We start from the raw sequence: 72,089 nt of genomic DNA on the forward strand, positions 1-72,089 counted from the left end.
GTCCAAATGGGACAGGACTGTGTGGTTGCCCTCACTTAGGCCGATGATTGAGGCCGAACGAGTCCTTGGGACACGTACACCTTAGCTGACTCTTGCATGACCTGGCCGAACTGACTCCCTTGCCCGAGGCTGACGTCGCTGAGCCAGTTCCTTGTTAAGCAGCTGGTCAGATAAAGATCAAAGAGCAGGACATTGCTGAGTTTATGGTACACTGCACCCACACTTCTATCTTGCTTCTCATCTGCTTCTGTTTCTTCCTTTATGGCTTAATCACTGATTTGGGTTGAGGTTTTATGATGGGTTTGTCCGGCCTGATCGAACAGGATATTGGAATGTGCCTGGTCATTTCTGGTGGGCTGGTCAACGGAAAGTGGGATTGTCGTCATGCGCTACTTTTGAAATGTCACGTTCTTATTGGTCAGTTTGTATGTAATCGATGCTAGCCTGGAATGTGATTTTTGGCATAAAAGACCATGCTCCGCTCATTGAATTTGTGCAGTCTCTAGCAAACCACCCGTGTTGTGCTTCGTAGACCTCTGTTCCTGGTTGCAGCCAATAAACTTTGGTCTTTGACATCATCAAGAAGTGTCCCGTGTCTCTGTTTGCCGAGGCAGGGGAATCCGAAGACATCGAGCGTTATCCCTGGCGCTGCTGGGTCCTAAAACCCGGTTCTTCAAGCATGAGTGCATTTACATACTATGCAGGTGTGCTCCTCTGTATTCATTATATTAAAGCAAACAGTTGTACACTACATCTTTCTTGTTCTGCATCACTTCTTTCCTTTGTTTACAGATGTTAGTGTCTGCGAGATTTATAATAGCACTAAACATAGTTGCATTCAGTTATCGCGTAGAGTGTGCAATAGTTTATCACTTGAGGGCTGCGCATGTGTCATTACCTCTGCATGTAACTAATAAGTCTATGAAATATGCTAATAAGAGATATATATTTTTAATCCTCTAAACTGGTAACTTACGAAACAAACTGCCATTAGGAACATATCGCAGCTGGGCCTGGATATGTGTATCTTATATAGGTGTATTTATGTTAAGTCATCAGGGTGGCACTTTGTCTCATGCTTTCAGTTAAGCACTTTAGGTGATCGGTTGGGGGCCTGGGTGAGTGCGCGTGGTGGGTTCAGGCCGCAAGTGTATTTTGTTATGAGTCACAGCTGAAATCTTAGGTGACGCGTGCTTGTGTGCTTGGGGTGCTAGTGCTTGTGTTAGCTTGCTTCGGGGGGGAGCACTGCTGTCAACATTGTTATTCCAGTGCATGAGTGCTGTGAGGCTACTTACGGAGTCCTGCAGTTTCCTCGCTGTGCAGTGCTGTACTTTCTGCCTGTGCCCACACCGTAAGTGATTTTTCCCAGCTGCTTATTTCTGGGGGGCATTGTGTTTCCACCTCTTCGAGATTAAGACGCTTCGCTACAATCAGCCCTAGATCTCTAAACCTAGAGGTGGCTTTATTCTTTTTGGACCGGGCATATAGACCCATGTTTGCGGTAGGGGCACACCAGTGCATTGTGCAAGTGTTGTTGTTACTGCGTGCCAATGACGTTGAAGGGAAGTGCAGAACCAGAGCATGTGCAAAAGGTTTGCGTTTACCTGCTGACATCGCGGGCATGCAGAGGTGGCAATGCTGAAATACTTATTTATGTTATCGGGAGAGAGGTATTCTCTCTTTATAATATAGGTCTGTGTGAGTTTGAGTGGTGAGCTGTGCGGTATGGATGTGGAGCTAACAAGGACAGCGCCCCACTCCCTGTCTTTCCACAGTGGCCCTCTATCCGTTTTGCATCATATACGAAGGCTCAGCATGGGCTTCAATGCATGTGTCAGTAGTGCTTCCACCAACCAATGTGAGAACCTGCACCTGTTACGTGCAAGTACTGCAGCAACAGGCGTGTTGCCTGTTCACTTGTTATATCCCTCCATGCTGCCACTAGGGATCTTGTAATAGAGGTGCGTAGAAGAAATTGTTCTGCCGGCAAGTCATGGTCTGCAGCAAGTTCCTCAAAGGAGAGCCGGGAGCCGTATGTGTAACGGTCGCCCATGGTGTCTACGCCCGCCGTGTGCCAATGTGTAAGAATCCCTTCGGGGGTGCCCGCCCTCCCTCTGGGTGTCCCAGTGAGAGGCACTATCGGGGCATAGGGGGTTACTGCATGGGTAAGGTATAGGCTTCTCTTGATGCATCTGGGATAGGCGTGGGAGTGTAGAGATGGGGTGCAACAGATGGAAAATGTGAGATTGTGTCCATGACTGTTGCAGGGTTGCCGTATCTTCCAATCCCCTGCCACTCAACCACCTCGCTACCCATTGCAGGGGGGCTGGATATGTGTATCTTATATAGGTGTATTTATGTTAAGTCATTCCAGGGAGGTACGGATCTGGTTCATTGTTTCCCCAAGCTTCTCCACCACTGCGAGTAGTGCATCCAACTTATGGGACATTGGATCAGTAGGTCCCTCTCTGCCATCCCCTTTGGTATCGCTTTGTTCGCCCTAATTTGGCAGAGTATACCCAGACGTGGGTCCCTTGCTCACTTTGCCACTGGATTCAAAATAGCCTGGCTGATGACGGCTGAAATGCCAGAAACCGGGCCCAGGATGCTTGTTTCCGGTCCAGGGAAGACATGGCTTGGCAGTTCGGGCTGGACTGTTCCCATGAGGCACAGGATCAGACTGATTCGCATATGGCCATGTCTGAACTGGGGTGGTGGAGTTAGTTAAAGAATGATGATGGATTAAACCCACATCGGTTGACTGGGGTGAGTGTTTGATTTGCTCGTCCATCAACCCCTTTGGTATCATCTTGTCTGTCTGGGCTGAAGTTTGTGAGAGTGGGGCTATTGCGCCCTCAACTCTGGTCTTCGTACGTCCTCCATGCGACAAGGGACACCAGGTGTCCACGCAAGGGGTCAGGCAGCAGGTAGGACACCACCGCTGTCCTACAAACACATTTAGTTATGCGAGTGGCAGCACCAGTCTGGTAGTTGGAGTGTGTGGGCGAGGGTTTCTGCCTCCAGTACCACCTGGTGTCCCCGATCCCTCAGCACACTCCCTCACTCCCTGCAGACAGGATTCCACAGGATGTGGGGTGGCGCTTCAGATGGGTTGTTAGCGCTGGGCCTGCCCTTATAACTCCGCGTTGCCCCTCTGCGCCGTCAGTGCTGTTGAAGTCCACCACCACCGAGTATCTCATTCACTCTGCCCCTGACGCTTCCACCATGCGCAACCATAGGCAGTCCCCACCGCCTCCCATGTCTTCTCCAGCAGCTGTGCAGGATGGGTCACAATTAGGATGAGGAGGTCCGAGTCACCAGTACAGCGCGGCCCGGGCTGTTGGCAGCAAGGACTAGGGTTACCAACTGGCATGGTGCAAATTCAGGACGGTCAGTGTAAAAATTCAGGACAAAGGGTAAAAATTCAGGACAAAAATTCAGGACAGAAGGTCAAAATTCAGGACAAAAATTTGGGACAAAACATACGTTTTACAGATATATCGGAGGAGGTGGCACAATGATATATAAGTAAGTAAATAGACAACCAAAATAAATACAAGTCAAAATAAGTTTATGTAAGGTTGAGCCAATCGTGCACTTCACAGTTTTCCAGTCTGCGCGCAACTTTGCAAAGCGACATCGGACCCTTTCTGCAATCTAGATTTGTGCTAGTAACAATAAACATTAATAAATAGTATTTTTTTATTTGTATGTTGAAATCTGTCTTTTAAATGTACAGTGAAAACGCTGTTAGTTATTTTATTTTTATTTTCTCCAGCATGGCGCCAAGACAAAAGCAGAATGCTTTGCCATAGACAGTCCCATGCAGGAGAAGGCACACCACATGCTGTCACTACAATTGGCCCGATTGTCATTCTACAAGTGCTCAGAATGACAATGGGTCACTCCACGGTCTGCACGAGGGAGGTCCGGGAGGGGCCTCTGCAGGCAGCCTCTTCAGTTTAAAAGATAAGTGCGAGAGGCCAGAGTGAAAACTTTTCAACTCTCGTGGCCTCTCGCATGGGAAACAGCATTCCTTACGCAGATTTCCCATTTCGATTTTAGTATGATGTCTGTAAGGCGTCCGTAATTTGAGATCCCCAAATTACGGATGCCTTGTGGCCATCATACTAAAATGACAGGCGGTCCGTGAAATTTACAGACGTCTGACCGGGATTCAATAATCTGTGTGAGCCCACAATGGTGCCTCTAAACCACAGGAGGGGGCAGGTACGATTGGGTTATGGCAGCGCTACTGCGTTGGTGGTTCCGGCAGCTGGGTGGCGCCTCAGGCACTAGCTGGTCTGTGACTCATTCTCTGTAAATGGGGTCCCACCGGGTGCAAATGGATGTTGCCAAGGGGTCATAAGTTCCTGGTCGAGACCGTCAGTAAAGCACTGTATTGACCTTCCCACTTTTAATGCTGCTAGAGGTTACTGCCACTGGGCGCCCCCTTCATTGCATCTCTGGCGTCCCCACTCTGCACAACTGAATCCACTCATCGCTATTTACCTCGTCCCCCCCAGCTGTCATACAGGGTGGGCCATATCGGGGGCAGAGGCGCAGTCCATCAATTTGGTGCGGTTCTGAAGTTTTTGGCAGCCTAGGAACTGGGCCGGATCCCGGCAGCCCGAGTGAGTCCGTGCTTTTGTCTTAGGGGGGGGAGAAGAGAGCTCGTACTGGGGCGGCTTCTCTTCTCTGATAGTCCCCAGGGCCAGTGGCACTTTAGTTGCAGCCGGTCTCAATCGCAACAGATGCATGCAACGTTACCGCAGCGAACTGCCACACAACTCGGGGCCTAGTGGGTGGAGCGAATCCCCGGCACAGCGTAGGCGTCGTCCCCTGGGGCAATGGCAACTCGCCGGGCGGCCTCAGAGTTGGGGAGGCGCGCAACGGATTCCCCGGTCCGCTACAGCCGCTCACATCGCCAGAGCGCCAGGTCAGCTCCCGGAGTAGTAGTAGTTACTTTATTGTTTGATTAATAAAAATCATTACAATAGTGAACATGTAAATGTTTTTGTACTTGTATAGCGCACAGCTACCAGCAGTGGGTTTCCCGGCGCTTGTACGAATACCGCAAGGGAACCCTTCCTGGCTTTCCCTGTGAAGTGTCCACTCCTGGGCACCCCCACGGTGCAGACCAGGCATCCCTCGCATTGTGGGGGCCGTTGTGGAGACTAAGCAAGCTATTGCCCAGAGTTGCAGCGTGGGACCCATGATCAGAATAGGCACTGAGGCGAGAATATCCAGTCAGGGGAATTAATGAGCCCGAGAGCCGCCGGGGCAGGAATCGAACCCTGGTCCCTGGCCAGAGCTCTGCATTGAGGTCTGCCTGCTCTAACCATTGAGCCACACTTCTCCACAGGTGATCACTATAAAACGTATGTCATGAATAGTTAAAATATTTACATTTATACCATCACAATGGGAATAACAGATAAAATTCATTAGAAAAAAACAATTTAAAATCCTAATAGCCTATTAATAAAAGTGGTTGTAAACCTTAATTATCCTTTCTAGTTTTTCCATCTAATCGGATCAAATGCAGACATTTGCTTTTAAAAGCAACGTTTAATGACTTTAGTAGTATAGTTCGGGGTTTATGATGGGATTCCTGGGGTTACAGTCCATTTATGTAATGAGCCCCCTGCATACAGCATTTCAAAGGATTCCCGGGAAAAACGGGTCAATCCATATGCCGGAGCCATTATCAGCTGTTTTTGAATAATACAAAGGATTGTAGAAATCGGGTGAGAGTACAACATGGCATAGGGCTTTGTCTGTTTTTTTTTTAATGATTAACTGTTAATGGCTTGCAGAGTCTCGCTGTTTATAAATGTCCTTGCTGTTGCTGTAACAAACTTGGTGAACCTGATGTTAAGCTGTGGATTATCCGGGTTCATTGATGCAAGAATAGCCTGACAGCTTGTGTGAATGCCAAGTTTGTTCCATTCGCCCTTTAACAATTTCCTTCGGTCATCTTGGGCTGCAACACAAAGACATACCACATGTTCAATTGTTTCTGTACTGTTCCCGCAGCCTCTGCACGGTACATTCAAGTTTGCACATCGCCAGCCCGGTAAGTGATACAGAAATGGCCACTCACCCATTCTAAGGGCCAAAAATATTTTTTTCCACTGCAATGAGTAGGTACATGACAGATGTGGTACCATAGTCCCTGGCTTGAATCCTGATACAACTGTCCAGGAGGGAGAAGATGGCGGCTGACTAAGCAGTCTAGTCGTGAGCTCCCCCGTCTCCCAGCATTTGTATGTAGTACTTCCCACCGAGGCAGAACCGAAGTAGAACCAGCAAACCGGTGCCGAGCAGAAAAGGAGCAGAGACTGTGTAAATTATGCGGCGATTTGGGATATGCCGGGTACTTTAACACAATCGATTTTGGAAAAGCGGCCATCTACGTAGCGTCCAAAAAACTACCAGGTATGCAGACATGGTGAGTGGGTCTACGTGATGTGGCGTTGAAGGAGCTGGACGTCAGCAACGACTCGTTATGGAGTTATATCTACTGTGAACTTACTGTGGGCACTGTTGCAGGTTTGCTGCGGACTCTTACTCGTTTTCTCTCTCTCCCCTCTGTTTTGCGGTTTCGGCGATTGGTGTCTCTCTGTGGCTGCGTGGAGCACCGTGCGCCGAGCGTGGTGCACAGAGGCGGACCGGTTGCCGAGTCGACGTGGAGGATTGTCGTGGAGGCGCTGGGTCGATTTCCGGGGATAGAGACAAGGGTTGTGGAGCAAGGAGGTGACAGGGGAGGCAAGGTGGCTGGAGCCCAGGGAGGAATTTGTCACAGCGCCGCGGCTAGAGGAAGGAGCCTGCGGGTGTAGCACTGGAGGAGACTGAAAGCAAACACCCTGACCAAAACAACAAGGGAGTCAGTTTCAAGAGGAACTCACCTTTAATGTGGGCAAAAGCGGCTCGTGCTCGATTAATAAACATTAAAACGGCACACCGTGTCCCACATCATGTTCCAACCAGAGGAGAGGGAGGCATAATTTCAGACTATAGCATAGTCCCTATACAAAACAGTATAAAAGAGGGTTCCAGGAAAGCAGAGCACCAAATAAAGACTCCAGGAAAAACTTTTTTTGTGTTATTTTGAGGTCTGGGGGTGCGGAGAGGGGCCTTAAGGCCAAGTCAGAGGAAGCGTGCAGTAAGCCAGAAAGCAGAGAAAGTAAGCTGCATAGAGCATCTCTCACAAGCAAACTGGATAAGCTTAAGGTGTCCCCTCCAGTAAAGATTACCCTAACGGAGGGAAGGTCCACAGGACGAGGTTACAGCCTGAGAAGTTTGAAGGGTGGCTATCAGGGGGTTAAGGTTAAAGATACAACCAAAACTGAAGACCTGAAACCAGCAGATATATCCAAGGAAGAGAATAAAGATGAAGGCAGAGGTAAAAGCAAGCCTTGCAAAACACCTAAGACTGCTAAAGGAAGGAAAAAAAACACTGTACCACTGTCAAACGCAGCACGGCTTAGCTTGACTAAGCCAGGTGGGACAAGTTTGCAAAAAATTACCCCTTCCCTTCCTCTATATTTCAAGGTACAAGAGAAGAAGGGTCTGAGTGAGGGGAGTGAAAAGAGATCCAGAGACTCTCAAAGAGAAGATACCACACAAAAGGAGGTAAAGATGGCAGAAAAACCAAGCATAGAAAGCTATGGAGTCCCAATCAGTAATCAGTACCAGGTTTTGGAGAACTTTGATAAACAAGAGACTACAGGGAGAGACCAGGTATAAAAAAATACACAAATTCAAACTCAAATATCCCCCTCCAGCATCGTTCCAGAATCGGAATCAACTAAATCAAAGGATAAAAGCAAAACTCCAGATGACACAGGAGGATCTCAAGCAAAAAAAATATTAGGGGAGATGGGAGAGATGATGAGGGAGCTAAGGGACAAATTTGCGACCTCCGAACGGAATCAGATCAAGATCCAGGAGACATGTGAAACGCTTTGACAGAAAGAGTAACGCATGTGGAAGGGGAAGTAGAAGGTCTAAAGAAAAAAACAGAAGATAATCGTAAAGAAATAACCAAATTGAAAATCAAAGAATCAGAGATAAGTGAGAGAATGGAGTCCTTAGAGAACCACGCCCGAAGAAATAACCTTAAAATTTTAAACATCCCAGAAGGTTTGGAAGGGGATGATATAAAAGGTTTTACTATTCGGCTCCTGGAAGAACTGATACCCTGGACCAAAACAGTAAAATTAGCCGAAGACATACAAAGGATCCATCGCGATCCCTTCAGGAAAAGCAACCAAAGGAAAAATCCAAGGAAAATATTGGTTAATTTCCTGACGTACGCGCTTAAGGAGAAAATCTTGAGTGAGGGTCTAAAAGCAACATCATTCTTCAAAGACGATTGGACTTGTATCATGTCAAAGATTTATTGCATAATTAATTAAAATTATTACAAATTCACATGATAAAATAACAGAGCAGATTGCTAACATTTCTTAAATTGCTACTTCTCAAGATTAAAATAACCTTAAAAGTGATGCGAATTAGAAAGCAATAGGAGGAGCTTCCTCTGACATTAATCAGTCTATCTCCGGGTCTCTTTTTCTTTTCCCAGTATGAGACCCTGGAGTTAGGGTTTCCCTGATAGGCTTTCGTCACGGTGTTCCCCCTGCTCACATTCTCTTAAGCGTTTACTAGCCTCCGCCATAAATTTAACTCCCCGGCAAATCAAAATTGAGGAGGAACCTCCCAGCCAGCTTGTAACTGCCTGTCTGCATGAGCGAATGTTCATCTCTTTAAAAATGGATTTCAAATGTTGTCGTCTCTGTCCTATCAGTGCCGGACATACACAAAAAAGATGGGCTAAAGTTTCATATTTATACCCACAGAGTCGACATTGCTCCGACTGATAGGAATGTTTCCAAGAGGGTAATAAGTCTTTTGAGACATGCATGCCCATCCTATAGTTTGTGAAAGCTTTTTTTAAATGGCCATTGAAGTGGGATGTAAGATATGCATGAGGTTTTAGTATTGTGAAAGAGTTAATAATGGTCCAGCCATGATGACGATTTGCGAGGGAATATCCTCCAAAAAGGATTTCTTTTTCGCTGCCCCGTTGGCTAGTCTGCTTAGGGTTGATTTGTCTGTCCCAGCTTTCCAGGCTGGTTCCAGGTTCAGCTTTTCTACGCACAGTTTCAGGTACTTCCCCCATGTATTTCCAGAATCGGTCTCCGCCCGTTGTTGGATTTCTTCCCAGCTCATCCAGTCCATTGTATCTGGGTCTGCAGATCGAAGTTTGTTACAGATTTTTACGAAGCCACTCATGCTCCGGAAATACTGATTTTGCAGTCCAAATTCCAGCCTGACTTGAGAAACCGAGGCGGATTTTGAGAGATTGAAAACCGCTTTATAGATTTTAATCTGTAGGTCATTCAGAAAATCCGCCTCCTTACCACACCAAGTAACTAGACCATAGGATAAGCTGGGCAAAATTTGAGCTGTCATGACTTTTAATAGGTGCTTGTGGTTTGGGCAGTCCATATTTCCTTTTAAAGATCGGTAGGCAAAGATCAAAGATTGGGCTTTTGCTTGAATTGCTGCTTTGTGCTCCTTGTGATTTCCACCTTTTGATATTATTATTCCCAGGTATTTGTATGAATTTTGTTCTTCCACTATGTCCCCCTTCGCCGTCCATTTGTACTTAAGTTTTTGCGGATCTACTAGGCGTACCACTTTTGTTTTGTCTTTATTTAATTCCAGCCGTTCCCGATCCAAGTAAGATGACAATTTATTGATGGCTCGTTGTAGACCGATAGATGTTTTACTCAACAGAACTATATCATCTGCATATTGCAAAAAATATATTGGATTGTTAGCCAATAATGGGGGGTGATTTTCAGCCGATTCCAACACACTCGAGAGGTCAGAGAGAAAAAGGTTAAACAGGGTGGGGGCTAGTACACATCCTTGTTTTAAACCTTGATGCGTAGGAATGCTCATGGTTGTACTGCCCCCATTGCCCAGTTTCACTCTTGCCCAGGTGTTCCGGTATAAGGCTATTATCGCTTGCAAGAGTTGATTTGGGAGGCCCCAGCATTTTAATTTATCCCACAAGCGCTCTCTGTTCACCCTGTCAAAAGCAGACTTGATGTCAATAAAGCAGGCATACAGCCGGGTTCCCTTGGCTACTGCGTTGTCCATTAGGAGTGACAGGCAAGTTAAGTTTGTTATTGTCCCCATTCCTTGCCTGAAGCCAGTTTGGTATTTGGGAATTTTCTTGGTTACTCCTACCCAGGCCTGTAGCTCAAGTAGTAAGCAGGAGGCGTAGAGCTTAGCCTCCACGTCAATTAAAGATATCAGTCTATAATTTGTTGGATTACGATGATCTCCGTGCTTGAATATCGGGTGAATAATATTTCCTTTCCAAGATGTGGGAACGTCTGCTTGTTTGTATATGTAGTTAAATAAACGAGTTAAAGTCTCTAGCCACATATCTGGATCCTGCTTAAAAATAGCATTTGGCAGCCCGTTCGGGCCTGCAGCTCCTTCTGACTTCAATTTTGATATAATCGATTTTAATTCTTTTTTGTTGATTAAATCGGCCAGCTCAATTTCCCCCTTTGAGACTTATTTAATTAGTTCCATTTTGTTTATCCTCGACTTCCTGTATGGCCCGTAAACTTTTCTCAGAGACTTGCTCTGTTTCTTTGTATAAAGATTGCACATGACGGACCCAAATGTCCGCTCCGACTCCTGCTTCCTGATGGAGATTAGTTCTTTGATTTAGATCATTTATGATTCCCCAGAAGTCACGACTATTAGGATGTTTTCCCGCAATTAGGAGTTTGTTCCAAATGTTTTCTTTGTACTCGGCCTTTGCGACCCTCACGGCCTTTCTATAGATGCTCCGGGCTTCCCTTAGTTTGGATTTGTTTGTCGCTGTCCCCGATATATTATTTTTTTGAATGGCCAGTACTCGTACCTCCTTTGCAACCTTTCTTTTTTTAGCTCTTAAGTCCATATTAAACCAGGGCTCCTTCTTACAATTGGCATTACTCTGGATCCCCGACCTTGCTGGAAACTTTTGCAGTAGATCCCGTATCATGTTCTCCCAGTTTGAAACTCGATCTTCCTCTTTTTGTATCCCTAGTTTGACCAGCTGGGCTTTCACGTAGGCATCAATTCTGCCCAACCCTTCACCACGCCGTTTTAGTTTTTTTAGATTAAACTTAAAAGCATGGTGTAGAAGGGAGGTCATTATTGGCGCATTGGTGGGTGCGATGTTCAAACTTGTTATTTGGGGAAGGTGATCACTTTCCACTCGAGGTACTATTTTGAATTGATTAATGTCGGGAAGTAGTTCGTCACTTACAATAGTGTAGTCAATTGTGGAGTTAACCGTGCCACTCAAATAAGTGACGCCTGCAGGCCTGTCCCCCTTTATGTTGCCGTTCAGGATTGACAGACCAGCTTCTTTTAGACTGGCCGCTAGAATTGTTCACGGCTACTTATTGACCTCTTTGCCATCTCCGTATTTTTACCGGTAAGGACACTGTTGAAATCCCCGGAAATAAACAGCGGACAATGTGAATAGGATCTTTGCATTGCTTTAATTAATGCCAGTAAACTTGCGTGTTTCTCCTTTTGTGACTTTCTGTCTGGGTGGATATAGACATTGAATATAATGAGTTGCCACAATTGCGTCCCGGATGGCGAAGAATGTGAAATTCTAGTCATTTGAACCCAATTTAAACCCACATCCAGCTCTTCTGATAACCAATTATATCTTTGGGCTATGTAAGTCGATAAACCACCACGAGGATGCCCAAAAGCTGAGAGGCGTTCCGCAAAAATATGGAGTTCTTTAAAACCAGGGATTGAAGTTGGTATTAGTTTCCATGACTCCTGGATTAAAATTATGTCTTGTTGTTGAAAAAAACCCAGCGTTACATGATCCTGCGCCATTTCTTGGAAGCCGTGCACGTTCCATGAGCAGACTGAAACGCTTCTCAGCTTTTTTGCGTTCTGAGGGGGCCTCTTATTATACATTCCCGAGTTTGAGTCAGGGTTAGGTAGATTTGTTGCTCAGGACCATGGGTATCCAAGACCAGTCTGTTTTGTCAGAGATGTAATGACCGGGTGCTTGCGGGATGTCTGACGAGGATGACCTAGAAAAAACAGGAGAGGTGGCCCGGGCACCTCGCAGACAGATGATTGGGCGTCCTGTATTTACCTTTCCCTTTTTTTGAATGCAGGTACTGTTTTGCAAGGGGTAGGGATACCTTGGGCGCGTATGTTTTATGATAGAAATGCCCCATAGTTCAAACTGAGATCTTGCCGAGTATATCTTTTCCGTTAAGTCTTTTGAGGCCCAGGTAGTAACGGTTTCCTCAATATCCGAGTTCTTTTTGTTTAGTTGAAATTCAACAGCATGCAGGTCCTGTGAATTTATCTCTTTTAGGGAAGATGTTTCTTTGAATAATTTTAACAGGTTGCCTCGATTGAGGATATCCTGTGGCCCCTTAGTTGGATATTCCGGGATGAAGGTTAATTTGAACTCAAACTGATCTAACCGTTGGGCGAGCTCCTTTGCTCTTTGATCCACGTTGAAAAATGACTGGTTGTTAGCTTGAATGATCGTGCCCATCTTGTCGGTCAATTGTTGTCCATGTGCTTCAGGTGCTCCATCCGCTGAGCTTATTGTTTTGTGTATTGGTCCTGCATTTATTGACTTTATTAGATCTGTGTGTGCCGTCCTTTGTTGAAGCGAGCATTTGCGTTCCTTTCGAGTACTGTAACTTGCAAGGGGGTTATTGCGATTTTGGGACCTGGACCTGGTGATTCCCCAGATGCTTCGTATGGATTTCTTTCGACTGTTGGACTTGTAGCCTGCTCTTTTCTGACTGTCGTGCCCTGATGAGGGCTCATCTTAGGTGTACATTTCTTATCCTTACTTTTGTTTGTCGGAACTGGTGCAAGATCAACTTGATTGCCACCACCAAATCCCGCCGGTTGTAAGGGTTTTGATTTTACTTGCCGCTGCTCCTGCCCTTCCTGTTGCTGGTCCAAACTTATTTCTCTGTGAGAGTTGAGACCTGTGTTTGGCGCTGAGCCCGTCTTTCCTATTGACTGGGTGGGAAGATTTTTAATTCCTTGGATGGTGCCACCATTCTTTGGTGAATTTAGTGTGATTGATTTGTCAACTAAATTGGTATAACTCTTCTCTCCCTCCAATAAGTCAATTGGAGATTTTGATTTGTTAACCTGGAGACTTTCAGTTTTGAATATGGGAAAGAGGTTACCCAAGTCTGTGTTCGGTTGCCTTTTATACTTAAGCCTGGCCTTTCTTGCTTTTTGCCTTTGCCTCCTTGTGGGCTTGTCCTCAATAAAGGATTTTTGGGAGGGCAGGGTGTCTTTAATGACTAAGACTGTGTTCCCTGAACCCGCTTTCTTTGATGATCGGTCTTGATCTGTTGTTTTTATGACGCCTTTTTCGTGCTTACTCATGACCATTAATGAGTTGTCCTGGTTAAGATTATTTTTTTTCTCTTGGGTATTGCTGCGGGATTGTTTTACCTCTCCTAGGATATCCATCAGGATGGCCGGCAGGCTTGCTAATTTTTCAAGTATTGTTCCACATCCACAAATGCATTGTTGTTTACATAGGCTGGTGATAGCCTCTGATTTTCCCCCATTTGTTAGCAGCGAGGCCAGGAAATCCAGTTTTGCGTTTATCCCCGAAATGTGACCCGCCACTAATGAAATAAGGTCAATCTGAACCTCCATTTTATTTGATTGATAATTTAGCACCCTTATGGCTTGGTCTAGAGTGCTCAACAAGGCTTGAAACCATGGTGTGGATGCCTGGTCTTTTTCGAACTTGCTTGGGTCCTTAGGTTCTGCATCCGAAGTGCATCCCGATGAAATTGAGATTGGAGCATCCTGATTATTGTGGAATTGGTTTGGTGACGTGATGATACGGTTATCAACAGAGGGTTGTCCATGGTCATTTTTCCCTACATAGCAACGGGGGGTTGACACCATCATGCCTGGGCTTGCGTGGCAATCCTCGAACCCCTGTTCTGATCGTGGGGCTCTCCCTTGAGAGTCAATGTACTTTGTTATTCTCTTGGTAAGATCCTCGAGTTGGGAATCGTTTGATAAAAACAAGGGTTTTAACCATGGATCCCCTTCATGACCAGATGAGTTGAAAAAGTTTCCATGACCAGTGATTCTCTCCTGGCAGCCTTTGAGTGCCTTTGTATGGTCATTAGCTTCAACCAACTCCGTGATTGGGGAACATTTGCTCTGAATCAGACGAATGTCCTTTGGAGGGGAGCCATCAATGGAGGCCTTGTTAACTCCGCCTCCCATGTTCTCGTTTATCACTATCGAGGTGGTGGAGTGATGCACCTGGGCAGTTACTAGTTCCTGTTTACCCTTAGCTGGATGAGCCACACACGCTGTAGGCGACGAATACCCAGTAGGGTCATTTGTCCGGTTCTGCGGACTTTTGGCCCGTGGGGAATTGGCGTTCTGAGGCGCAATAGGGCTTGGGAGCTTGCAGGCCTCAACTGTTGGTGCATAAATCTCTGCCATTGGATCCTTTAAATAAAAGAATTTTAAAAGCCCGGTTTTCCGTCTGCAGGGTAATAATTGTTCTGGAGTTGGTGCTGAAACCAACCTGTCCCTTGAGTTTTGCCGGATCCCTATTTCCGATTGCGGTGTTACATCCACCATTTGCTTCCTTGCTTTTTTCCTCGCTTTTTTGTTTTCCACAGGTTGGCGCGTTTTCCCTGATCTCATTTCCCCCCCCAAAAAAAACCAGCACTTTGCGATCTTTTTTTGGCCTGCTCTGGGGTCAGGCTGGCTGCTTAATCACAGGTATTCCTTGTGGCTCGATTGATGAAGTAGAGACCTGCCCCTTTCAGTGTCCGTGAGCAGGCCTTTCAATGTCTGGAGCTTGTGTTACTACTTGCTGCCAACTTGGTATGAATGTGCTGGTGTGGGAGCCGGATTGAACCACTTCCTCCCTTATTTGCTGGCTCATAAAAGGGGGCAAGAACCCCGGCAACTGCTACTTTTGTTGGGTTTTTATGGGGTTTTTGCCTCTTTTAATGTTGTTTTGGCGTTCCCATGGCGGGAAGACAGTCCGGGGCCCGGATACAGACTGCGGAGTGGTGAAACCCGTGGTTTGCTTGGAGCACTTCAACCTCAAGTGTCCCGACACGCCCAGGTGGTACTGATCACAATTTCCAACTCCTGGGGGTCGAACCGACTCTCAGGTTTTGGGCAGGTTCTGGGCAGGTTCTGGGCCGTCTTCACCTACTTAGCATAGCATGCTGTGAAGCTGGCTGGCTGTCGAGGGCTGTTCTGGAATGTGGGGTGGACGTTTAAGTGCAGAGCTGTGCTGTGGGGTAGGCAGAAGGTGCTGCAGAGGCTAGAGTGGGCTAGTGTGGGCTGATGTAGCGCCAGAGGTTGCCGGAACGATCACCTAACCTCCACCCTCTCACAACCGTCTGCCACTCGACTCACCCTGTCACTTGCAGCTCCGGACTCCCCCTGCTGCCTTTGACCGCGATATCTGGCTGCCGCGCCGTTTCTCACTAAAAGCTGGTTCAGTGGACTGTATCATTAGATCAGATATCTCAAAAGCCACACAAGATAGACAGTGGGAGCTAGGCCAATTTATGCCACAACTTAAGTCGCTTGGCGCAAATGTTCAAATGCGTTTTCCAGCATCTTTGAGGATCATGTGGCGGAACAAGATGTTTAATGTTAAGGATCCAAAGGAGGTGGAAAGACTAATGGAACAAATAAAGGTCCAGCAGGAAGAAGATGCCCAATCTAGTACTCACAAACAGTGTTGGTTCACTCTAAAATTTAAAAATGGAGGCTAAAAAACACTCGATAGATGCGTAATAATAATCAAATGTGGGAAGCAAAAGGAGCATTAACTCAAAGTACACAAGTTGAGAGGGGGAGCTCGAAGCAAGGGCAATTGAGCCCAAAGGAAGAAAGAAGAGGGAGGCTTCTCCAGGGGGGGGGGGGCAACCAGCTTGGAAATACTCACCAAAAATAAAATGTAAAAAAAAAGAAGTTTCACCGGGTGGGGAGCAAAAAGGGAAAAAAAAAACGAAGTCCTCACAACAAGCCAAGAGAGAATTCAGAGGCCGTCAAACCATGGTTAAAAATGAGTAGAACAAATATAAGAGGGAAGGAGAAAAAACGTAATATTTTGACCTGGAATGTAAATGGGCTGCGACTAAGAAATCGAAGAGCAAGAATTTTAGAATATTTAAAAAACATTGATTGTGAGATATTAATAATCCAAGAAACGCATCTAACAAAAGAAGAATGGGATCCAATAAAGAAAAAGCAAAGTTGGATAGATCACTGCATCTGCACAAATCAAAACTGCAACATTAAAGGTGTGGCGATTATATTCAAGAAATCCCTTAAAGTAATAATAGAGAGATCAGAAGTCGACAAGAAAGGGAGATGGGCAAGTGTGACGGCTAAAGTACTCAATAATCAATATACAATAGTGGGATATTATGGTCCAAATGTGGATGATCCGGAACCAATACAAGATTTATATGCCCACTTACTCACAGTACATACTCCTATAATAATGGGAGGTGATTTTAACATCTTATTAAATCCAAAAGAGGACAGATACCCGATAGGGAAACTACCATCAACTCAAAAAATGAGAGAGTGGGTCGGAATCTACATGAAGGATCTAGAGATAATAGATATCTGGAAAGCGAAGGGGGACAAAGAACATAAATTCACCTTTAAGAACAAGAGGCTAGGCCACGAATCCAGAATTGACTTTTTCCTTCTTAGTTATAATCTTGCGGAATACACAAGTAAGGTGGAACACATCCCAGAACATTTGTCTGACCATTCCGCAGTACAATTGAACTTGGTGATATCGAAGGTTCAAATGCAACAAAGATGGACCGTGGATAAGTGAATATTCTTAGACGAAGCAAGTGTGGCTAAACTAGAAGAGGAAACACAGCAATTTTTTTAATTGAATAAAGAAGGAACCTCCAAACAAGTAACGTGGGATGCTTTTAAGGCCTATATGAGGGGGAATATCAATAGTATAACGGCCCATAAAAATAGAGAGAAAAGAGTCTTTATACAAAATATCGAAAGGGACTTACTGGATCTCAATGGAGAATTAAAAAAGGCCACGAATGATCAGGAAAGTGAAGAATTAAGAGAAAAAGTAAGAATAAAGAAATTGGAAATGTCTGAATATCTGGAAACAATAGTAAAAGAAAGATGGGAGGTCGGCAAACTTTCTAAATACGAATACGGTGAAGGATGTGGGAAAATTCTCGCCTGGAAAGCAAGAACAGAGCGAACTAGGAATCACGTTAATAAAATACACAGAGAAGGTCAAACTGGATGTGTCTCTGAAAACAAGGAAATAAGAAAGGAATTTGCAGAATTATTTTCAGAGCTATACACGGAAGAAAGTACTTGTGATGAAGACCAGATACAAAGCCTGCTCGAAAGGATAGAGATTCCTGAAGCATCCCCGGAAAAAAGAAAGCAATTGAATCTAAGAATAAGTGAGAAGGAAGTTGCAGATACAATAAAATCACTAAAAAGAGGGAAGGCGGCCGGCCCAGATTCTTTACCAAATGAACTATATCAGGTACTCCAAAAGAATGTTCTGACCCCTTTTACAAACCTTCTTAACGAAATTTTCTTGATTAATGGAGAGCTTCCCAAATCATGGAATGAAGCGATAGTAAGTATACTGTTAAAACCAGGAAAGGACCCCACTAAATGTGAGTCCTATAGACCCATATCCCTTCTAAACAGCGACTACAAAATATACACGCAAATATTAGCAAGAAGGCTGGGGGCAGTGGCAGGGTCCCTAATCCACCCGAATCAAAAGGGTTTTATTAAGGGTAGACAGATCACCAAGTTGTCTCATGAATTTATCGCCACCATAGATATTGCAACCCAAAACCATGTACCTTTGGCAGTTATAACATTCGATACTGCCAAAGCGTTTGATCGGGTCAGTTGGCCTTTTCTTAGCAACACACTAGCAAAATTTAACCTGGGAAATAACTTCGAGACAGCTGTAAAAAACATCTACAAGAGTCCAACGGCTAAAATATTGGTTAACGAGAAACTTACTGATATTGTGCACATCGAGAGAGGAACTAGGCAAGGATGTCCCCTGTCCCCATTATTATTTAATTTTTACATAGAACCTCTAGCATGCCTCCTAAGACGGGAAGAAGAGATTATACCCTTTAAATTTCAAGGATGGGATAAAAAAAGTTGCACTATTTGCAGATGATCTGATGTTATTCACCGGGGACTTAAATAACTCCCTTCCAAAAATAGAGAAGATCATAAGTGACTTTGGAGCAGTTTCAGGGTACCAAGTAAATAAATCTAAATCAGAAATAAGGGAATGGAACATCGCATCTGGAAATCCTTTAGTGAAGACCAAAATAAAGTATCTTGGAGTTGAGTATAGTAAGAATATTGAAGAAATAGCAAGCTTAAACTTCAAAAGAGTACACAAGGAAATCAGAAGACTTCTAAAGGCCTGGTCAGGTCTACGCTTATCTTTCCTAGGAAAATCAAACCTAGTACAAATGACAGTATTACCGAAGTGCACATATTTATTTAATTCTCTTCCATCGGAGTTTAAAAATGCGGAGATTAAAAAACTACAAGGGGAAATATCCAGTTTCATATGGGGGTCAAAAGGAGTAAGGATCAGTTGGAAAAAACTGAGAAGACACAAGCTACAAGGAGGAATAGCCAGCCCGGATCTATTGGAATATTATAAAGCGTTCCAATTTAAAAATATAAGATTTTTACTAGGCAAAAGTGATGAATGGCCTGAGTTTTGGAAAGCAATAATTGGACCAGGAAACAACCACTATCTATACAAATTTGGCCATCCCAAATTTAAAAAAAAAATCAAGTTGAAGACGATAAGATCAGCAGTAAGAATATGGTATGATATAAGAACTACTTTAGGAATACCGTACTATAGCAAATACTCCCCAATTTGGGATTCTCCAGGAACACCAGAGTGTTTAAAAGATAGCTTAATCAACCCACTAAAAGAAGCCAACATAATATATTGGGGCCAGTTGATAAAAGGAAATAAGATTACAGAGTGGGAGACCCTTGACAGAGAGACCTAGGGGACGTTATCAAGATTCAAATATTATCAATTAACAAGTTGGCTTAAAGGAGTAAAAGAAAACATTCAAAGGGATGATGATATTGAACAAAAGACTTTAAACACAGCACCCTTTAAGAAGGAGATATCATTTTGGTACTGGGCCTTGATAAGATCTGGAGAAGAAGAATATAAAGTCCCGCAAAACATCTGGGGTAACTCTATGCTAAATCGTCCAATTGGGAACCTTTGGGAAGCCTCGAATATTATTGCAGCTAGAGTGATAAAATCTGCTCCTCTCAAGAAGAATCATCTGTTCACAATACATAGAGTTTATTGGACTCCAAAAAAACTGTCAAAATTCAAAAACAGCACAGTAAAGAAATGTCCAAAATGTGGTATGGAAAGAGCGGATGATCTGCACATGTTCCGAGAATGTCCACTGCTGGCAGAATACTGGGACCTGATTGGTAAGACGCTTTCCGAGGTCATAGAACAGCCCATAGAGGTAAGCGATTAACTAATTATTTTTGGGATTTGTAAATATGCACACAATCTCATACTGTCTAAAGGGCAAGAAAATATCCTATTCTTACTAATCCTTTTAGCTAGGAGGGAAATATGTATAAAATGGTTGAAAAAACTCACCACCAAGACACTCAGATTGGTTAAACTCCATCCTAAGGGTACATAAAGTGGATAAACAGGGAAGGCAGAGCAAGAATAAGAATAGGTTCTGGTACATTTGGGAAAAATATATATTGGGAACTGATAGGGGGTCCAATGATTAAAGCAAAGGCACCACTGATTTCAAGGTAGTCTTGAATTGAGTAGTCAAAATGACTAGCTCCCCTCCCTCCGAAAATCATGTGCTAAGAGATGGACAAAAGGAGGCCCCCGAAGGATAAGGTAAAAGGAACACCTTGAATAACCAAGGGCCGAATAAATTAAAGAAGTGGGGCCCCTGACTCCTCCATACTCTAATGTCTTTTGCTTGATGAGGACAAAAAACAAAACAAAACAAAAAAAAAACAACTGTCCAGGCATGCTTACGTTGAACCAGTTGAGCTCTGTCAGAATGGAAAGACCAGAGACGGACATTTCTTTTGATGTGGGTTTTAAGTACCTGCTGCAGTGGATTAGAAGTCCAGATTTCTTCTATATCAAGGAGTTGCAGGGAATCCTGCAAGTAATGCCGATATGAGCAACCGATTTGGCCGGCTGAGATCTCCAGCCACAAAAGGGCCTCCAGACTTCCCTCTCTGGCGTTGCGCAGCTTGTTACACAGCCTAATGTACGCTCCATGCCCTATTGCTTGGTGGTCTTGAAAGCCAAATTCAAGACGCACTTGAGCTGGGGAGGAGGACTTAGGTAGGCCCAGTACCTGTTTAAATACTCTAATTATTACTTTGTTCACGCAACTGTTGTCTTTCCCTTGCATGATCTCCTGGCTGTAGGTGAGGAAATTGATGATGTTTGCCTTCATTACAGTTATAAGTGGGGTTAGACTGGGGCCTGACAGATGTCTTGCAAGGGTCTTAAAAGCCACTTGGATAGTCAGGGCGTTGGCTTCCACCTCATCTCTATGTTTAGAGAATGTTCCCCTTCTGTCCAGGTGAACCCCAGGTACTTATAAGAGTGTGCTCTGTAAACGTTTTTGCCATTGAATTGCCATCCGCCAACTTGATATTTCCTTTGCCCAAAGGTGATTGCCTTTGTCTTAGTTAGATTCAGTTCCACATCGTTTTCGATGGTGTATAGGGACAGCTGATCAAGAAGTCTCTGCAGGCCCACCCTGGTGTGACTGAACAGTACCAGGTCGCCGCGTACTGACTCTTGTCCCGGCCAGTTTTGGAGGATGGGAGTTGACAAGTAACTCTGACAGATCGGAGATGAAGAGGTTAAAGAGTAGGGGCACCAGCACACACACCTGTTTTACTCCACTGGTTGTTTGTATTTTCCTTGAAATGTGTGATCCATCCCCAAGTTTTATACGAATCCATGTGTTGGAGTGTAGCGTGATTAAGGCTTGGAGTAACGTTGGTGGGATTCACCATTTCTGCAATTTGAGCCATAATCTGTTTCTGGGAAAGCGGTCGAAGGCGGCCTTGAAATCGACAAAACAGCCATGCATCAACGTTCTTGAGGAGGACACTTTATCTAAGAGAACAGAGATTGCGAGCAAGTTTGTTATGGTACCTGATTTTTGCACGAATCCTGTCTGATTGAAGGGTATGAGGTGTTTTTCATCGGCCCAGGCTGCCAGATCGTGAAGCAGCAGTTTAGCATAGTATTTTGATTCCACATCCAATAGGGTAATCATCCTATAGTTTTTCGGGTCCGATCTCTTACCGCCTTTGTAGATTGGAGGTATAATGGCTCCTTGCCATGATTCTGGTAAAACCGAGTTAATCCGACAATAGGAAAAAAGAGGTGCCAACTTGTTTGCCCAGAATTCTATGTCCTGTTTGAACAGAGACTGGGGTAAACTGTTTGGGCCAGGTGCTCCGTCTGAGCGGCCCTTTGTTATAGTTCGGGCTATTTTTTCTATGAATATTTCTAAGGTTGTCAGGACATCTTGTGATGTTTCTATGGACTGGGGCGGAGATTTCATATCAGTTGTCGTTGGTTCCCTTATGTATAATTCGGTGTTGATTCCTGGTGTCTTCACATCCATTATGCCTGATGATTGGCGTATTTTAGGTTGTAAAGCCATGGCTAATGATCTGACCAGTAGGGCTTCTTTTTCTGGTTCATCAAGATGAAATGTTAGGTAGGATACCCAATCGGTTTCAGAGATGTTATTGCTTCATTGTCCTCCTTGTTTGTGTATTTTAGAGTTAACAAGTGACCAAAAGGACTTTGAATTATCATTTTTGCTTGCGTGTATCAATTTTAACCAGAACTGCTCAGATCGTTTGTTTTTCTCGATGAATATTGCATTTCTGAGAGCTTTTTGAGCTTGCTTAAAATTGTTTTGATTATGGTATTTGTTGTATTCTCTGCACTTATGTTTCTCTGTACCTCTTTAAGTCCCGCATTTCATTTTCCCTGATGTCATCTTCTCCTCTGTTCTGCCTTGTCAGTTAGCTCCCTGCTTTCTGATGGGAACACCAGTTATTCTCTGTGGTGCTTAATAAATAAGTATTAAGCCATACATCTGTCTTCTAGCTTCATTTACAACACATGGCGACGATGAGCAGAAGGAGCTGAACAACCACAGAGGGAGGAGAACTCCACTGGTGAAAAGAACCACGCATATTTTGAGGAAAAACGGAAAGAAAAAAAAAGCTCTCCCATTTCAAAGAACCACGCAAGTTCTGAAGAAAAGAAGAATCTTTTTATTTCATTTCAAAAGTACTGTAATAGAGATATCTTTGCCACCTTGAAGAAGAAGAAATATTACGTTTTGAACAGAAGCCTGCAAAGTTTCCAAAACAACTGGTGAGTTTGGGAGAACATATGCCTGTTTATACCTTGTATCTAATTGTGACTTTGTCGTGTGGGGATTGTAAAGAGGCTCACCCTGCTAAAGGAAAAGTATCCAATGCTATATTTCGGAAACTCAGGAGTAAAAAGAAATTCTTGTGCACGTTTTAAAATTAAGGAGAGCGAGAGTGCAACGTCTGAGAAGAAAACGGAGCGATTTGTGTTGTATCTGTGACATTGAGTATACTTTTGACTTTTTTTCCTCGAGTGAACCGGCATCACCGGTACAACTCATAAGCTGCATCTTTTAAAAAAAGTCTCCTCGAGCAGAGAGACACACGAGCAGACTCCTTGAGCGGAGAGACACACGAGCAGACTCACCGTTCGATTCCACTGCCATTCTTTTCCTTCAACGGAGCCGTGTCAAGAAGGAAGCACTCGGACAAGAAAGGAACAAGCGTCATCGACGGAGGTGATGTGCCGGCAGTGACGCGACTGCGCAACGTAACGTACGTGGCGGCCATCTTAAAGCTTGTTTGGTATCTTAGCAACCGACATCGCTCCTTAAACGTCGCACCAAGTAGAAACCGATGCTTCAAATGGCATACCGGATGACTGGAAAGAGCCTCTAAAAAACGGAAACGAGTGTCCGCAGGAGAAATTAAAGGGTGAGAGTGTTATTTACAAATTGAATTTATTTGTTTTTGGGACTCTAAGCAGCGTACATTGAAAAGTTACCACAAACACAATTCCCTACATTGAGAAAGTAGAGAAAGAGTGGGGAAGCGCATATTGCACGTTTTAATGAGGAAGAGTCGACATTTCAATTGAATTTGACTATTTCTGTGTCAAAGGGAGTAGTGCTCCTTTAAAGAATTTTGGAATGGAAAATCTGAATGTCATTGCACCTCCATTGTTTCTACAAGCTACTGGAGATCCACCCATTGAGTGGGATGAATGGATAGACATTTTTGAGAACTATATCGAGGCACTTGATGGGAAAGATTTCAGTGCAATTAGAAAAAAAGCCCTCTTGTTAAGTGCATTAGGCAAAGAGGGTCAACATTCTTTTAAATATCTTCCCGTAGCAGTGAACCAAGATGGTAGGGCAATAACCAATGTATACACAGAAGCCAAAGCTCGGATGAAAAAACAATACGCAAAAGAAGTAAATATTGTCATGGCAAGGCACAAATTTTACACCCAACCCCAAAGGAATGAGGAATCAGTAGACCAGTTTGTGGCTAGGTTACACGAGCTATCAATTAAATGTAATTTTGGAGAGATAAGAGACGAAATGATAAGAGACCAGCTGATAGTACAGTGCCGAAACAAAAAGATGCAGGAAAAACTGTGGGCGGCAAAAAATCCTACCCTACAAATGGCCATTGACATAGCAAAAGTAGTTGAGGAATCGAACGCATGCATGAAAGAGATGGAAAAGAAAGATAACACAAAAGAAAATGTTCAAGGGAATGGTGTTTCTTGTGTTGATCATGATGAAGTTGCTGTTGTGAATAAGAAAAGTGTGGATCAGGGAGGAAGTAGTCAGAGGAGATTTAACAATACGTACTCAGGCAATGACAGGAATAGATTTCAAGGAAGAATGTGCAGTAGGTGTGGGAGTACTTTTCACAGTTCGGACTTCAGGAGATGCTTTGCAATCGACAAGATGTGTAGGAAGTGTGGGAGGAAAGGACATTTTGCAAAGATGTGTAGGGGTGCAAACGTTGATAAAGTAGCCGTTGTCGAAAACAGGGATGAAGTAAGAGACATCGTTAGTATTGAGGGTGCCAACAAAATATTGTGTCTAGGTGGGGATGGTGTGAATGAAGGTGAGCCTGGAAGAAGATTCAGACCAAAAGCTCTGTTCCTTATTGATAAAATTGAAGTCCAGCTGATGGTTGATCCTGGATCCTTATGGACCATTATTCCCAAGGATATGTATTTCGCAAATTGGAAGGATGTGCAGCTATCTCCTAGTGACATTAATGCCTGTGGTTATCAGGGTGAAAGTATAGATGTGATTGGGTTTATGGTGTGCGTAATATCATTCAAGGATCGCTCAGCCGAAGGAAAGGTGTATGTAGCCGAATCTGGTCCTGCAATTTTAGGATGGGGGCAACAGTATGACCTCGGAATAATAATAAATCCTAGGGCAGCACAACAAGTGATGGTGGTAGATAGCATAACCACAGATTCGATAGTTGAAGGGATGAATGGTCTGTTTGACGAGCATATAGGAGAGTTGAGGGGTTATGTGCATAAAATTGTTTTGCGGGATGATGCCATACCTATGCAACACAAGGTGAGAAAGGTTCCATTCATTGCACGCGAGGAAGTGAAGAAGATGTTGAAAGAGATGCTAGACCAGGGTGTGATAGAGCAGATCGAAACGTCACCCTGGAATTCCCCCGTAGTTATTACGACCAAATCCGATGGAAAATTTCGTTTTTGTGTGGACCTTCGCACCCTGAACCAAAACATTGTAGTAGACAACTTTCCCTTACCGAACATCAACGAGTTGGTTCTATCACTAAAAGGGGGAAAGTATTTTTCTAAGTTGGACCTTCGCAGCGCCTATCATCAAATAAAACTACACCAAGACTCAAAAGCACTGACAGCGTTCATAACAACTGAGGGAATATACCAATTTACGCGAATGCCTTTTGGACTCGCCTCTGCAGCCGGGGTATTTCAAAGGATGATGGGTGCTGTACTGAAGGGCGTGAACAATGTAGTGTATTTTCAGGACGATGTCCTGATATTTGGAGCGACTGTTGAAGAACACAATGTGATTTTGAAGACCGTTTTGGAGAGGATGGAACAGGCAGGATTGACTCTCAAGAAAGAGAAATGTAAATTTGCAGTGGAGGAGGTTGAATATCTTGGATATACCTTGTCTGTTGACGGGGTAAAACCCAAGAGAGACTTATTGGACTCCATTAGAAATGCACCACCTCCATGCGATAAAGATCAGTTGAGGTCTTTCCTCGGCCTCATCGAGTACTACGCTAAGTTTGTAAGGGATTTTGCAGAGAAAACTGAAAAGATCAAGGTGCTGTTGAGGAATGGATGCAAGTTTGTGTGGGGTGTGGAACAAGACGAGTGTTTTAAAAGAATCAAGGTGGAAATTTGCAAGGCAGGCATTTTGACACCGTTCGACACCAACCGCAAGTCAGTGTTGACAGTGGACGCGAGCGCTGTGGGTGTTGGTGCGGTTCTGGCTCAAGTACACGAATCTGGTCTTAAAATTGTAGCGTTTGCCTCGAGGACACTCACTACAGCCGAGAGGTATTACTCTATAATCGAGCGTGAAGCTCTAGCCGCAGCATGGGGTTGCGAGTATTATAGGATGTACCTGTGGGGGTTCAAGTTCACGTTATTGACAGATCACAAACCCTTAGTTAAAATACTTTCAAAAGCCGAGCGAGAACCGATGAGAACCGATGAGTCTAGTGCCAGTAGTACCAATGGGTCTTGTGCTAGTAGAATTCAGAGAGTGAGAAGACCTCCAGGTTATTTACGTGACTTTGTTTGTAAATAAGGTCTCTCTCTGTAACGAAGAGCATGTACTTAGTATGTTTTATATAGAATTACATAGTATGTTTTATATAGAATTACTTTCCTTTGTTTTTTTTTTGTTTCTCCATATGAAGGGAAGAGGATATGTTGTATTCTCTGCACTTATGTTTCTCTGTACCTCTTTAAGTCCCGCATTCCATTTTCCCTGATGTCATCTTCTCCTGTGTTCTGCCTTGTCAGTTAGCTCCCTGCTTTCTGATGGGAACACCAGTTATTCTCTGTGGTGCTTAATAAATAAGTATTAAGCCATACATCTGTCTTCTAGCTTCATTTACAACAGTATTCCCCTGGGTGCCTGCGTGTCTGTCTTAAGGCGCTGTTACGTGCTGATTTTCGATTCCTGATTTCGCTAGTTGTTATTACCTCGTTCCTTTTTTAGTTTTTCGTGTAATACGTGGAAATTTCTTAAGTAGTGCCAGAGAGAAGACCTCCCATGATATAATGGGCTGAGGTATATGAATACCCATAGAGTATTCACGGGTGTCAGCAGCCCCTGCAGATGCATGGATACGGAGATATGTGGCCAGAGAGGGAAGCCTGTGACGGAGCTGTACTCAAGCACGTCCGACTCCATTGCTGGCTTAGCCACCCCCGTGCGATATGTAAATTATGACAACAGCAACATAAGCCGTCTCTGCTCATAGGCTGTGAACACAATATTGTAGTGGAAGATTCACCATCTGAGAAGCACAGCAAATAGTAACTCTATACAACCTGCTTATGAACAAACACACCTAAATATGTGAAATATGCAAAATTGTGATTACACAAACACACTGGCTGTCATCATCATATGAAAACTATATGATGATGTTTTATACATATATATGTTTTGTAATCTACAACAAAACACAGTGTTTCTGTTGTTTTTATTTTACATAATGCCCCCTCGCCTCACCCATGCTATTCTACCATATCTGCGTCTATCCAAACAAATTTCTCTTATACCAATATTGTCTTATGGCTCAAGACTTTTTACTATAAACTCTACTCACTTTTCTATGCTTCCTTCATTCTGGGTTCCATATAGAATTGGTGCCATCCCCACACCGCAATGGACAGTGGCACGTCACTCCATAGGGGCCTTTTGGCTCAGCTTCCTAATTAGTGAGAAGTGCACGCGCTCTGGCAACTGACTCATTGCGGAATCTCCAGCGGGGAGAGACGCCTCACCGCCCTCCGTCCTCACAACCCCTGACATCTGCGGCCGCCCTGACATGGCAGATCTGCGCCCCCCCCTGGCAGATCTGCCCCCCCCCCCTGACATGGTATTAACAGGGGGGTTATACCCAGCTAAAGTCACTGGGACCTGGGCTGTCTAAGTGGTGAAAGGAAGGGGTCCCAGTTGCATAGAGACAATAGTACAAAATATGAAATTAAATCAAATAAACAATAATTTTGCCCACATTATTTTAATCACAATGGGAATGTATATAAAATATACAGGGTATCCAGACAATAAGTTAGTGGTTTCACAGTGCCCCGAATAAGGGAAAAAAGGGGGGGGGGAAGAAGTGGGTGATTGTGTGAGGATATAGTGAAAGAAGAAAGATTCTTATAAACCAGTGTAATCAACACATGTATCGCATTTGTCCATGTTACACGTTGTGTACAGAGACCATGACCATCAGGTTCAAACAAACATTGCAAATGAGCATACTCCACAAAGTTCAATAAATGAAAACAATAGGGCGTGGAGTTGACGTTTAAAGACGGATAATTGTCGACGTTTAGACCCTCATATGTGCAGGTAGGAGTATTATTCTTGCTGCGGGGTCTTCATCAGGACGGGAAGGTGGGACACATAACCTATTCAATATATAAATATATAATTTAAGGCACGGGAAAAAGTATCCCTAAGTATATCAAAGAGAAAAGCAGCCAAAGACCAACCAGGACTGCTATCCCTCGTCGCCCCAGGTACGTACTTCCGATAATCATGTATATCCGAGTTCATCATCCAATGTAATTCCTATACTCAACCGTTGATTGTCTCTCTCTTACTAACAGGGCCCGGCCGGGCCCCACTGTGAGTATTCCTTTTCCTTCTCTTTCTCATCCAGTCTTGAGCCACTTCAATCCGCTGGTGTTTTCCATTGAGCACATTGGCAGTCCGATGGCACCACTCAGGTATTTTTCAAATAAGCGCCAACTGAGCTATTAACCCCCCCTTGTTGCTGTGTTGTCAGTTCAAGTCATTTTCCCTTATCACTTTAATCCAGGTGTTCCAGATGTTCCATATCATAAGGTCCTGATGAGACCCCCTCATTGCTTGTGGGGTTGAAACATTGTCAACACAGTCTACAAATGAACCACCTTCACAGACCCTTAGTATTGTTCTAGAGGACTGACTGATGATCTGAACATATTGTATTGTGGTCGTTTGTTGTACACAGAAGCCTTCTTACCACTCAGTCACACCCCTTTCCCTTTATAAGCTTCTATTTTACTTGTGAAACCGTGTATTTATATGCATTGTATTCAATTGTTACTTTTGCTGTCCAAAAACAACAAACGTCGACGCAATTCCTTCTTTTATGAACCAACTATACAAAATCCCCTAGGACCCAAGAATTAATTGATGTACCTAGTGGATTATTGCATATATAGTTGTCTCCGCCAATAAGTTTGTGAATTGACATTTCTATATGTTGTTTTAATGTGTATCAGCCTTGCACAGAATTTGTATTTTTATGTTTTATGTTTGTTTTGGGACAGCAAAACTAACAATGGAATACAATACAGAGAATATAAAAGTATATGAGTAAAATTTTACTTGAATTTTCTTTGTGGTCAGTGTGTTTGGTTATACTGGTATATGTACCACGGTCTGTATACCCTATATAGGGACGGATGTTTGTAAATAGCACAATTGAAATACTATACTACTGTGTATTTCGGTCCGACAGAACCATTATTACAGTTCTATTGGGCTTTTACACTGGACCCCGTTAAAAACAGCCCTATCACGGTTCCCCCTCTTTGTTGATATGTCTGGAAGCTATACCATTGCGATGTCTGCAAGATATGAAGATGTTGCATCGGGGTCATATGAGGTACATAAAGCGTAAAATCCTGGTAATATGAATCTAGCCATAATGCGCTCCTCAACTGTGACAGTCTCCCTGTCCTTAGTTCGGAGCTCCACCACATAGTTAAGTGATCAATTGGAGCGCAGTATACGAGCAACGGTGAGACCTGGTTTCTCTCCCTCTCCATATTGATGCACTTGAGCATGTTTGCCCATGAATGCTATTTCTCTCTTTACTAAGTCCCAGTATTTGGCCAGGAGCTCCACCCATTTATGCAACTGGTGATCTCTGTCAGCTATTGCCTCAAGCTCCAGGTCCTGTATTTTCCCCTGTACTCAGCCGAGTTGCGTGCAGATATCCCTTAGGATACCCACATGCTTGGAAATACATAACTCTCCCCTCCCCCAGACATATGCCCTGAAGGCCTCCCACAGGGTGACCTGTGCGGACACAGTTCCAGCGTTAATCTCAAAGTATTCAAGGATGGAGCTTTGCAGTTCACTATGGAACCCCTGGTCCCAGAGCGCATCGCAATGGAATCGCCAAGGTATTCAAGGCAACAGCCATGTGGGATCCGGAGTTTCAAAAGGACAGGGTTGTGGTCCGAAAGTGTCAGTGAGAGCATGGTGGCCACAGACACCCATGCGTGGGCAGTGGCCAACAGGAACCACTAATCTAACCATAACCAAACTGTGAGGGTGCCGAGTAAAATGTGAAGCAGGGAGTATTGGGGTGATGGATCCGCCATATGTCATATAGTGCATAAGTATGAAAGATATGCCTAAATACCTCCCTAGCCCGAGGTTTATCTGTTGGTTGTGTGCTAATGGAGTCAGTTCGCAAGGGGTGTGGCATATTAAGTTCCCCGTCTATTATTTGATGGTTCACTTCGAAACCATACAGTCGGGTGTGGAGGTCTCTGAAAAAAATCGAGGTCGTCAGTGTTTGGAGCATAAATGTTAACAAACAAAATGCTTTAGTCCCAGAGTGTTCCATCCAAAAACAAATATCGGCCTCCTGGTTCTGAGTAGTGCGAATGACAGAGGAATGGTATTGTTCTGTGGATTAGAATACAGCTACCTCAGGAGTGTGAGCTATAACATGAAAAATAGCGGTGTGTGCCCCAATTCTTGACGAAGGTGTGCTCAGAGAGCTGGAAAAGATGTGTCTCCTGGAGAAAGGCAATTTTAATGGAGTGTCTATTAAGCAGGACAGTACTTGCTTCCCTTTTTGCTGGTTATTGATGCCAAGTGTGTTCCATGCGATGACTGATAAGTCAGTTGTTTTAGTTATACTATATAGCAGATTGATAGAGCTGCATCTCAGGCCTTAAGCCCGAGCCGTATGTGGCAATGAGGGCATTGTGTATAAAAACGTGATGTCCATCATCAGTTAACCTTTCAAACTCAATGAAGTTACCATCTAACAGTTCCCCCCTCACCCACAAGAGATTTAAGAACATCACGCGAATCCCATTTAACCAGTAAGAAAAAAAATATCATAACACCAAGTAGTAAGAGTTGGCAAACACCACGAAGGCGTGGTGACAACACGAACATCGGCAGTCCCAAAAAGAACAGTTATATACGCTAGTATAGTGTGGTTACCGTTGTAGGATACGTGAACTTTGGCTCGGTGCAATATCGTGAGCAACAGTGTCCGGCACACGTGTCTATATCTTCAACATCTCCCATTTCTCAAAATAGAGCCAGGCCGTTTCACATAGCTTCATCTCGAGAAGTCAATGTAGGGCTCTCACATCTCCCGGATCCGTCACAGCCACTGGTTGTAGGGTATCCAGCATAGATAGATTTACAGAAAGACTCTGCAGCAGGTGGGGTATCAAGAATCTTAACACGCCCCTCGTGTCCCACCCTTAAGCGAGCCGGTTTGATCATGGAATAACGAAGCCCTTGCTTGCAAAGTGTATTTTTCACGTTGTCGTATTTCCTCCTAGCTTCTTGAATAGTTGGTGTGAAATCTGGGAACATAGAGGTGTTTGAGCCCTGCTGCTGCAAGGGCCCCTTTTCCCAGACCATCCAGGACATGATATCTCTGTGTCTATAATTGAGGAGGTGGGCTATAAGATATCTAGGAGGTGCACCTTCAGGGGGACGCTGCCCCAAGGAGCGATGCGTCCGCTCTACCGCAAACGTCGCCGAGAAGCTAGAGCATTTGAAGATGTTAGTTAGGAGTCGCTTCACAAAGTCCTCTGGTCGTCCCATGTTGGCAGTTTCTGCTATACCAGAGATGTGGATATTGTTCCATCTGGATTGGGCCTCCAAATCTTTATTTTTGATTGCTACCTGTTTCATTATCCACTCCATTTTATCTAGGCGTTTTTGTAGAATTGTGGTGTTATCTTCCAGGCTGGAGATTCTTTCCTCTGCGCCATCAATACAATCTGTCCATCTGCTCACCTATTTTGTCCATGCGGCCCGCCAGTGTGTTAAACCGTGCTTCCATGCCACCAAAGCCAGCCCTTAGTTTAGTCATTACTGCGGATATGTCACACGGAGGCCTCCGCAGTGTCACTGCTATGAACCTCTTCAAAATCAGACTGGCAAAACCGGGTTCCGGCAGTGCCAGCGTGGTCAAAAGTGGGCCGTCTCTGTTCAGGGTCTGAGCGGCTAATTCTGGGGTTCCAACGAAGCAACGCCCTCACAGTACAGGCAATGGCCCCTGGGTAGTGCCAGGTTTTTACTATCCTCTCCTGCCCCACCTGCACAAAGAAAAGGAATGGGGGACCGAGCTGCGAGCTTAGCCCCCGACGTTCAAAGGAGTGCACCTCTGATGAGCTGCTATTCTGCCCGGCGGTTCAACTGTCTTGTACCCCCAGTTGTGGGGGGTGTTATTGGAGAGTGGGCCGTAGGTATATGTAGCGTGTATTGCCCTTGGTCGTATGGTTGAGACAGCAGGGGGCAGCAGAAAGTTCATTTGCAGCCAGTGTTGCAGCACGGTCGCCGAGGCCGTGAGGGCTTAGTAGCACCAGACGGGCCTCAGCGGGTAGTGGCGTTCCACTGCAATCTCATCCCTGCCGCACTCAATGGAGCTGGACAGTTGCGCAGTCAGATTAGTGCCTGTGTGCAGCAGAGAACTCACCCCAATTTTGTAGGTGTGGCTTTGTCCACACAGCGGTCTCTCTGGGGCCTGGTGCATCGGCAGGAAGTGGGTCTTGGTTTCAATCAAATTCGGGTCGGTGTTGGGCAACCCGCCACTCCCTCACAGGGCCTGGTCGCATCCGGCCGCATCTCCCAAGTAGCCTCAGCTATCTGCCACCTCGTGTTTTAAAGAGGGAAGTTCCTGTGCCAAGAGGAAGGGGCTGCACGTTCCCGCAGCTCGATGTAGAGACAGAGGGAGGGTGTCAGCGACAATGTTTTCATCTTTTAATTTTTTTTAGCTTAATGGCCAATTTACAAAAGCAATATAATATTAAATCTGTCAGACCCTACTTTTTGCAGGGATATATAGGGGTTTTAGGTTTTCCAAAATTACAAGATACCCAGAGCCAACAACACAGCTGCAGCTTATAATGGTTTTTCATTGTGTACCAACAATAGAGCAATTCACATGGCAACATCTAATCAATGAGAAATGGGTTTGAAGGAAAGCTTGTTTTTTCTGAAATGTGCTCAAGTTGCTAAGTTTAGGAATAGTGGTTATTAACAGATTTTGGGGTAGCAAAATTATCATGTGGTTCAGAGAGCAAAATGTGTGCTCCAATTGGTAATAACAAAACTTCCATTAGTCTATGTTCGCACACAGCTCCTGAAACAAATGCCTGTGTGACTGGGCCTGGCATCCTCGAGATACAACATCCCAAAACGACAAGTAACGATATTCCATTTCACGAATCAAAACGGAACTTTTTTTTGCAATGTGTGTACCTGCAGAATTTGGGCCCTTGCTCACCTGCTGCCTACCCACTAACTTACCAAACCAGACATTTCTGAATGTAGACACCCAGGGGAGTTCAGGGAGGGGTGATTTGCATTGATCCCATGATGCTTCTGTACCTAGAAGGCCTTGCAAACCTCAAACATTGGCTGCAAACACCCATTTTCCTCAGATTTCTGTGCCAGAAATTACCAGGAGCTGCGGAGACCCACAAACTTACTACCACTTAGTGTTCCCACACATCTCCAGATAAAAACAGTGCCCCACTTGCTTGGATGTAGCTAGCACCCGCAACTAAAAATGCCTTAAAAGCAATCTGAAGAAACCACTTTTTGCCTTTTAAAAATCCACCCTTGATTGTGGTGTGTGTACATGGTGTTTGTTATACATGGAGAGAGTGTTTTAAATTGTCTGCTTTGCCTGTGGGCTGGAAACATATGTAGGGTTATTTATCTAAGTGAAAAGCAAACACCAGCGCAGGCAGACAGGAAAAGCTATTTTAAAAAGTTTTTAAAAGTTTAAAAACTGCAAAACACCACTTGACCTTTCAGGGTTGAAAGCTCTTTGCATGTTAGTGTGTTGAAAGGCGGCTCCTCCATTTGCCGCCAACTGAATGAGGGGGTTGTTGCAAAGGACTGTGAGTATTCAGATTAACCTGACATTATACCAGGAGACCTACAGTTCAAGCCCTATCCACCCTCCTGGAAGCAAATGATCTTACCTAACACTGCAACAAACAAACGCACAATAAGGGCTCGAAACTTGAGGCGTCATCTCTAAACGCAACACTCTGGCCCTCCGGTCCACCCAACCATCCGACTGGACTGATCATCATCTAGTTCTATTCAATCTCAATACCATCCAACCAAAGAGCCCCCCCAATCTAGCCGTCCCAGGCACTGGGTGAGGAACATTGGTCAGTTCACCAATCACACCTTCACCCATCCTCTCCTCCGCCGAAGACCTTACCGACCACTACAACAATATGGAAAAACTTGTCGAGGCATTCGCCCCCCTGAAACTCAAGAAACCAAGAAGCATCCCCTCCAGATCTTGGTTCAACACAGAACTTAACAAGGAGAGGCGACAACTCCCAATTGGTCTAAAGAAATGGGAGACAGCAGCCCTCGCTAACCAATCACTCGATCCTATGGGCTGAATGCCTAAAATACAAAAAAAACATCTTTGGTAGGGGTGGGTGGACTTATGCTTGTTTTATTATTGATGTGATTATCTGTATGCCTTTGTTAATATATTCCTTTATTTTATGTATTATGAATTTTATGTTAATTCATTATGATTATTGTATGTAATTTTGACAAAGATATTTTTAATACTTATCATATTGTTTTGACCTTTGGTCATTTCTAATATGATTTTTAAATATACTAAATAAAAATATACTTTTTATACAACTTTGTTAATCCTCCCCTACTGCTCCTTCTTGACAACTGGCCTGTCTTATCTGTACACTTATACACTTAGACGTCCTAGGATTTTTTCGCATCTGTTGCTACCCTGCCCTAGGAGTCTATAGATTGTTACTACCCAGGGGGTCCTTGCTATTCTCAGTAGTGAAGTGAAGTTCACCACCTATTCCTAACCTCCAGAGAAAAAGCTTTGTTTTTCTGAGACCAACTTGACCCGGTCTAGAAATAGACCCAAAGACCTCTTCAACATCATCAAACAACAAATCTCCAATCTCCCCCAACACTCAACTAATCACTGCTACGCGCTGCAAAGACTTCCTAAAATATTTCTCTACTGAAATCTCTAACATCGAACACTCTCTTGAGCCTTCCAACCCTTTACCCTGCACCAAGGATGCCCCCTTCACTCAAAGGCCTAACCAAAGCCTTACCTCCAAAGGGCATCTGTCCCCCTCTCAGCATCACAGTCCACCAACGCCAACCCCTTCCAATTGGAAAATGACGCATCCTGGACCGAATTCATCTTTATCCCAGAGAAAGAAACCCCAGAGTTACTCGCTAGCATAAAGCTGTACTCGCACATCTCCGACCGCTTCCCTGCGACGCTGGTTTAAAAAACTCAGCAACATCATCTCTCCTATTTGGACTAAAATCATGAACTCCTTCCTATCGAGCAGCTCCATGCTGCCCCCCCCCCCTCAAACTCAGCCAAGTCACCCCCCTCATCTATAAAACAGACGCAGACCAGAACAACCTTAATAACTACAGACCTATAGCTAACCTCCCTCTCCTCGCCGAAGTCATTGAAAAATGTGTACTTACACAACTCAACAGCCACATAGAAAAATACAATCTGCACGACAGCTTCCAATGGGGAGTCAGGAAAGGCTGCAGTACCGAGACTGCGATACTGAACATCATAGACAACCTACACAGATACCCAAGTGATGGCCAGGCCCGCCTTCTAGTCCTCCTGGACCTATCGGCTGCCTTTGACACTGTCAGCCATGACACCCTCATAAACATCCTCGCACAGTGTGCAGGCATCAATGGAACAATCCTTAAAGGGTTCACATCTTTTCTTGAGCCAGCGCTTACAGATAATCAAATTTAACAACTCGACTACGAAAGAAACACCAGTCCCACATGGAGTCCCCCTAAAGACTGTGGTGCAATCCTTTGTCCTCCCCAAGTTAGACTACGGCAGCGCAACAATCATGGGCACCCCAAAAACAGACCTTGCACCCTTGAAAGTCACACTCCACGCAGTGGTCAGACTTTTCTCGGGGAGAGTAGCTTCGACCACATCACTCTCGCTCTCAAGAATCCTCATTGGCTACGAACTAAGGCAAGAGTTATATTCTAAACTGTGTACATAACCCACAAAGCACTCTACACTGAAAACCCCATCTACCTTACACATAAATTAATAAAAGCTGTACAAAAGAGACCCCTCCGAAGCTGTCTACTCCTGATTCCACCAAAATTTAAGAGAGAGAAATCCTGCACGCATTGTTGCTCCGGAAAAGAACGCCCCAGAATTTGGAACTCACAACCTCAAGATTTACGGGACAATCAGTCATTCCCTCACGTGAAGAAGAAACTCAAACTGCTACTCTTCGACTAATACCTAAACTCCTCCCTTAAAGCATCAGTTCAAACTGTTTGCCTCCATCCCACACCCTCTAAATAAATCTGAGCATTACCACCTTCGGGTAGGACAAAGCCCCGCCCTCCCCACCTCCACTATGCCATACCTTAGTTACCTCAGACCTTACATTGGTCATCTATACTACTGTTCGTCGTCTACAAGGGAGATTAAATTCCTCTATTTATTGTTAATATGGACTCTTGTCTACTCCTCATGTAACCTTTGTTTTCGCTGCTGGTCTAATTCTGTCTAGCGATTTACATATTTATACCTTACTTATCTCCAAGGAGTGTCATCAACGTACCCCTTCATGTCTACTGTGCACGCCCTTTACATATTGTCACCATGTGTCTTTATCTACACCTAATACAGCTCACGTCATGGATTCTATGGCAATTCTGTGAAGCCCTCTAATGCCTTCAGCTCAAGTCAGGATGTGACCTTACAGCTAGAGCAGTCGACCTCGAAGCTGGGGAACTGGGTTTGAGACTTAGCAACAAGGCTCAACATCCTGTGATTCAGGGCAACTCACTTAATCTCCCTGTGCCTAAAACAAACGAATGAGTCCATCTGTAACTAAACTGGTGCTCATATAAAGCGCTCTTACACCTGATATCTTCAGGTCGAGTTCGAGCTATAGTAAAAAAAAAAGCATTAAATAAACTATACAAAATAATTTTCAAAAAAGTTGACGGAAACACTCCACGGACCCAAGGCGTCGACGCGTCCCACCCCCGGGGAAGTCAGAGCCCGCCACGAGCCGGGCATCTCAACCGCACTCCACCAAGCGCTCAGTGCCGCAGCCTGCAACCTCTGAGCGCTAAAAACCCTACCTTCTAGCACTACATTGAGCCTGTTTCCACACACACACTAAGAGAGTTGACAGAAGAAGGGGATGCAGGGGCTGGGAGGGGGCCCGCGGATGGAGAGCCAGCCCCCCACGTGTGGTGACCAGTTGTCCTGGATATGCCCGGACAGTCCTGGGTTTTCACCAGATGTCCTGGCAGATTTTTGCAATTTTGGCTCATGTCCTGCATAAAGGGGGGTCGACTGAAACCAGTGAGAAGTAAGATTGTGTGTTCTACAGTTGCACTAGTAAGCAGCTGTTAAAAGGAAGCAATTTAATTAACAGGTATGATGCTGGTTTTAGAAAATACATTTTATTTATTTTCTTAGTACTTCTTCTGGATTCCAATGTTGATAAGAGTTGTCATTCTGCGCAGCATTGTTGATTTAAAATTGTAGTCCTTCTTCTGTTTTTGCAAAATGTCCCGGGTTTTGGTTTTCAAGATCTGGTCACCCTACCCACAGGCCTTCCTTGGTGGTTGGGAGCACCAGTCCTCGATGTGGTGTAATGCTCTAGTGGTACACCATCACGTGACCACTGATGAATGCCGGGAGCGGCGGCGGACATGATCGGCACTGGAGCTTATCATGCGGCGGTGTCCCCGGCACTCTCTCCCCAATTGTGAATAAACCTCAATTTGAAGCACTTGCAGAGCCTCTCGTCGTTATTTGGGGAAACAGCTACCTTTACAAATTGGCGACGAGGATGGTGAGCGCATCGAGCTACCGCCACCGATCGCAGCGTGTGCACTGAGCATTCGAATTACCGCTCTTCGCGCATGCACCTTCAAACAAAAAAAATGAGGAAGAGCACGGCAGAGGGACGTGGGGCAAGCGAGGGGCCCCCCACCAGTGATCCTGTGCACCCACGTTCAGACAACACCAGGAAGCAGGCATTTGGCAGTGCTGCCCCAAACAGGAAGATACAGCACTCAAGCCTGGATCTGAGAATTGCTGCCCGGATCCAGTAACCGGCACATGGACCCAAGACATCCAGCGCATTCGCAGTAAGTGCCTGCAGGGCTTACTCGCCATTCCCAGCAGAGCCTTTCCACATGGACACTACTCCAGCGCTGCCCCTCCCCTTGTCAGCCTCCAGCTGTCCCAGCTGCCCTGCTCCTAGCACAAGACTGCACCTGATCGCCTACAGGGATCACCCCAGCTTGCGGCCTGACAGTGCTTCTCTCCAGAGTACCTCACGTGCACCGAGGGGGTCGAGGTGCAGCGTGTCCCTGCCACACATACTCCAGTCCTACTCTCAGGGGTCAGAGCCCCACAGTTGGCTGGTGAGTGCCCCAAACTGCTACTGCCCATCTACCCAGCTCGCCGCTGTCCAGCTTTCACTGGTCTACACCAGGCAGTTCCCGGTCCCACCGCCCGGTCAGCATGTGTGCGCAAACCTTTTCCCTCACGAACCCGGTCCCCTTCCTGCCAAAACCAGGGGAATCGGCCATGAAATGGGAGGACTGGAAGGGGTATTTTCTGAATTATTTGTCTGCCCTAGAAGAGGAATCTTCTAGCAAATGGAGGAAGAAACTCCTGCTGCACAACCTGGGGCCAGAGGGCCTTAGAGTGTATGAGAACATGGTAAAGAACACCAGACTCCCCAATGACACTGATGTATTTCACCACGCGCTGGAGGATTTAGACAACGTTATAGTGAACAAAACGGTCCTTAGCTTTTTTTCAAAATCAACAAACCAATGCTGTATAGAAACACAATGGAAAACTATACGTGTTATAAAATTTCCAAACCCAGCCGGGAAAGGAGTTTATTTTATAAAGAAGCAATGTTCAATTCAGTAATACATTCGTAATCACAAGACACAAGCCTGTGTCGTACATGAAAAGAAGGAAACAGAAAGATAGCATAAGGGTGAAAGGGGTGTCTATCAGGCAAAGAACGAGAGCAAAGACAGGGTACTGTTTATAGGTAAAAAATCAATCACAGTATCGCCTGGAGTGGAATATAAACAATCTTATTGATCAATGTTGAATGTGACTTAGTACTCCACGCTACTGTGCCATCATTGACACTTCCTAGTAACAATCCCCATACCCAGTAGACCATTATTTGAATGGTTCACAATCACGTCAATTCACGCTAACTCTCGCAGCCACTCACGCACGCCACTGCGATTCCGAGGAACTTGAAAATGTTGTTACTTGATGTTTGACTAAGTCACATACACCATGCACTTGGTCACACACTGCGATTTCGATACATAGTTGGCATGCGTCTGCAAACTACTCTTAAGTTGTTTGAAATATTTTTTTCTCTTCATCTCTCCTGAACAGGCTTCTTTTACAATCAGGCATGTCTTGTTCATTACAAATGTCCTGATGATGATCCCATGTATCTTATTGAGCAATAGGGATCGAAACGTCGACACCCATGAGTGGGTTCATATTTTCAACATTGATCAATAAGATTGTTTATATTCCACTCCAGGCGATACTGTGATTGATTTTTTACCTATAAACAGTACCCTGTCTTTGCTCTCGTTCTTTGCCTGATAGACACCCCTTTCACCCTTATGCTATCTTTCTGTTTCCTTCTTTTCATGTACGACACAGGCTTGTGTCTTGTGATTACGAATGTATTACTGAATTGAACATTGCTTCTTTATAAAATAAACTCCTTTCCCGGCTGGGTTTGGAAATTTTATAACACGTATAGTTTTCCATTGTGTTTCTATACAGCATTGGTTTGTTGATTTTGAAAATAAGCTAAGGACCGTTTTGTTCACTATAACGTTGTTATACCCATGGTACTTAGCTATCTGTTGGGTCTCCCTTGTTTTTTTAAAAAGGAGGATTTAGACAGTCACTACCAGCCAGTGGTCTACACGGCCATAGACCGATATAATTTCTTCCAAAGGAAACAAAAAGATACCGAGTCAGTGGAAGGTTACGTGACTGCACTGAAACGGTTAGCGGTCACTTGCAAATTTGGACACCTCCACGACGATCTGCTACGCGACCAGATAATAATGCACACAGTCATACCAACATACAGGAGAAGTTGTGGGTCAGTGGAGACGCACCACTCAACGAGATCATCGCCATGGTCAAGAAAGCAGAACTGTCCAAACGATGCGCAGTTGCTGCGAAAAAAGACTGTGACAGCAAAATCACAGTGTGCAGAGTGACTAATGCCAAACCCTATGAGAGCAAACCTCCTCCTAATGCAGGGGCAAAATACAATAGGAAGCCCACACCCAAGGCGGGACCCCACAAAGCCTCTAGCGACCACAAGAACTGTTGCTATGGGTGCGGCAGTCCTGCGCATGTAGCTAATGACAGACGTTGTCCATCATTTTGAGTCAAGTGCTCTTTTTGTGGGGTGGTGGGTCATTTTGCGAAAGTGTGTAGACGTAAGCCTAGCATTGCTGCTGTTAAATGTGTTTTACAGGATTCTGACACCGAATGGGTGGAAGGTGAGGCTGAGGATGACTGCATTTTATGCATAGATGACCAGATTCTAGGTATTGATTGTTACAGCACCAAGAAACCCTCTTGTGTATTGTCTATCTGGGGAATACAGGTTTCCATGGTAGCAGGCTCAGGTTCCCCATACACCATCATTCAGCTCCATATCTGGGAGAGGGACTTCATGCACACCTTAGGCACTCACCTGTCACCTTCACGGGAGAGAAGATCCCCATGGTAGGCTTCCGCCCCCTCCAATTTGAGTTTAAGGGGAGGACCTCAGAGGGAAAACTGTACATAGCCGAAAAAGGTCCCTCTGTGTTGGGGTGGGCATACCAAGGGGTATTAGGGATTAAATTGAACCCGGGTGGTACCACACAAGTACTCATGACCGACAACCCTCAGACTCTTGAAGGAAGAACATGGGAAGAAGAGTTTCCAGTGGTCTTCGGCGGCTCCATATGCAAGCTCATGAAATTCATGCACATAATTTGTCTCAAAGAAGGGGCCGTCCCAGTATGCCACAAAGAGAGGAGCATGCGTTTCAACTGCAGGGAGGCGGTACAAACGGAACTACAACACCTGGAAGAAAATGGGGTGATCGAGCCAATTGAGAGCGCGGAATGGTTGGCGCGCACAAGCCTAACGAAAAGGTGCGCCTTTGCATTGACCTTAGAGAACTCAGCAAAAACATCATAGTGGACAAATTCCCGTTACCCAAAATAAATGAAATGTTGGCCCAAGACCAAGGGGATCAAATGGTTCTCAACAATCGACCTCACAGCGGCGTACCACCAAATCTCACTACACCCCTCCTGTAGGAAACTCAAATCGTTCATCACACCATTTGGCTGCTAGCGGTTCCGACGCATGCCCTTTGGCTTGGCATCCGCTGCAGCGGTGTTTCAAAAACTGATGCACAAACTATTTAAAGACATGAAGGGCGTGCAATACTTCCAGGATGACATCCTTGTGAGAAGTTGGCCTGGCATATGCTGTTCAGTAGTGTAGTGAACACCTTGCACCAGTCCAATTCGACTCTTATGGTGATAGGTTAATAGTTGAAGCATCACCGCCGAATGATCGGACAGATGAACTCCTACATGGTCAATCTGCTGTACATCGTTCTAATTTTGCAGTCGATGTATCCTAGACTGGTGTCGATGTTTCTTACTGTAAAAGGTGAAACCTTTTTGTGACCCTGCTTTTTGCCGCCATACATCCTGCAGACCTAGTTGTTCCATGAGTTTTTTTATTAATCCATGCATTTTAAGATTAATCAGTGCTCTGCTATGCGAAGACTTATCTAAAGCGTAATTTAGCACCACATAAAAGTCTACGGCTAAAATAATTGGGTCAGAGGAGTTTAAAGGTTCAGCCATCAATTCGTCTAAAGGTTTCACTTCGTCCTGATTTGGACCAAAGTAACCTGCCAGTGTATGGGGCGAGCTAAAATTTGCACTTTAGCTACTATCCATCTTCCTGCTTTGTCTGATACAAAAGAGTCTAGGTTCACTTGTAGCCCTCGTTTAATTAGAATTGCTTCCCCTTTTGTTACGGCTGGTTGGGCTGTACATGCCATATGGACAATCTATTTCTTTGACTTAAACAGTTACGTAGCTTCCTTCTCCGTTAGATGTGTCTCTTGAATTATTATGATTTGGGCTGGGAAGTCTTTAAGATACTGTAAAAATGTCACCCTCCTTCCACTTACCGTAAGGCCATTTAGATTCCATGACAACATTTTAATAGTGCCCACCTTCCTCTCACCCATCATTGGTACAGACTAAATAAATAACCAAATCGTGAAACATTAAAAGAGACTTCATAGGAACTGTATTTTTTTCTTTTTTCCCCCTCTGCTCCCCTCCCTGTGCTCCCCCTCTCCCGTGGAAAACCATTCCCTATCTCTACATAGCCAAAAGCCATATGGGCACCCCTCAGAGCGGATTATTCTTTAAAATGTTTTAACCTCTGAGTAAACATTATAACCTAATTAGAACTAGTGACTCTGGCAAAACATAACTGGGAAGAAGGAAAATCTTTTCTTTATGTGTTTTTTTTCCTTTTTCTGTCTACTATTATTTTGTTCATTTATATTATATACATATCATTTTTTTTCTCTTCCCTCTCATCCTACCACTTCCCTTCTTAACATAACTTTTTTTTTCTTATTGACTTAATCATACTGATTTCAGCCGACTAAGCCAAATAAGTTGAGATTACAGGCCCCCTGCTTGAAGGTCTTTAATAAATTCATCTACCTTTTCGCAGGAGTGAAAAATTTACATTTTATTATCATGCATCACCATCAGAAAGGCCGGTAATCTGATCTGAACCACTGCGCCTAAACCTTTAAGCATTTCTTAACTCCCATTGCCTATTTGAGGTAGCATTCGAAACATCCGACCTAAACTCATATTTAGCCCCCTCAACCTCTATTTCTTTTAAAGTCAGGGCTTTTGATAATATATTTTCCTTTAAGGTGGAAGTTAAAAAGTTGAGCTAAATCTTTCTGGGATTTGCCCTCTTTGTGTTTAACCTGTATGGATCTCTATGCACGCGTTGTATGTCTCTCCCAATCTCCTCTTCGGATTCTTCTATCTGTAACTCTTTTTTTATTAGCCTCACTACAAAGGTTTTGATATCTTCGCCCTCCCTGCCTTCAGGAACCTTTAAGATTTTTATGTTATTCCTCCTCTGAAAGTTCTCCAACTTCTTAACTCTGTCCTGATACTCCTTTTCGGCTGATTTTAATTTTATGATCTAGGCTGAGTTTGTGACTACCTTTTCTCTAAGCTCCTTAAGTTCACCCTCTAGCAAGGTTGTTCTGTTACTGAGGTCATCTATCTTCCTCTCTAGTGTATCGCACGCCTGCCTTATTTCCTTTTGATTTCCTTCCGAAGTCTCCAACCTACTTTGAATCTCAAGAGTCCGGGCCCTTAAAAGCATACCTCTCCACTTGCACTGGAATTTGCCCCGGATTTGCTGACATCCCCCAGTCTCACCTCTGCCAGAGGCTGATCATCAACCACCCTTTCTTTTGTGGGGGGCATAGCAAGCACTTGGTGTTGGAAGGCGACCTCAGGGGAGCCCGGACGTGTACCCGGTCACCCTGGGATCTACCCTCGAAGTATCGTAGCCGAGCACTGGCGAGAGACTCCTCAGGAGGAAGAGTCTCGAATCTAGGATCGTACCCGCTGCACAAGCACCACACTACAGAGAGACACCACACCGTAGGTTCGTAAGAACAGATCTTTATCTATATCGTAGGATCTTTATGATCGGCAAGGTTGCATTATGTACAAGGGAGCACAAGGGCTCCAGAGTCTCGGTAGGGATAGGGGTAGCGGGACAGTCTTTGTGGATCAGGGCCAACGTAGGGGCGCACAGCTCACAATCCTCGAGCCGGGGGATACGATGTGATCTTTGGGGTCCAGCCGGACCGAGAGAGTCTAGGAGCCGCAAGTCACTCAGCAGGGCTCAGGTGTTCCAAAATTGCAAGGGAGCAGCGAGTCACTCAGCAGGGCTCAGATGTTCCAAGGTTGCAAGGGAGCCGCGAGTCACTCAGCAGGGCTCAGAGGGTTCGGCAGAAGTCCTTCTCTACCAGGGGGAGCCGCGACCACATCAGCAGGGCTCTCGTCGTTCCAGAGTCGAATCTGCCAGATAGTCCCAGAGCACCCCTTGTTATAGTCCAACTCCTCTTTGATGTCTGGAGTCTGTCCAGGCAGGGGTCTTGACACCTGGGGGTTGCTTGTTAGGGTTTCCTGCCATGTCGTCCTTTGATCCTTTCAGGACCGGTTCGGGAGGAGTCCCAGACACACAGCAGGCGTGGAGCCAGCCCTCAGGGAGGCCGGAGGGGCGATCGAAACTCATCTCCCAAGGGGAGGTCGAGGGTGCGAGAGAAACTACTCCTCCCTCTCGCACTCGATGGAGCGTGCTGTCTTCCAGTCTGGGTGGCGCCGCTGGGCCTGGGTCGCGCTGGGGCCGGGCGGCCATCTTAGGTGCCCGAAAGTGGGCACCCAGGCCTCGTGATGCCGGGGAAAATGGAGGGCACGGACGGGGATGTCCGGGGTTGGGTGTGTGCGTCCTAGCGGGAAGGGTCGGCTAGGCCGTGTAACTCGGGGTGTGAGGGAGGTGCACGGGTCAGGGTGGGTGGCTGGTGCGGGGTGGGCCACGCCAGGCGGCCGGGTCTAACACGCGTCCCCCCCCAGCTGAAAGCCGGAGAGAACTACCCATCCTCTTGGGGGTTCTCTTCGCTGAGGCGGAAGAACCTAGAGAGGCCGTCAGCGTTGGCGTGGTCTGTACCTGGGCGATGCTCTACGGTGAAATCCATCCCCTGGAGGGAGATTGACCATCGCAGTAGTTTGGGGTTTTCTCCTCGCATCTGCATGAGCCATAGCAGGGGGCGATGGTTGGTTTGGACTTTGAAATGGGTACCGAACAGGTAGGGTCGTAATTTCTTGAGGGCCCAGACTACGGCGAACGCCTCGCGTTCAATGGTTCTCCACCTCTGTTCTCTGGGTAGTAGCCGTTGGCTGAGGAAGGCGACGGGCTGGTCTAGGCCTTGGTCATTGACTTGTGACAGGACTGCTCCAATTCCGTGCTCAGAAGCATCGGTTTGCACCACAAATTCTTTGGAGTAGTCGGGGGCTTGGAGCACCGGTGCGGTGCACATGGCTCTTTTCAGGGTGTCGAACGCCTCTTGGCAGGCCGGGGTCCATTGCACCCGCTTGGGGTGCTTCTTGGATGTGAGTTCCGTGAGGGGATCCACTATGCTGCCGTATTCGCGGATGAATCTCCGGTAGTAGCCGGTGAGGCCCAGGAAGGCTCGGACCTCGGTTTGGGTGGTGGGTGGTTCCCAGGCTAAGATGGCGTCGATCTTAGACTGCAGAGGGGCGACCTGCCCACTTCCGACCTGGTGCCCCAGGTAGACCACCGAACCTTGCCCAATCTGACACTTGCTGGCTTTCACTGTGAGCCCTGCTTGGCGCGGGGTCATTAACACCCTCCGGAGGTGCCGGAGGTGCTCGCTCCACTCTGAACTGAACACCGCAATATCATCCAGATATGCGGCGCTGAACTCTTCCAGCCTGGCCAGGACTCTATTTACCAGTCGCTGAAAAGTGGCCGGGGCATTTTTCATCCCGAAGGGCATTACGCGAAAGCGATAGTGCCCGTCCGGGGTGGAGAAGGCGGACCGCTCCTTGGCTCCCTCTGTGAGCGCAATTTGCCAGTATCTGCAGGTCAAGTCGAATGTGCTGAGGAAACGAGCAGACCCGAGACGGTCAATGAGCTCGTCTGCCCGGGGAATGGGGTGAGCGTCTGCTCGGGTGACTTCATTGAGGCCCCGGTAGTCCACGCAGAATCTCAGTTCTGGGGCTACACCAGTGGCAGCTGCTTTCGGGACCAGCACCACTGGGCTGGCCCAGGGGCTGTCTGAGGGTTCCATCACCCCCAAGGTCAACATCTTCGAGACCTCGGCCTGGATGCAGGACCGGACTCGATCAGGGACTCTGTAGGCTCTGTGCTTCACCGGCGGGCTGTCTCCGGTGTCCACATCGTGGACACACCAGTCGGTGACTTGGGGGACAAGAGCGAACAAGTCGGAGAACTGCCCCAGGAGTGGGCGTCAGTCCTCGCGTTGCTGGGGAGTGAGGGATGGAGAGAGGTTCACTCCTTCCACGGAGCCATCCTTCTCCTTGGTGCACAGGAGGTCAGGGAGAGGATCGGACTCCTCCTCTGCTCCGTCATCTGTGGCCAACCGTAAACTCAACTCCGTCCGCACGAAGTGAGGCTTGAGGCGGTTCACGTGCAGGACCCGAAGGGGGTCCCGCGGGGAATGGACGTCCACCAAGTACGTTACCTGACTCTTTCGTTCAATGACCTTGAAGGGACCGGTCCACTTATCCTGAAGGGCGCACAGTTTCACTGGGGCCATGACCCATACATGCTGGCCCGGCTGGAACTCGACCAGAGTGGCATTCTGGTCGTACCAGCGCTTCATTTCTTCCTGGCTCGCCTCCAAGTTGGCCTCGGCCAGCTCTCGGAACTTTCTCGTCTGGTTCCGGAGGGTCAGGATGTATCGGAACACATCCCGGGGGGGGGGGCTCGGGACGCCGTCTCCCACCCCTCCTTGACCAGGCTGAGGGGCCCCCGGACGGGATGTCCATACAGTAGCTCAAACGGGTTGAACCCCAAGGATTTCTGGGGAACCTCCCGGTAGGCGAACAAGAGGCAGGGGAGCAGGATGTCCCACTTACGCCGGAGGGGCTCTTCTAGGCCCGCGATCATTCCCTTCAGAGTCTGGTTACACCGCTCGACTAGGCCATTTCCTTGGGGATGATACGGGGTGGTAAACTTGTAGGAAACTCCACATTGTTGCCACAGGGACGTCATGTACTTGGAAATAAAGTTCGTCCCGCGATCGCTCACGACCTCGCGGGGAAAACCTACTCGGGAAAAGATTCCCATCAACGCCCGGCCCACCAGGGGGCCGTGACGGTGCGTAGGGGGATGGCCTCAGGGTATCGGGTGGCATGGTCTACCAGGACGAGGATGAAGCGGTGACCTTGGGAGGTTGGGCGGTTCTAGGGGCCCAATGATGTCGGTCCTGACCCGCTCAAAAGGGGTACTGACGACAGGGAAGGGTTGGAGGAGAGCCTTGCGCTTACCTCCACTTTTCCCACTAACCTGGCACGTGGGACAGGACTTGCAGTGGGCCTCTACATTGGTTTTCATTTTGGGCCAGTAAAAATGGGTCACTAGGCGGCTATAAGTTTTGTCTTGGCCCAAGTGGCCTGCGAGGGGGACATCGTGGGCCAAGCCCAGGAGGAAGTCGCGGAAGCGTAGGGGTACCACCAGCACCCGGGCTGACCCTAGTTCCACGGACTTCTGCTCGCTGTACAATAGGTCGTTCTCCCAATATAATCGATGTGTTCCAGACTGGTCGCCCGCGGCTTGGGCCTCTGCTTGCTGCCGGGGTCCGACCAGGGAAGGACAGGAAGCCTGTTCTCGGCAGAACTCCTCTCTGGAGGGGTCCCCCTCGTGGCACCATTGGGCCAACTCGGGCAGATCGCCTAACTCGGCGACCTGTGCGGGGTCAGAAGGTAGGGGTTCATCGTTGGTGACAAATTCTCCTCGTGGGGAGCTATCGGGGACCTCGACGGGGTCAATCCCGCTCTCTTTGGCCTGAGCGTCCTCGACTTCCCCGGGAGGGGGCAGTCGGGCCGCCATAGACCGGGTGGTGGCGCACACCCACTCGGGGAGACCCATCATCCCTAGGTGGGTTTTGCACTCCACTTGCTGCCATGGGTTACTTTCCAAGTCATTCCCCAGGAGGCAAGCAACAGGCTGGGAGGTTCGGACTGCCACCTTCAATTTTCCGACTACTCCTCCCCACTCAAATGGTACCAGGGCCACCCTACAGAGGCTTTCAATATTGTCAGCGGAGATTACCGGGCAAAAGACATGGGGGAGGATCTGATCCTCCCGGACTAAGTGGCTGAGGACACCTGTGATACTCGCCCCGGTGTCACGAAGGGCTTCTGCCTGTTGACCATTGATCGTTACTAGCTGCCTGTATTTCTTTGTGTTGGAGGGTAGGGGGTTCCCAGGGACCATCTCCCTATCTCCCAAGGACACTAAGGCCATGGCGGCGGGCTCCTGCTCCCACTCCTCGGTCTCCTCAATCTCCTCCCCTAGGGCTACATTGGCGATCTGTCGGGCTGGGGGAGCTGCAGCGGGGATGCGCGGGGCCATTGGGCACTCGGGGTCATTGGCATAATGGCCAGGCCTCTGGCAGTGAAAACAAGTAATGGTCACCCGGTGCCCTGGTCTAACCGGGGTACCGGATACAGCTGGTGGGGGTGCCGGGAAGTTCGGGGGTTGACTTTTGGGCGTATTGGACTGGGATTCTCTCTGTCCCCCCTGGTTCCCTCCCCCTCTCTGGCGTTGGGGTCCCTGACTAGATCGGGAGTACTCTCCTACGGGGCCCCGGGAAACCCGAGTGTTCACCCAGCGATCTGCCTCAACAGCCAGCTTCTTTGGATCCGTGAGTTTGCTGTCGAGCAGATGCTGGCGTAGTTTCACAAAACAGTTCGTGGCCAGGTGTTCCCACAACATGAGGTCAGTTAGTTCTTCCAGGGTGGTTACTTTGCTGCCCTTGATCCACCCGTCGAATGCACGGCTGAAAAAGTTTACATACTCCACCCGCGTGGTGCCGGGAATCTTCGTGCAGTCCCGGAACCGCTGGCGGTACATCTTTGGGGTGAGGCCGTACCTTATGAGGAGGGCCTCCTTCATGTGGCTGTAAGAGGTCTGCATGGAGGATGGCAGGTCGAGCAGGGTGTCTCTCCCCTCGCTCAAGAATCGGCCCCACAACCCGGCCCCCCAATCCTTCTACGGGACTCGGTGGGAGGTCATGGCGACCTCGTAGGCCTTGAACCACTGCTGGATATCGTCGTTTTTATAATATTCTTTGACCACATCCTTGGGGATGTGGACCTTCCGTTCCGCCGGGGGGCGGCCTCTCGGTTCCCCGGGGGTCGGGCTTCGTCACTCCTCGCTTTGAGCTCGATTTCTTTTAAGCCGCGCTCGTGCTCTAGTTGCAGTCTCCTTCCTTCATGCTCCCGTTGGAGCTTCTTCTCCTCGAGTTCACCTTGCACTCGTAACTGCTCGACAGCTAGTTTCTTTTCAGCTAATTTCAATTCGCCTTCCATTTTTAATTTCGCCAGTTCCAGTTCGTGATGGCGACTTTTTTCTCTGTCTGCCAGTTCTTCCGGGGACAGACCCCCGCCTGGTACGACACTCCGTACCTGGTGGCTGCTGTTTTCTCTTTGGGGGAGTCCGGCTTCGTCGTGTGGTTCCGCCGCGCCTTCCGTGCGGGGGGCTCCGGACTCTACCCAAGCTTTTAGTGCCTTCTGCATGTCTTCTTTGGTGTTGAGACCAGTGGTAGCGATTCTTAATTCTTTGCAGAATTCTTTTAGTTCTTTGTGCGTGTACTCTTCCAATTGTTCCACCTGGAATGCAGTACCCGCGTCGGTTTCCGTGAGACTCATGGTGGTTTCTTCTGTCGTCTCTGTCGGTAGTGTGTCAGCCGCTTACGCTACGATCTCTTGATTATGGGTTTGTATCCCGCCGCTTGCCACCAATGTTGGAAGGCGACCTCAGGGGAGCCCGGACGTGTACCCGGTCACCCTGGGATCTACCCTCGAAGTATCGTAGCCGAGCACTGGCGAGAGACTCCTCAGGAGGAAGAGTCTCGAATCTAGGATCGTACCCGCTGCACAAGCACCACACTACAGAGAGACACCACACCGTAGGTTCGTAAGAACAGATCTTTATCTATATCGTAGGATCTTTATGATCGGCAAGGTTGCAATATGTACAAGGGAGCACAAGGGCTCAAGAGTCTCGGTAGGGATAGGGGTAGCGGGACAGTCTTTGGGGATCAGGGCCAACGTAGGGGCGTATCCGGCGCACAGCTCACAATCCTCGAGCCGGGGGATACGATGTGATCTTTGGGGTCCAGCCGGACCGAGAGAATCTAGGAGCCACGAGTCACTCAGCAGGGCTCAGGTGTTCCAAAATTGCAAGGGAGCCGCGAGTCACTCAGCAGGGCTCAAGCACGATGTCGGAGGTCTTACGATCTTCAGGGGAGCCGCGAGTCACTCAGCAGGGCTCAGATGTTCCAAGGTTGCAAGGGAGCCGCGAGTCACTCAGCAGGACTCAGAGGGTTCGGCAGAAGTCCTTCTCTACCAGGGGGAGCCGCGACCACGTCAGCAGGGCTCTCGTCGTTCCAGAGTCGAATCTGCCAGATAGTCCCAGAGCACCCCTTGTTATAGTCCAACTCCTCTTTGATGTCCGGAGTCTGTCCAGGCAGGGGTCTTGACACCTGGGGGTTGCTTGTTGGGGTTTCCTGCCATGTCGTCCTTTGATCCTTTCAGGACCGGTTCGGGAGGAGTCCCAGACACACAGCAGGCATGGAGCCAGCCCTCAGGGAGGCCGGAGGGGCGATCGAAACCCATCTCCCACGGGGAGGTCGAGGGTGCGAGAGAAACTACTCCTCCCTCTCGCACTCGATGGAGCGCGCTGTCTTCCAGTCTGGGTGGCGCCGCTGGGCCTGGGTCGCGCTGGGGCCGGGCGGCCATCTTAGGTACCCGAAAGTGGGCACCCAGGCCTCATGATGCCGGGGAAAATGGAGGGCACGGACGGGGATGTCCGGGGTTGGGTGTGTGCGTCCTAGCGGGAAGGGTCGGCTAGGCCATGTAATTTGGGGTGTGAGGGAGGTGCACGAGTCAGGGTGGGTGGCTGGTGCGGGGTGGGCCACGCCAGGCGGCCGGGTCTAACACTTGGTATCTATTTGGTGATACAACTTTACTCCAGTCTAACGCATCTTCTAGACCAGCTTCTCTAACTCAAACTCCCATCTCTATAGTTGTATGCCCCTCCATTCTATTGTCAGCTAGTGTTATTGTCTAGGGCAGGACTTTAAAGTAAGTTTTTAGGGACGGGGTGACTTATCTTCTGATCAGTTTTTCGTCTTCTTATCGATTTTTGGTTTAAAGTTGCCCTACTATCCTTGGTTTTGATTATTACACCATCATTCTGAGCCCCAAGTACTTGCGCGTTTCCAATTGAACTTATTTCATACCCTAACTCTTCCCTCTTGTCTTGCCTCAACCTCCTAAGGGCCTATCGTGGGGGTGTCTCACCTTGTGTTGTCTTCTTGTTGCCTCGGTTTGCTTTTCGTTGGGAATTAGATTCCTTGCCACCAGCACCCGGTATTTTCAGGACTCCTGTAGCGTCAGGTTCTAACTCTGACGCCGGTTCTTGGAGAAGGAGCCAGCTTAGTTCTCCTGCCGACTCCCTCCACTCTCCTCCGGCTGCTTTTCCAGGCTAGTTCCTCTTGCGGTCGCATATCCAAGCCTTCTGCTACCGCGTCCTCCCTTCCCCGGAAGGAGATCCTAACGGTTGTACCTCTGCCCCTGCGGAGCTTCAGGGCCGCCCTTCTCCACGGCCGCTACGTTTTTACCACAGCTCAAGCTACTCACATTTCCTTCGCTACTACTCCCTCGCTCGGATCCTTAGCCCAACTCAACTGCCACACCGCCATGCTGTTCCGGACCTGAGGTAAGTCCTGATTTTTTTATCTGTATTATGTTGGGTCCGTTGCCTTTCACAATCTTTGATTTTCTCCATTTTACTCAGCTTTCACTCATTTCGTCCACTCCGCTCCGAGGTGCTCCCGCGACCGCCTACCCACTGGCCGACATGTTTTCCCTCTCCTGCATTTGATATGTAAGTATATCAGAGCCCTATGGAAAGCACTGCAGGTGTCTGACGTAGATATGGAAGTATCTAAGAGCTCTATGGAAAGCATTACAGGTGTCTGACGTAGATATGTAAGCAGTCAGGAGAGGAGGAGCAAGATGCCAGAGGTGTGAGTCGGATGTTAGCAGCTCTCTGATCGGTTGCCAGACCAAGCACTTCATCTAGAGGCCCCGCAGAGTATGCTCCCAGAGACCGCGGCAGGCCTTTGGCACATCGTAACTCCGCGATCGAAACCCAGCGGTAGGATGTGCAACAGCACACGGACACAGAGGAAGTTTTTACTTTGTTTGTTAGTACCTGATCACTGCAGCGGTGAGCTACGCTACCTGCAGTCATCGTAGCAGATCCAATCCGCCATTCGGAATGGGTTCCAAAACGGCTGACGCTGCACCAAGCAGCCAGAAAGGAAAGGCACCCCTCTAACACCTGCTATTTACTTCCCGGGTGCGGTAGAGCCAACATGCAGCATAGCACCACGAGAGAGCGGTGAGTGATGCCCACCGGCCGGACAGACAGACAGACTTGACAGGGGAGAAAAAGAGGAAAGACAGTATTCCATCCTCTCAACCTACTGCAAGTACCACAGTCCTGAAGCTCCTATATGGCACAACAGGCTCGAGAAGCGGTCTCCTGCAGCTGGCAAGGGCGGAAGGAAGCCCGATGTATGGGGAGTCATCCCGATCTACAGCAGAACCGCCACCAACAGGTCTGACGAGTCTGAACTTGAAGGTGGTTCGACAGCTGGAAAATCTATGCAAGATCCGCAGACTATTGAAGGCAAGGTAAATGGTGCTAGCATTTGTTTACCACTTGAAGCGATCAAAAGTGGCATTGAGGAACTTGGGTATCCTACATCAGATTCTGGTATGGGCAAGGTGGAAGTAAATATGGGAGAGGTGTCGTTGAGGGATGGTGGCAACCGCAGCCCTTAGTCCAAGGTTGTGGATCTTACTAGTGCTCTGCCAAGTACTGCAGTCCCTCAAAACCTGTCTCCCTTCGGCAGACTCCATAGACACACGAAAAACCCAGAGGCTGGAGTATGTATAACCAGTTCAGACCCTGGCACGAATAATTGCTTCTTCTCCTTTTTGGATGGGACAGAATGGTCTATAGATGGGTGAGGATCCTTTTCCGAGTCTAGCAATAGTGCGCTAATGATTTAGCTAGCGTCACTCTGCTCACAACTGCCCGTAAGGCGGGTAAATAATACTGGGCAGCAAGCCTCCGGTGGAAAGGCTCTCAAGTGGAACTGTTCCCCAACTGATCAACTGGTGGTCGGCATACCAGAAGCTTCCCAAGATGATCTTAGTTCAAACCCCCCTACTTTAGGGTCTATTTTTCAATGTATCATGTTGCATCATGAGGAAACTCAACTGGATGGCTTCAGATCTCAGGCAGCAATACATAAACTGCAGGGGGTGGTTGAAAAGGTGGCTGAGTCTTGTAATGCCATTGTTGAGTGTCTAACTGAGCTAGAGACCAGAGCTGCTGCTCTTGAATCGATGTTGCTTGTGCTTACTGTCAGGCAGAAGCCCACGAATCCCAGCTGATGGACATCACGTGGAAACTGGAAGATCAGGAAAATCCCCAAAGGTGGAATAATCTGCGGGTGCTTGGTGATCCAGATGGTAAAGAGGGATGTAAGGTATGCTCTTACATAGTGGATCTGTTTCGTCAGCCATTTCCAGAGCTGGAAGGATGGAATTGGTCCCAGGAGATCCAGCGATCCCACAGGTTTCCGTTCATGCAGAAACAGCCAGTTAGGGAAGATGGGAAGCCACAAGCTATACTGATAAATATCGGAAACTTTCTATTAAGACAGTCAATCTATGAGAAGACCAGGCCAGAATCTAAGCGCTCAGTGGGGGGCTGATTTTCCTTTTTCGTCAAGCAGAGAGGTGATATACAACAACTAATTAAACCATTTCAAGATAAAGGGGCCAAGGCTTTTTTAATGAACCCATCACATCTGAAAGTGATCTGGAAAGATTGGACTCACTTTTTAACATCTGAAAAAAAAGCAAAAGATTTTTTTGTTAGGACTCAATGCATAACGTTCCGGCAGACTTATGGGGCCTTGATCTAGGGTTGCATTTTGATAGAGTCCGAGGGATATGTAATTTTGCACACAGAATAGTTTTTTTCACAGGTGGACGGTGGAGTGTGTAGGTCTGGGTGGCTGGTCAGAGAGATTGCTCTCATCTAAACAGACTAAGCATGGGCGGAAAATCCGTTACACTTGCGGATTTTCGGTAAATCCGCAATCCGCGAGATTCGCGGATTTACCGCAAAATCCGCAAATCCGCGCGCTGCGGATTTTTTGCTTGTGTTCGCACTGTTCGCGGCCCGCAGCGCGGGCAGCAACAATTTCGCACTCGCGAAAGTACAAAAATTACAATTGGGAAGGGGTGAAGGAAGTGGCCCAGTCTCCATCTTCCTGTTCCTGTCCAGCAAGCTCTTCCCATTGGGGTGGGGTGAAGGAAGTGCCCCAGTCTCCAACTTCCTGTTCCTGTCCAGCAAGCTCCTCCCATTGCTTAGTCCATTTCCTGGCCACTTTGATTTTCGATCTTGACTCGGAAGGATTACTTTTTGTGGATGCTGCTGGATATTTGGATTTGAGGCCTTTTGGATTACTTTTGGATTCGAAATTTGATTTCACAAGTAAGTTGATAAGTTGATGTTGTTTGTTTGTGGTGATTTTTGTGTGTGTTTTTTGACTTTTTGGGGTGGTGTTGGGGGCTGGCTATGTTGGTGGGGGGCCATTTTGAGGCATGGTCCTGCAGGTTCTGGCCATGTGGATGGGGGTCAAGCGGCCATTTTGAAGCCAGGTTGTGTGCTTTGTGCCATAGGCCTGCAGCCCTGCACCCAGTGTGCTCTGATTTCATTCATTATGCCCAGGGGGCCCAGAATTCGTTTGTTCGCGTATTTTGCGGGTCTTTCGCCACATACGCGTCGTGAAGCAACAATCTCGCACTCGCAAAAATGGCAATTTTGCACCAGAAAACCACCAGCAGGCAGCATAAACCTTCTGAAACTTGATGGATGGCATTGGATTGTGGTGATTTGTGTTGTGTTTTTTTACTTTTTGGAGTAGGGGTTGGGGGCTGGCTATGTTGGTGGGGGCCATTTTGAGGCATGGTCCTGGCCATGTGGATGGGGGTCAAGCGGCCATTTTGAAGACAGGCAGTGAGCTTTGTGCCATAGGCCTGCACCCATTTTGCCTTGCTTTCACCCATTGTGCCCAGGGGGAGTCAGTGGTACATGAAACTACAACCCTCTCTGTGGGCTCTCTTGGATCAATGTTAAATTCCTGTTTCCCAAAAATTTAGCAATTCTTATTTTTGATATTTCCAGATTGTGGTGTGCACGTGTGTATTCATAAATGCCTACTTGCAAACTATAAATTGAAGCGCTACATATGCAACATATATTTAACTGATGTTCCTCTGTCTTCGTTTGCTTTTAGGTGCACAAAGTCAAGAACTCCGCATCATCGTTGAGCATCAGTGCCAGGAAGAAGTCCTGCTGCGGCCTGCTGTTCCGACATCTGAAGAAGATGGGTCCGAAAAGAGGTGCCCGTAGCTCCTCTTGCAAGAAAGATGTCTCTACTAAGGAGAAGAAGAAGCAAGTGGCACCACTTACCAAGGAGACTGGTGCCTCGACCACTAAATTTTTGTGGAAAAAAGAACAAAAGTCCACCATGAGTGCTGCACAGGTAGCCTGTTTAGTGGTTCAATCACCAACGACCAGTGATGTTGGCTCATCGCAAGAAAGTAGCAGCACACAATCAACAGAGGTTGTAACTCCTCTCACAAGTACTATTCAACAACCAAAGCCGCAACAACTGCATGGGCTACTAGTACAAGCACAAGTACATGCGAAAGGAGCTGTCCAAGGAGCTGGCCGAGAAGGAGCTGGCCGAGAAGGATCTGTCCGAGAAGGATCTGTCCGAGAAGGAGAAGGCCGAGAAGGAGAAGGCCGAGAAGGAGAAGGCCGAGAAGGAGAGGTCCATGGAGAGTTGCAAGTAGAGGTCAGTGAAGAGGCCCATGTAGCGGCGCATGGAGCGGTGCAAGTGCTCACAATGGTTGTTCTTCTAGAAGTAGGGGCACAGGAGGAAATTGACTTTGGAGCCGGGGTATCATTATGTCAGGAAGACAAAGCCACTCCTCCTGATGATTCATTTTCTCCCAGCTCCCCAGCAAGGAAAAGATCACGGAGGGTGTGTAGAAGTTCCTCTTCAAGCCCCACTCCATCAGATGATCTGGATCCAGATTGGCAACTATCTCCGACGTCTGAGAGGGAGGCACACCATGAGCTGAGAAAGGTATCAAATGTTAAAAGGAAGGGCCCCGGAAAGCTCATACTTATGGATCCGAACGTCGGACTTGATGAAGTGGTGCATTCTGATGTTGATGAACAGGATGACAGCAATGACCTAGTCATCACACACGTCATTCCAGCCACACCGGCCATGCAGCAGACAGACATTTATACCCTATCCCGATGTCATGCTGAGCGTGACCCTGGCGACGTGGCACTGGTAGCACCACCAACGCAGTCAAGTAGTACAACAAGTTCAACAAAACCTACAGCTCCCATATTTTCTCCCCAGAGGGGAACTCCATCCAGCTCGACTCCCTCAAGTAGGGTTGCTGCAATAATTGCACAACTCAGTAGATGGCTGCAAGGCTCATCCACCACTGCTTCATCTGGCATTGGCAGTATCATCTCGTGCGGCAAAACCAGAAGTTTCCAGTCCCCAGTTTGGAACTTTTTTTGTGTCCATGCAAAGCATGATTACTTAGCCGTTTGTTCCATTTGTAAGACTACAGTTAGCCGTGGTAAGACTGGTACCAACTATGGTACCGGAGGCCAGATAGGTCATCTTAAAAGAAGGCACGCTGTCGAATGGTTTGCGCACCTAGCAAATATTAAGGGAATGCAATCCCAAAGGCAAGTGGCCAAAATATACCCGTACTAGGTGTTTCATCTGAAGATGACGGGGAGGTAGAAGAACCGTCAGACATTTGTCCGGTTGCACCCAGTACCCCTGGCAGCACCACACCCTCCGGAACAAATAGGAGGCACACAGAGTCTGGGAGACACACCAATGCGGAAAATGTTAACACTGAGCAGAAGTGGGTCGAAGAAGGCATCAGCATCATCCAGTACATTTGTCCAGCGCACCATTACAGACATGTTCTCCTCAGATGCGCCATTTCAGCGCAACCACCCAATTGTGCGCCTGTATAACACTAAGCTGGCTAAAATGATAGCGGTGGACCTTCTCCCTTTTTCGTTTGTCGAAGGTGTGGGTTTTCTTGAACTCGTGGCAACACTGGCCCCTAAATGGAAGGTTCCTAGCCGGTTCTATTTTGCCAGGGTTGCTGTTCCAGCACTACATAAAGAGGTGCTTGAGTTGGTTGGGGCAGCTTTGCAGAAGAGTGCTGTTCACACTATACACCTGACAACAGACATGTGGACCAGTTGCCAAGCCCTTGATTACATGTGCATCACTGCACACTGGGTCTCTTTTTCAGGGGTTGCAAAACAGATAAATGCAGGTGGTGACTTGGTCGAGATTTTTAAGGGTGCTCGTAAACATGCAACATTAGCCATGTTTGGCATGGAGAAAACTCATACTGCAGACAACATTTTGGATAACTTTAACAAAAAGGTCTCGCAATGGCTGCCCCCAAGAAATTGCAAGGTTGGTTATGTTTCTACTGATAATGGCAGCAATGTAGTTAAGGCCATGGAGGACGGTGACTATTTCAGAGTGCCGTGTTTGGCGCACTGTATGAACCTGGTCGTGGAAAAGTTCTTGAAAAAAGAACCTGCAGTCGAGAAAATACTGACCATCTGCAGAAGAATATGCACACATTTCAACCATTCTTTTAAGGCCCGGAAGGAGCTGAGGCGCCAGCAAAATGTACGTAGAATGCCAGTGAAAGCACTTATCCAGGAGGTGGCAACACGTTGGAACTCAACCTTCTACATGCTTGAGCGTCTGCATGAGCTGTTTCCAGTAGTCAATGAGTATTTCTACAACCTGGGTGGTAATACGATAGAAATGATGCTAGCGGTGGAGCAATGGCAGCTAGTTAAAAGCCTGACAGACATGCTTCGTCCTTTTGAGGTCTTCACGCATGAAGTCAGCAGGGAGGACTGTTCTTTGAGCAAAGCTATCCCATTGTTGCTGAAGCTCGAGCACCAAGTCAAGGTGGTGTCTTCAAAATTAAAGGATGCTGGAAAGAATGAAGCATATGAGTTGGCGCAGAGATTATTACAACGCCTAGTTAGCAATGAACGGCTTGTAAATATCAAGAAACAACAGCACTACATTTGTGCTACTATTCTGGATCCACGTTGCAAAAAGCCATTGTTTGGCAAAGTATTAATTCCTTTTGAAACTTCAGATGTTACAGAGTACAAAGGTTGGCTAGCTCAGTCAGCCATTCGTTTTGAAAGAGAGCGGAAGGAAACTGTAGGAGAAGACAGTACTAGTGAATCAGCAGGCCATCAGGCGTCCCAAAAAAGGACTTCTGCATCTGTGCCTGTGGCAGAAGTGAGTGTCTTTTCCTCTGAGCCGTTAACCACACCAGCAACTGTATCATCTGCACCAGGCCCAGGCGATATGTCTGAAGCGGATTGGCTAAGTCAGCTAGGGTTTCCTTGTCCCAGAAAGGACACAGAAATGCAAAGTACAGGAATCCGGGAGAACATTGTTTCAATGGTGCAGGCCTACCTGGATGACTCAACAGCGGTCAATATTACTGAGGACCCATTGGCGTATTGGCATGGGAAAAGAAACATATGGCGAGAGCTCACCAACCTGGCTATCAATTACTTGTCTTGCCCACTCGCAAGCGTGTCTTCAGAACGTGTTTTTAGTTCTGCTGGTGGCATTGTGACTTCCAAAAGGTCCCGCCTCTTGCCCGCAAATGTGGAGCGGCTCACCATGATAAAGATGAACCAGCACTTCATACCACCAGATTACAAAGTACGAGAATGCACGCAGGAAGAAGAGGACACCGACCTACCTGAGGAAAGTTCTCCTCAGTTACCAGAAGTACTACCGACTGAATTTGCAGAGTATGAGGACGAGTTCTGCTTCCCTGACAGCGAGTTCTGAAAATGAGTCAATGATTCATTAACTTTATTTTTCGTCCTTATTCACTTTTATTCCTTTGTGTCTGTCTTTCTTTGTTTATCAAGTGCTTGATCCCATTCACAACAAAACTGTAATCACCCAATCAAACAACAAGCCCATCAGCAGAACTGTCTTGATTTTGATGCCGCAGCATTCCTCAGGTTCACAAGTTAGTTGCCAAGAACTCAGTCCTGGTCGTCTATCCTCCTCCTCCAGACTCACCCTATCCATTTCCCGTAATGCTGATGCCTGGATTCCGCACAATGAAGAAACTTACGTTGACGAGTCCCCTAAAGAGGGACTGGAAGTAGTGAGTCCTCATTTAAATACATTTTGCTAAGTGTGGCTTTTTCCCGGATTTGCTTTTTGGCTGTTTGGGGGGGGGGGGTCAAACTTGTTTGCGCTTGTGTTAACGGGTCTTGGCTGGGCCATTGCTGGCAAGGTCTATTAAGGGATGAAATTGGTTAGGAGGAAATGGGAGGTGAGAACGTTTAGGCGTTATTATTGCTCGCTTGCCTGTCTTAGGGGTGCTGTCTGTGGGGCTTCTAGGTTTTTGGGTGTGGGTTTTGGGGTCTGTGAGCACGGCTGCCACATTTCTAATGTTGATTGCTTTTGTTTTGCAGAAAATCCACGCCGGGAAACTCCAGTTGGGGCCCTGCTGCAGAACGCTTTAGGACACTGTAAATTCCAGGTGGAGCCAGCCCTCAAAGCTCAAACACAAATTACAGGTAAGATGAGCGTTTGGATGGGAGGTAGTATAATGGAGTATAAGGAGAGGCGAGAGAGTGACAGTGGTACTAGTAAAGTCCTAGGACTCTTGAATTAACAAACTCTGTGACAGGCATTTACTTTGGAAAACATTTGGCCAATTACACGTGAACGTTTAGGCGTTATTATTGCTCACTTGCCTGTCTTAGGGGTGCTGTCTGTGGGGCTTCTAGGTTTTTGGGTGTGGGTTTTGGGGTCTGTGAGCACGGCTGCCACATTTCTAATGTTGATTGCTTTTGTTTGGCAGAAAATCCACGCCGGGAAACTCCAGTTGGGGCCCTGCTGCAGATCGCTTTAGGACACTGTGAATTCCAGGTGGAGCCAGCCCTCAAACACAAATTACAGGTAAGATGAGCGTTTGGATGGGAGGTAGTATAATGGAGTATTAGGTGAGGCGAGAGAGTGACAGTGGTACTAGTAAAGTCCTAGGACTCTTGAATTAACAAACTCTGTGACAGGCATTTACTTTGGAAAACATTTGGCCAATTACACGTGAACCAACACGATGACCGTGTTCAGTAAAACGAACTTACTGCAAAACCACCACCCACGAGGCTCAAAAGAAGTAGGGTAGGTGCCAGCTCTCTGAGCACAACCTTAATGAAACAAACAAGTTTCTTTAGCAAGTTCTTCAAATGTCACAATAAATTAAACCAGATTTTTGTTCATATTCTTCATGTTTAATTCACATGAATCTCTCATCAAAATCCATGACGTTCCATTGCATATGTAAATCCAAATTCATTGTGTACATAATGACATCATATCCCAATGCATTTCGGACACATGGTCCTTCGTCAGGGGAATCCTAAAAAATACAAGAGATAAGAAAGAGGTTTATTTGTTCAAAAGTAGTAAAAAACAGGTATGCTCAGATAAAGTTTGAAAAAGTATATTTTTATATCCCTAACAAAATAATCTCCCGCAAGACCCTCCCTAACCCCAACAAATAAATAGTCCTTCAAAAGTCCCCAAAAACCCCAACTCCCAATTCCCACCCCCCAAAAGTCTCTAAAAAAGGGGCAAGGGACACTCTAGGGATGCATGGTGTGGACTTTGGCCTCCAGGGCATCATGCCTTAGGGCCAGGGCATCGTACTGCTCCCGGAAGGTGGCGTGGTCTAAGCGGAGGCCCTCCAACAGATTTTGATATTCTTTCAACTTCCGGACCTCCGCCTCCAGGTCGGACACTCTGTGCATTGCACGGCGCAAGCGAGCCTTTAGAGTACTGTGAGGGGCAGCCTTTGCTGCTCGGCGGTGGCGTCTGCCAGCCCGGCTCCGTACCGCCGGAGCACTGCGCTGACCGACAGAACGTGGGGTCACGGAGGAGGATGCAGGTGTCCCATTCGATGTACTGGACTGCGTGTCCTCCCCCTCCAGTTCCACCAGCCGCCGATATTGGGCAACAGTAGCATCCAGCCTCCGTTGCCGGGCCAGTAAAGCCTTCATACTCCTTGATGGCTTTGATGTTTTAGTATTACCAACTATATGAAGAAAGAAAGACATAATCTGTAACCAATGCTCTTTAAGAATGATTAACACAAAATGATTCAGCAGAAAGTTGTGTCACAGTACAACTAGCAACTAGCCAGCGCAGTACAAAACTATTGAGGCCAGTATCATGGGTGTCCGCAGGGAGGGGCAAGGGGGGCGCTTGCCCCCCCCCCCCGGATCGCAGGTCCATCCAGTGCTGGCCCAGTGACAAATTACAATATGCTAATTACAGCAGGTTGGGACCGACAGACAGATAGAGGCAGAGACAGGGACAGAGAGATAGAGAGGGAGATGGCGAGGGAGAGAGAGAGGGATTGAGACCGAGGGTCACGGAGGGAGGGAGGCAGAGAGGGAGACAGAGAGACGGAGACAGAGGGAGACAGAGAGACGGAGACAGAGGGAGACAGAGAGAGAGGGAGACGGACAGAGTGAGTGAGACAGAAGGAGAGAGAGAGAGAGGGAGAGAGAGCAAGAGAGGGAGACAGGCAGAGAGGGTGGGAGGGAGGGAGACAGAGAGAGAGAGAGGGAGGGAGGGAGACAGAGACAGACAGAGACACAGATGGAGGCAGAGACAGGGAAAAGGGCAGACAGGCAGAGACAGACAGAGAGACAAAGAGGAAGACAGAAGAAAAGAGAGAGAGGGAGGGAGCCAGAGGGTGACAGAGGGAGGGTGAGGGAGGGAGACAGAGAGAGAGAGACAGTGAGGTAGAGGGAGACACAGGGAGACAGAAAGAGGGAGACAGAGAGAGAGACAGAGAGGGAAACAGAGAGAGGGAGGGAGACAGAGAGAGAGGGAGGGAGACAGAGAGAGAGGGAGGGAGACAGAGAGAGAGGGAGGGAGAGAGACAGAGAGAGAGGGAGGGAGAGAGACAGAGAGAGAGAGAAAGAAAGATGTGTGTAATGTGTATGCCAGGTCTGGTGGCTCAGTGGACGAAGGCATCCGCTGCAGGGGCATGAGTTCAACCTCATGGTCATAGTTTTTTTTGTTGCTCTAGATCCACCCCCCTCCCCCACTGACCCTGCCCCCTTCGGTGCGGCCCTTGGCCACAAACCACACTGTCAATTTGGCCCCGAGAGAAAGTTTGTGAGAACCCATGCTCTATAACCACATCCTCCTGATTTAGATTGAATTGTTTTTTTCTGGCATTTTTTGTTTTTCCCTCTGTTTTAATGTAGTTGCCAGGTCGTCTGCTGTGGTGCCGCACAAGATTTTTCTCTTCCCCCTATGGGGTTCTTTGTTTATTTAAGCTCTATGTCGTGTTAGATTTAAAAAAAAATGTATTTAATACTTGTGCTCAATCATGTCAGGACTCAGGAGATGGTGATGATGTTGCCCCCCCCACCGAAAACATTTCATAGTATTTTCGTAGTTCATCCACTGACCGTCTACTCTCTGTAGATACACATCATATGCTATCTAAGAGTCAGATAGTACCATGATCCAGCTTACCTCTACCCGCCACCACCACTGTCTGCTTCCTCACAGTCTCTGCTTCGGCCACTTGCGCCGCCTCCTCCCCAGAGTTTTCCTCGGAGTCTACCACCACCACCACCACATCCGAGCTGGCCCCGCCACCAGATGTTCCACCTACAAAGTAGATTTAAGAATGTTAGATTACACCACTCACTAGTATTTGGTCTAGGAATGAAGAAATGTGAAAACAACAGAAAAAGTAATTGACTGTCTACTCTAGTCTAAAGTAAAAATGTCCCTCCTTCCAGGGAAGGCTGTTTTCTTGCTGCACTTTTTTGTCACAATTGATGAATGCTTGCTTAATTTTAACACACACCATTTTTCTCTGAACAGACAGAAGCTGGACTTCTAAGGACAAGAGCAACATCAACTTCAAACCAGGTGAAAGCTCGGCTCGACCACAAGAAATGTGTTCCATTACTCATCAACTCAGCACCAAGCACTTTTCCATTTCCAGCTAACTTAATTTTATATGTGTTTACTTTTACTTTTAATAAAGCTTTTAAACTTGAATAGACTCTGTGTTTTTTGGTCCTCCAGACAAGAGTGACTGAGCGAAAGGTTTTGCAATTTTTGGAAGGAGGAGTCCGTGCCGCTGACCTACCTGAACTACCAGGTTTATACAGTGTGCCAAACATGCCACTCTGAAATATTATTACTCTGGTGTTTAGTGTCCATAGTTCGGTATGTGGAGAATTGTCCCTGCAACAGTAGTATTATGGATTGTGCTCCTATCTAAACACTATTTCGAAAAAATTAAATTAGGAACGCTTGGACAACAATAGGTCCTCTATATTTAAATGAAAACTTACTGAGGCCAGCAAAGGAGCACTCGCCGCCCTGGCCTGCATCCTCCTCCTCTGGAGCCACAGCATCCACCTGCTCCGTCCGCTTGCCCCTGGGGGGACCTGACGTACAACATGAAAGAAAGAATAGAAAACATTGATGATTGCTGCTTGTTGATGTCCTTGTCAACCAAATCAAACATTTAGAAAGAACAAGAACCAACTATTTCAGCCAAAAAGAGGGCTACAAAGGAAGGACTGCACCTGAGCCTCTACTCTAGGGGCAGATTTACAAGCCCCTTGCAGCTCTTTTGCTCCGTTTTTGCATCCCTTTTGTGACGCAGCGCCACAACAAGAGAGGCGCCATGGTGTGGCGTATATTAACAACGTGACGCATATGGGAGATGCATCCCATTTCAAAGCCCTGCGCCATAAGGGAGCGTTCCAGCGCAAGGGAGGGCGTTCCTGCGCAGGAACGCATGCTAAAAGTGGCTATGGGGAATATATAAAATTTCAATCAGTCATTTAGGACAATGATGCGTCACTCAAACCCTGCGCCTGCATGAAGCAGACGTACGGCTTGACGCAGCATTGCTGGAGCTGCGCCATCGTTGCGACGCAACTCCATCAATGAGCCCCCTTTACGGCACCGATGCGTAACGCTTCGGTGACGTTTTGGGACCATGGTGTGCCGCATTGTAAATACGGCGCACCATGGGTGGTGCTGGCGTGCCGCACACTTTGCAGGGATGCGCAGGTAATTGCAAATCTGACACTTAGGGGCATACAGGGCTGCCCAATACTCAACATACCGCATCAGTCCTTACGCCTGCTTCAAGCAAGCAGGCATAAAGAATTGACGTAGCAGCGTCGCGGAAGTGCCTGCGTAAAATCTTGTAGATTTCACGCAGGCACTTTTACGAGGCGCAAAGCTGCCTGACGGCCCCCCTCCCGGGCCCCTCCCCCCCTGCGTGGGAACGCACCCATTGTGGCGCAGGCCCAGGCCTTAACGTGGCGCATCTTCTAGATGCATCACGTTGTACATGACTCGCAGGGATGCGCCACGTTTATGTCGCTGTTGCGTCAGGTAAGGCAGCGTAAACGTGGCGCAAGGGGCTTGTAAATCTGCCCCTTTGTGTCTAGCATTACGCAGTTCTTTAAAGTACACTCATACATTACTCAGCCCAATTAAATGAACACAAAATAGAAAACAAATAAGCAGTGGCACCGCCACAGAGAAGGAGAGCAGTGCACCTGAAATGCACAGAAGATTTTGAAATATTAATTTACCTCTACTATCAATGTAATCTGCAGCATTATTGCTCTTTGTAAAAAAGTTAAAACAAACATTTGCAATATAACACACAGAGCAGGGGAAAAAACAGAGTGGTGAGTGATGAAAAAATTGCTACTACTACTCACCAAGCCCGGGGACCTCCACTCCCAGCAGGTCGAGCAGGTCACGTTCCCTGTCCAGGATATCCGTCCAGCGGTGGGTCACCTGATTGTAGGTGCGCTGGACCCCCGAGATGTCAAACAGGGCCCGGCACACCTGCTCCCACCGCTTCCGTCGCTCCTGGCGGTTGGTGTAGCCAACAGCGATCCTGCCGCCTGCCGCCATGGTCCTGGGGAGGTGGCGCTGTACATAGAAAACAAGTGTGCCCACCTCCTCAGGGCTGAAGATGTCCCTGGGCACCACCATTTCCGCCCTTAAACGGCCACACGGGAGCCGGGCACGGGCTGCGGGGCCCGTCTTGGGCAGCTTCACTGCTGGCTTCACATGGTCTGGGCAGGTGGTAGCAAGAAGGAGAAAAAATGAAAAAGAATAAGACTAGGGAAGAAGAAAATAAAAGTTTAAAAAAGTAGTTGAAAAGTAAACAAAAGTAGCCTAAAACACAAAAATATAAAGCTAGAAAACTAGAGGGATAGATAAGAATTTAAATAGATTCAAAAAATATTTAAACAAGCAAAGGATGGCAGAGATATAGAGTGGATTAGAAACACCATGCCCAGACACATAGGAATGAATTAAAAACAAGATGGCGGCCCGATCACGTGCGCGTAAGTAAGTTCGCACGCGATTTCCCTCGCGAACTCGTGCGAACTTGTATTCGCAAGGCGCTCATTCCGCGAGATTACACATAGCGGGGGGAAACGGAAATACGTCACGCAAACAAAATGGCGGCGCCCATACTCGACCTTGGGGTAATTCACACGAGTTCGCGGCTTCCACGGTCGATTTCGCACGACGCCGCGCCTCGCGAATAGCTCGAAATTACAGAAAAACGATTTTTGCAAAAGCAAAAGCAATAAGCAAGTGCAAAAGTTCAACCTCATCATTTGTAACCATTCCCTGTAGTACTTCCTGAAGGGGCCCTCCAGAATTCGGTTAGGTTCCTGTTAAAAAAAAATTACATTGCAACAAAAAAGGAAAAGGAAAGGAAAGGGAGCAGACAAGCAGGTGCCAGCCTTCATTAATGTCAGTTGGGGCAGGGCAGGTGTTGTAATTTAATTTTGCAAAACTTAAAGCACTTAGCAGGTGTGCTTTGCTTTGCCACAATAATGTACACTCACTGGTCAACCAGAGGGTGCTGTGAATGTGATGACACCGAGGGTGGCATGGGTGTGCCAGCCAGAGGGTGGCATGGGTGAACCAGAGTGCCAGTGTTGACAGAGGATGGCAGTGCTTTGCTTTGCCCCAATAATGTACACTGGTGAACCAGAGGGTGCTGTGATGAAGAAAGGCTTGCAAACAGGCTGGGCACGTAGAAACAACAATTTCGAAAAACTGGCGACCTGACAAGTAAGTTTGCAATTTGCGAAATTGTACAAAACCCTCGCGAACTTGCAGAAACCCGTGCGAACACACAAAAAAAAAATCTGCGAGAATTCGCGGATTTTGCGGATTTTCACAATCCGCAAATTCGCAAATCCGCAGATTGCGAATCCGCAAAATCCGCCCATGCTTATTAACAGACCCATGGCTGGTCTATTCGCTTCTCAGGGTTGGGGTGTTGGAGAGGGTGTCTTCAGGTAGGGTCAGAGGTGTCTCAGAGGTTGGGCAGGTTAAGAGGATCGGGCTACGGGCACGCAAAAATCCCAAAGAATGAGCAGAAATAAGAGACGGCATGGAAGTAAAAAACGAGCTCTTCAGTTATTATGCTCTGAAAGGTTGGAGAGTAATGATGCAAAGAATGGGCTTTAAGATAATCCAGTGTATATCAAATGTGTAAACTATCCATATGTTCAATTAATGTGGGAGACCGAAATGACAAGGGGGAAGTGACAGAGGGTGGCGGAGATGCTTAGGTCTCTAGGTCTAGAGTTTTGTATGTGTGCAGGAAATGCATATCCCTTGGGCAAAGAGGGATTGATGTCAATCAGGGGGTATACTTTATTAACATGCATGACTCAGAGTTCCACGAGTAGAGGGGTGGCTATTCTTGCCAAAAATAATATTGGGCCAGCTAAGCGGAAGCTGGTGGATAAATGGAGAAGGTGGGCGATTATGGTGAACTACCCGTCAGGTGACTGTGTGTTCTATTTATGGCTCTGACCAAGATGGTCCCAAAGTGATTGAAGAGCTAGAAGCAGAGAGAGCATCCTGCTCAGTGTAGGAAGGTGGAATCTGACTATATGGTTGCCCCCACTTTTTTCCTGGTGGTTTGCTATTTTCGACTTAGTCTGGCTGGGGTCCTGCTATTCAGAACCCCAGCCTAGCTGCTTTCTCTCTAAATTGATTCCATGTACCTTAGGTACACTCCAGATTGGATTCTGGGGTGCCCTTATAAGTCCCTTGTGTATGGTATACTATGTACCAAGGGCATATGTACCACAGAGGCCTACCAGGGGCTGCAGGATGTATTATGCCACCACCGGGAAGCTGTACAAACTGACACCAACAGTGTGCTACTGCACACTGTATAAGCTGGAGCTTGCACCACTTACTGCAATGTATTATACCTATATTGCTACTTAAATAACTACACATATAAACCTATCAGTCACCCCTATACCAGGCCTTATCAATCCTGAAGGCAGGGTGCTGGGTTTTGTGTGAGAGGGCGCCCCTGCGTTAGCAGAGCCCCTCCGCGGCCTTCGGAATCTATTCTCTGGGGTCATTCTGTGATACAGACACCATATACTTTTAAACGCCTTAAATCCCTCCGGTAAAATGCAACTTTGGAATGGCTGCTCCAAAACATGTTGTGTTTGGTGTCAAACACCTTGGAATCATGCCTCCACCCCAGGACTGGTGTGGGAGGCATGATTCCTCCCTTCCACGAAGACATGCGTAGGCCACCGGTATACCCGGTACCAGCCTTGCTTAACCCTGGCATCACAAAATGGATGCTGCAGCCACAGACACGAGTCTGGCCTCCTGCTGCTGACCGAAACTCCGGCAGGGGAGGCCTGGATAATAGGTTTCCTGTCGTAGGGAGGTGTGCCTCCCTCCCAGACAGACTTTAGTGTATTGGGACTGGGTGGGTGCACTCCAAGAGTGCTTTGAAGTCTGCACTGGGGGCACAGTTGGTGTCCCTATGCATATCCCAGTTCAAACCTGTTGCAGGGGCTGCCAGCCCCTGCTCTGACACGAAGCTGGACAAAGCGAATGGGTGTAACCACCCCTCTTCCTTGACCCTCCCATAGGTGGGTCCCCAGAGTTTGTCCCACCCCTTCCTTGGGTATAAATTAGGAACCACTGGCAACAGGACTTTAGATTAACCTGGACAAAACTCTGTAACAGAATCCTGGAACTTTGACGCTCTACTAAAGACTAGAGGATGGAAGAATCTCCCTTGGGCTTCTCAAAGTCGATCAGTGCCCACAGCAAGTCTGAGGCCCTTATCTTTCACCCAGACCGTGCAACCCGAACCCCTGGGCACTGCTACAATTTGCAGCTGTGTCAGCTTCCCGTCATTCCCCGAGGCTATGCTTTGGGTTACTTGTAGCCCTGACCCCGAGCAGCTTTTGCACCAAAGATTGTGGGCCTACACTCCATGAGTGTTCCCGTGGGCCTGCTTTTTGTAATGGCTCTTGAGGTCCCTTCACAATCCATTGTCTCTCAACTTGCGGTTCCCTGCGAAGGGCAACATTGATTTCAATGGGCTTCCCTGATTGCTCCATACCTGCCCTGACTCCCCCTCACTGGAAGAGTCTCCTGGATCTTGCTGGTCCACACCGAAGCCTTTATTCTTCTTACCACATGAGTTGCGGTTGCCAAGGCTTGTTTGCTCTGCTCCATGAGCTTTCACCTCAGCCCTCAACCTTCCTGCGTGGGACAGCTTGCCTGTAGATCCTAATTGTCCTCGACGCTCCTGTTCCTCGTGGCAATGGAGTCAAGCTTCACCTCTTCACACTTGAAGCACCCGACATCGGTGGGCATGCGCCTATCATGACCCTGGTCACTGGCTAGTGACCTAGACTCTGTCCCTCTGCTTCAGGTTCTTCACATCCTAGATCCAGGCTTGGAACTCCTCGGACACCTCTTCTTTCCACAGCAGCAGAACTTTGTAGCAGTTTGCCATTGAAAACAACGACGCTACCCGACACCAAAAGACACCTACGCACCAGGCTTCCCTGGGTGAGGTAACTTGAGTACTCGGGTGCTCCTGTGGGTGTGGGCCCTAGAACCCCCTAAGTCTAAATGGGTTTGCTCAAAGAACTCTCCTAAGTGTCCTTAATCTTTACGTTTTCTAACCGTGACTTTCTCCGTTGAAGTTAATGGCGATTCGCGGCTGTGTTCCCACACTGCACGCATCCCCCGTGGGTCCCCTGTGTCACTACCTTGGGTGGTTCCTTGTGGTCTCAGCACTTCTACAGGCTCTAGGCCTTGTGTCTAGCCAAGTCAAGGTTCTTATACAACTTTCTTAATATATGGTTTGGTATGCCCCTATGGCTCAACGTTTATTGTGCTAATTTACTGTGCTTACCCAATTGTAATTGATGTGCTTTTACTTCTAATCTCATAAAGAGATTAGTAGAGAGTGTTTAGTAATAAATACAATTATTTTATATATATACCTTGTGTTGTGTTCTTTTCATTTGGTTATTCAGAGATTATAGACTGGTAAAACAAGCTGCTTTGCATTCCTTCAAGATTTAGCCTGAAGGATGCTCTCCATAGCTACCACTAGGATAGCTTTCAATAAAGGTTGTCTTAGACCTAACCAATTAAAGTCGATTTGGACTGGTGCAAGGTGCCCACTTTAACTAGTGGACAGCATATGCCAGGCCAACTTCTCACACTCAGTCCCTCTGATAATTTGTGGGGATTTAAATCTGTGCCTTGTGGTAGGAAGGAATCAAATCACTAAGTATCATGGGAGAAAACCCCAAGTTTACAGGGCTGTGGCATCACTAATGGATATTCATGGGCTTGCGGACATTTGGGATGTCAAGAAAGCACCTGATCCTGGATTTACATACTTCTCTTGCCCACATAGATAGTAAATTTGATTGGATTATTTTCTGGCCTCAATTGGATTAGTGGGTAAGGTTGAAATTAAGAAACTACCAATGTTTTTTTCTGATCATAATCCGTTAGTACTGGAAATTTTGGGTCTGGTAGGACTAAAGCTTCAGTCTAAGTGGACCTTTAATAGGAAATTGCTTTCAAATAAACAATTTGATGAGCACATGAGGAAATGAGTGGTTGAGTTTTTTTAGACAACCAGATATAGTGCTTCACGGGGATGGTCTGGGGCACCTTTAAAGCTGGATTGTAAGGAGAGACTATTAGTTTTGTTGCACAAAGAAGGAAGCAACAAGGGTGCGTGATCAGGGGACAACATGACAAACTAGCTATGTTAGAAAAGACTCACATGGAGAGGGTCATGCGGGGCAGGAGTATGCACAAATCCAACTAGAAATCATGATGTTTAAAGTTGAGGTTAATAGCTATCACATTAAGGGGGCAGTAGAAATGTTTCAGGCATATAAAAATGAGAGCTACGAGTACGGAGGTACGGAGAATCTGTTGGGAGACTCTTAAATTTATGTACAAGACAAAAGGAAGTTAGGATAAATATATCTAATAGGAATGACGGGTCGCTCGCCACAGACCATATACACATCATAAAAATATTTTAGGATTATTATAGACGGTTATATTGTAAAGATACTTTGCATACTAGTTTATTGGGTGTTAAGGTACGCTTAGAAGAATGGTGGGGACAGATAGATCTAGATTTAAATAGTGAGATGGAAGCAGATATTACTCTGGAAGAAGGTGCCAATAATCTGCACTACCTGGCCTCAGGGAAGGCGGCTGGTCCGGATAGAATCCCCCTCGAATTGTATGAAGTACTATATTTAGAATAAGCTCCTTTTATGCTAGATCTGTTTATAGGAGTGCAGCGTAATAGGATACCTCCTTCCTCTTGCAGGGGAGAGACGTGATTTTCCAGAAGAAAGGTAAACCCCTGGAGAATCTGGCCTTGTATCGGCCTATCCCTCTGATAAACTCTGGTGCCAAGCTTTACTCTAAAATTAATGCGGACCACTTGGGGAGGATCATAGCCCACCTGGTCACATCATGGCAAGACAGATTCATATCTGGCAGAGTAACAACGGATCATGTCGGACATGCTATAACCCTATTTGATATTGCAGAGGTAACGGGTGACCACGTGGCTATGATCCTGCTTGATGCACAGAAAGCATTTGATAGAGCGTCATGGAGCTATCCATGGAAAAATTAAAACATCAGGGGTTTGGGCATGACTGATAAAGGCTATTAGGGCCATTTACTTCACCACTTATGCCAAACTTCAAAAAATCGGCCAATAATCAGCTTGAATAGACATAACTAGAGAAACAAGACACGAGTGCCACTGCTCTTCAATTTTGTTTGCTCTCTATATAGATCTATTTATCGAGCAAATCGCCGGAAGTCAGATAATAAAGACGGTACGAATTGACGAACATGATACAAAGGTAGTCACTTACGCAGACGAATTTGCGGTAATAACTTCTGACCCCAAAGCCCATTTACTGAGGTGGAGCAATTCCCCGGTGAATTTGGTAGAACATTAAGCTCCCTAGGGAACAGGGAAAAAACTCAGATTGTTTGTACAGAAACCATTGGTTTTTTCGACACTCATAGGACAGATACAGCTACCTATCTTGGGTTCAAGATAACCCCTAAGGTTTCCACTATATATCATATCAACCTCAATCCCCTGATAAATAAGATTAACACTGATTTGGGGCGAATCAATGGTGTACATCTATCATTATATATCAAATCAAAAGGAGAGAAAGGGAATACTATTGGAGCAACTCTTGGTCCCCATAATATAAATAAACAAACAACAGAAGAGTGATTCCAAACAAAGAGCTTGCATGAGGAATCATGCCTGTTTTTTAGAAGATACCTCAATCACCAACCTAGTTGGGAAAAGCCCTGGACTGGATCACCTTATTCCTCTCCAACAGAACCCAGAAAGTACGCCTCCCTCCCATCCGCTCCACGGCCACCGAGACCAACTGCGGCGTACCCCAAGGCTCCTCGCTCAACCCAACCCTCTTCAATATCTACATGAGCCCCCTCGCCGCCATCGCAGGCAAACACAACCTCAACATCATCTCCTACTCCGACGTCACCCAGCTGATAC

The sequence above is a fragment of the Lissotriton vulgaris genome, chromosome 6 (genome assembly GCF_964263255.1).
Source record: "Lissotriton vulgaris chromosome 6, aLisVul1.2, whole genome shotgun sequence".
NCBI lineage: Eukaryota > Metazoa > Chordata > Amphibia > Caudata > Salamandridae > Lissotriton > Lissotriton vulgaris.